Genomic DNA, 72,089 nt, shown 5'->3' with positions numbered 1-72,089 from the left:
AGATTTGTATTAATTCCACTAATAATTAATAATTATATAGGAATGACACTGGAGGCCAGCGCATGGCATCCCTTCCCATTCCCCACCCCATAGTCAAGAAGAGGGGATGAGAGATCCATCATATGGATAGCCGAACCCTACAGGTAGGTTGGGAGAAATTTCAAAAATTTCTCTTTCCCATGTAGGAATCACATTTCCTATTTTAGAAAACTGCATTTTCAATGATCAATCTTGAACCCTAAACCAGACCATATCTAAAACCAAAAAGTAGGAGAGGGATATACCTTATACAGAGTAGTAGTAACTCCCAATGAAGGTGTTCACGCCCAAGGAGATCACCAAAGACTACTCCCACTAAAGATGACACAGCGTAGGGTGGAGCAAAATCAGCAAGGTGGTTTTCAGCAAGAACCTGATTATTCACCAAGAATCTGATGGAGGGAGAGTGAGCACGACTTCAGATCAATTTTTCTCCAAAAACTAATATCAAGAAACTTTCTTGATCACTTCTACAGGTGGAGATCGAACTGACAATGGCAGCAGCAATAGGAGAAGGCAAGAGCAGAATATGGCATCATTCCAATTGTAGTTGTCCTCTCTCTAGTATCAGTAATCTGATTGGATGAATTGGGGTTTGCCCAACTCCTCTATTGAAGGGAAGAGAGATCCATCATATGGATGCCCGAATCTTGTGGAATAGAATGGGGGAATTTCAAAAATTTCTCTCCTACCTACTGGGAATCGTATTCCCTATTTTAGAAAAATCATATTTTTCAATGATCAATCTCGAACCAAGAACCAAACCAGATCTGAACAAAAGCAGTAGGAGAGGGATATACCTGATATGGAGAAATAGTATCTCCTAATGGAGGTGTTCACGCCCAAGGAAGAAACCAAAGACTGCTCCCACTGAATATGGTGCAGTGTAGGATGGAGCAGAATCAATAGCATTCTTCAAAAGAACCGGATCCTTCGCATGAATCAGCTGGATGGAACGTGAGCACTACTTCCAATTAGTCCTTTCACAAAGAACTGATATCAAGATCCAATCTTGATCACTCCTACTGAGAATAAGAAATCGAACTGGCAGATATGGCAGCAGTAGGAAGGAGGCGGCAAGAAATAATTTTTGCAAAGGTGCTGAATTCTTTCTTCTGTAACTTCAGCTCTGAAGAAAACATGAATATGAATCTCTAAAAGGCTGTCGCCCCCTCCTCCTTTTATAAGCTTAAAGGGATGAGCTCCTAATCCCATTAGGAGTTGCTGATCCAAATCATATTTGGATCAGAATTCCCTTTAAGTGATAAGGAAAAACCCTTATCTTATCTGCAGATTAGATCAGCCCTCACCTAATCCTATTAAGAGGTTTCCAAATCTGAATCTGTATTCCGATTTGGACTCTCTGAGTAGGATAGGGTATCCTATCTGCCAATCTAATCTCAGATTCACCCCTTCCTTAATTGATCAAATCAACCCAGTTCAAAATGGGCTTTAGGCCCATTAATAGTATGTGCTCACTTAGCCTTCAAACTGTTGCCCAGTTGGGCTTCCTTGTATGACATGGGACCCAAATATTGATCTACACATCAGCCACATGGGTTCAGTCCAGCCTTTGTTACAAGGCCTGGCCGAATACATTGTTATGGACAGTGCACCCCCTGAAACCCATCAAATGGGCTCTATGGGCCCAACACTTACCCTAAGTGGTCCCTAGGCCAAGCCACCTTGTAACACCCAGGGACTGTGGGGAGATGCAAGATTAGCCCATCAGGTATTAGCCTCAATGGTCTTACACTTAACCTCTTAGCCCATAATGATCAAATACTGCCCGACAAGAGAGGACCTCTCCCTCGGCTACAAGGAACAGTGTTGCACCCTCTATTCACATGGATCCTAGGAATTAAAACCTTTTGCAAACGTTTAGAAACTATAATATATATACTTTTATATTTCATATAAAATATATTTTGCAAAACAAATCTCAACGATTGAAATCGGTTGCCGGTAGTCTTGGTTTCCATCAAAGAGAGTGTATCCCCGATCATTACCTTTGTCCGACAAAGGGGCTGATCCTGTCACTATGATCACCCACTCAGATGAATTCTCGGACTGTCCCAACATACCCAGGTTTTGACCCCCGCTAAGGATCTCACTGATTGGCATATCAAAGACAGCCCAATCTGACACCTAGTGCAGTATCATAATCGAGTCTAGGGGTCAGGTGTAACTTTCCAGTATTGCCCATCAATCTCCAAGGTCCAGGGAAATACTAGAAATCTGGTTCGGTTCAAAGATTCAATTAATCCTACACTGCATGAGCCTTGGGTCTCACCTTGGTGGCTGAGACAGGCCACCCCAACATTTGGCAGCACACCAGTGACAGCCTTGGCAGGATAAATCTCCCCAGACTTATTCAATGGCTGTGAACATTCTAAACTAACACGAGTCTCATAAGTGTCTAGTTTAAGGGTATTACACAGAAACACACCTCAAGAACATGAATCAAATATGTACTTTATTCATTTACAATAAATTCATAATGTACATCATTCTGATTGGAGCTAAGGGCATACAACTGTCTAACAGCTCCCACTTGCACTTAGGCTCAATCTGGTATAAGCCGGAGTCCCATACTTACCACGTGTTTCTCAAACACTTTCTGTGTCAGTGGCTTAGTCAATGGGTCTGCTACCTTCTGAATCAGGACGTTCCCTCTACCCACAATCTCCCACAGTACATGGTACTTCCTCTCGATGTTCTTCGACTTCGAGTGGGCTCGTGGCTCCTTCGTCTGAGTAATCTCACCATTGTTGTCACACAACAACGGGATGGGTGATGTGTTGGATGGAACTACTCCCAATTCATAAATGAACTTCTTCATCCACACGATTTCTTTAGCAGCTTCACTTGCAGCAATGTATTCGACTTCGGTTGTGATGTCTGTCGTGGACCCTTGTTTGCTGCTTTTCCAGCAAACAGCGCACGATCCTACCGTGAAATATACCCAGATGTAAACTTTCTATCATCTGGATCCGACTGGAAATTGGCATCAGTATACCCCTGGATCTGTAGTAAGCTACCATTGAATCCCAAATAAAACTCTTTTGTCCTTTGAAGGTACTTAAGTATGCATTTCATAGCAGTCCAGTGCTCCTGCCTTGGGTTGGCCTGAAATCTACTTACCACACTCACTACCTGAGCAATGTCAGGATGAGTGCACAGCATGGCATACATGATGCTCCCTACGGCTGAGGCATAGGGAACGTCCTTCATGCCCACAATCTCCTCAAAGGTCTTAGGAGACATCTTCTTGAAGAGAGTGACTCTGTGCCTGAAAGGAACATTTCCCTTCTTGGAGTTCTCCATGCTGTATCTCTTGACAATTTTGTCAATGTAAGCAGATTGGGATAATCCTATTATCCGCTTCGATCTATCTCTATAGAGTCAAAGACCTAGTATATAGGAGGCTTCTTCAAGATCTCTCATGGAGAACTGCTGTGAAAGCCATACTTTCACCGTAGTCAACATTCTTACATCATTACCAATGAGTAGAATGTTGTCTATATACAGAACCAGAAACATAACCTTATCCCCACTAGACTTCCTGTAAACACAGGGCTCATCCGGGTTCTACTCAAAGTCAAACTTTTAATAGTAGAGTCAAATTGGATTTTCCAACTCCTAGAAACTTGCTTAAGTTCATATATGGATCTATTTAGTTTACATACCATGTGCTCCTGACCCGCAGCTATAAAACCTTGTGGTTGCTGCATGTAGATATCTTCAGTAAGATCTCCATTCAGGAACGCAGTTTTGACATCCATTTGCCAAATCTCATAGTCATGGTATGCTGCTACAACTAGCAGGATCCTAATGGATTTAATCATGGCCACAAGCGAAAAGGTTTTCTCATAATCGATGCCCTCTTTTTGAGTGTACCCTTTCGCCACCAGATGAGCTTTATAGGTCTCAACCCTACCATCGGGGCCCTTCTTCCTCTTATAGATCCATTTGCAACAAATTGCTTTTACCCCAGGGGGCGGATCTACTAGAGTCCAGACTCCATTGGTCTCCATTGAGTCCATCTCAGCTCTCATGGCATCTACCCACTTAAGGGAATCTATGTCCAACATAGCTTCTGCATAAGTCATGGGATCCTCCTCACTAGTCAAGGCTTCCACCAGGTAACTATCCTGGTCATAACCAAAACGGACTGGTGGCTTGGATACCCGGGTAGATCTTCTAGGTTGGTCACTACTTAGAACTTGTGGGACACTTCCCACTACATCCAAGCTCTCCTCATCAAGAACAATTTCCTGACAATGATTGTTTAGGATGTAATCATTTTCCAAAAATTGGGCATTTTGACTACAGAATGCCTTATGCTCACTTGGATCATAGAATAGGTAACCTACAGAGCCTTTTAGGTAGCCTACAAATAGGCAACGATTGGTCTTGGATTCCAACTTGTCTGGACTCGTTCTTTTAACAGGTGTCAGACAACCCCAAACCTTCAAGTGTCATACACTTGGTTTCTTTCCTGTCCAAAGCTAATAGGGAGTCTTCGGAACTGATTTGGTTGGAACCCGATTCAGCACGTATATCGCAGTCTCCAAAGCTAATAGACAGTTTTGTATGCCCTTAGCTTCAATCATTTTGATGTACTTTTGTTATTTAGTGGAAATAAATAAAGTTCATGTTTGATTCATGTTATTTGGTTTAATTCTGTGTAAAACCCTAAAACTGGACATTTGTAGAGACTCATGTTAGTTTTAAATGTTCACAGCCGTTGGATAAGTCTGGGGAGATTTATCCTGCCAAGGCTGATACTGGTGTGCCACCAAGTGTTGGGATGGCCTGTCTCAGCCATCAGGGTAAGACCCGAGGCACATACAGCATGGGATTACTTGAATCCTTGAACCGGACCAGATTTCCAGTCTTGCCTTGGACCTTGGAGATAGATGGGCAAAACTGGAAAGTTACACCTGACCCCTAGACTCGATTATGACACTTCACTAGGTGCTGGATCAGGCTGCCTTTGATATGCCAATCAGTGAGATCCTTAGTGGGGATCAAAACCTAGGTATGTTGGGGCAGTTTGAGAATTCATCTGAGTGGGTGGTCATAGTGACAGAATCAGCCACTTTGTCGGACAAAGGGTAATGATCGGGAATGCACTCTCTCTGATGGAAACCAAACTGCCGGCAGTTGATTTCAATCGTTGGAATTTTGTTTTTGCAAAATTAATATATTTACATATATATGTACGGTTTCAAAATGTTTGCAAATGGTTTTAATTCCCAGGATCCATGTGAGAGGAGAGTGCGGCACTGTTCCTTGCAGCCGAGGGAGAGGTCCTCTCTTGTCGGGCAGTGCTTGATCATTAAGGGCTGAGAGGTTAAGTGTAAGACCATTTAGGATAATACCTGATGGGCTAATCTTGCACCTGCCCACAGTCCCTGGGTTTTTATAAGATGGCTTGGCCCAGGGACCACTTAATGTAAGTGTTGGGCCCATAGGGTTCATACAATGGACTCAAGGGGTTCATTGAGATTTTCAGTGAATTCGGCTGGGCCTTGTATTAAAGGCTGGGCCGAACCCATGTGGCTGGTGTGTAGATCAATGCTTGGGTCCCACGCCATACAAAGAAGCCCAACTGGGCAGCAGATTGGAAACTAATTAAACACTGAATACTTAATGGGCCAAAAGCCCATTTCGAGGTGGGCTGGTATGATCACCCATCAATGGGGCGAATTTGAGATTGAAGTTAGCAAAAAGGATTGGGCTCTTAGCCTTATCCACTCTTGGAGACCAAATTCAAATCAGATTTGAATCTGGTAACCTCCTGATAAGATCAGGAGTAAGCTAACTCTATCTGGGAAAGGGATTAAGATTATCCCCTATCCAAATACTGATTTGGATTGGGATAACTCCTAATTAGGAGATTTCTTAATCAAGAAGAAAGGGAGGAGATTTTCGAATGAACCAAGAGAGAGAAATCAGATTTCGATCCAAGAGGTTTTGGTAAGCAAGAAGGGTTCCTGCGAATTGAGATTAGATCTCATTCTCTCCAAAAAAGAAAACAGTTCAGCCTTTTCGTTTCTGGAAGCCCAGAAGAAGACTGAACTGTTTTCTTTTCTGGAGAGAATGAGATCTAATCTCAATTCGCAGGAACCCTTCTTGCTTACCAAAACCTCTTGGATCGAAATCTGATTTCTCTCTCTTGGTTCATTCGAAAATCTCCTCCCTTTCTTCTTGATTAAGAAATCTCCTAATTAGGAGTTATCCCAATCCAAATCAGTATTTGGATAGGGGATAATCTTAATCCCTTTCCCAGATAGAGTTAGCTTACTCCTGATCTTATCAGGAGGTTACCAGATTCAAATCTGATTTGAATTTGGTCTCTAAGAGTGGATAAGGCTAAAAGCCCAATCCTTTTTGCTAACTTCAATCTCAAATTCGCCCCATTGATGGGTGATCATACCAGCCCACCTCGAAATGGGCTTTTGGCCCATTAAGTATTCAGTGTTTAATTAGTTTCCAATCTGCTGCCCAGTTGGGCTTCTTTGTATGGCATGGGACCCAAGCATTGATCTACACACCAGCCACATGGGTTCGGCCCAGCCTTTAATACAAGGCCCAGCCGAATTCACTGAAAATCTCAATGAACCCCTTGAGTCCATCGTATGAACCCTATGGGCCCAACACTTACATTAAGTGGTCCCTGGGCGAAGCCATCTTATAAAAACCCAGGGACTGTGGGCAGGTGCAAGATTAGCCCATCAGGTATTATCCTAAATGGTCTTACACTTAACCCCTCAGCCCTTAATGATCAAGCACTGCCCGACAAGAGAGGACCTCTCCCTCGGCTGCAAGGAACAGTGCCGCACTCTCCTCTCACATGGATCCCGGGAATTAAAACCATTTGCAAACATTTTGAAACCGTACATATATATGTAAATATATTAATTTTGCAAAAACAAAATTCCAACGATTGAAATCAACTGCCGGCAGTTTGGTTTCCATCAGAGAGAGTGCATTCCCGATCATTACCCTTTGTCCGACAAAGTGGCTGATTCTGTCACTATGACCACCCATCCAGATGAATTCTCAAACTGCCCCAACATACCCAGGTTTTGATCCCCACTAAGGATCTCACTGATTGGCATATCAAAGGCAGCCTGATCCAGCACCTAGTGAAGTGTCATAATCGAGTCTAGGGGTCAGGTGTAACTTTCCAGTTTTGCCCATCTATCTCCAAGGTCCAGGGCAAGACTGGAAATCTGGTCCGGTTCAAGGATTCAAGTAATCCCATGCTGTATGTGCCTCGGGTCTTACCCTGATGGCTGAGACAGGCCATCCCAACACTTGGTGGCACACCAGTATCAGCCTTGGCAGGATAAATCTCCCCAGACTTATCCAACGGCTGTGAACATTTAAAACTAACATGAGTCTCTACAAATGTCCAGTTTTAGGGTTTTACACAGAATTAAACCAAACAACACGAATCAAACATGCACTTTATTTATTTCCACTAAATAACAAAAGTACATCAAAATGATTGAAGCTAAGGGCATACAAAACTGTCTAACACGGTTCCTATTGTCGTAGCTGCAACACTTGCAGAAGTCCCCAAGTAGAGCGTCACTTCACATTCATTTAGCCTTTTGCTTACCTTGAACCCCTGCAATGAGTTACACACATGAGTTGAAGCCCCGGAGTCAATACACCAGGATGCAGAAGCCACCAATAAATTGGTTTCTATGACACAAGATTCAAAATTACCTTTCTTGGATTCTAGGTATTGAGGACGGTTCCTCTTCTAGTGCCTAGTCTGCTTACAGAAGGGACACGCATCCGATGCCCTATCTTTCTTTTGCTTCTTGGGTTTGGCAGCTTTCTTCTAGGGCTTCTTTGCCTTCCTCTTTTTCTTGCCCGATTTGCTAGCTTCAGCAAGCATAGCCACAGGCTCATCCTTTTTAATCAAATCCTCAGCCCTCTATAACATATTGCTGAGTTCCTGGGCACTGACATTCAGCTTGTTCATATTGTAGTTCATTATGAATGGATTAAAGGAAGGAGGCAAATAATTAAGGATGGCATCCACTTGCGTGCCAAGATCTAGCCCGGATCCAAGGGCTTCAAGCTCGTTGATATAGCCATCATCCGAAGACAATGGTCGTGAACCTGTTGCCCCTTGGACATCTGCGCGGTCATGAACTATTTCAAGACCTTCTGCCGAGTAGAATGATTCTGCTCTACGTACATCATCTTTAAACTATCCAATATGTCCTTGGCTAGTTCGATCTGACTGAACTGCCTCTGTATTGGATTGTCTAGGGAGGCAATGACATAGCAATGGGCTAGGGAGTTTTTATCCTCACAATCTTGGAATTCCATCCTTCTGACCTCAGAAGCCCTGTCAGCCGGACGCTTCGAGGCAGGACTTTTAACTACCTTGTCCAGTTTTTCAGAGGTTAAGACTAGCATGAGGTTACGGTACCAATCGGCATAGTTCGGGCTCTTAAGCTTGTTGTCGTCAAGAAGCTTTGCAAATTGTCCGTTTGCCATTTTTTTATTAAACAACAAACATTAGTCCACAACCTAATTTGATTCATATTCATTACATAGATATGGCTTTTAATCTATGTTCCATTCCCATTTGTTCATCTCTGAGATTTCCCTCCTATCTCAGTGACAGAGACAACGACTTGTCTCTGGAAATGTCGAAAACCACATAGGGTGCATGGAGCCGACTGTTTCAGCTGCAAAACCCCACCACCTGTCTGTGAATGATCATATCCACTCATCATATGAGCTTTCCCTTTGGCCTCTGTCAGACAAGGTTCATAGTCATTTTAGGGTAAACCTATCTGTCTAGTGAGTGCTTACCCATCATATTCGTGAACGCCAAGGTACCGTGAGAGAGTTCCCATTTTCTAGTGAAGCCCCTCCCTCATCGGTCTATGATGCCCCTATCATCTTATGAAACACTCAGACAGGCCCAACAGCAAATGGATAGCCCATTTTCTAGTGCATTTCCTCATTACTGAAGGACCCATCCTCATGCTAATGATGGAAGGCCTTTAGAGAGTTAATCACATGAATCTCCCTATCACATGAACTCATATTTACTAGAGGGAACGAAAAATTATGCCCTAGTTTATTTTAGGTCAAACCAAAGTGGCTCCCACTAACTTTCATAAAGCCAGATTTTGGTGGGCCCAAATCGGCTAGGGTTCTGCACGTTTCCTCTTCAGGAGGTGTGGCGCCCACCACTGAGGGAGGTCATCCAATGACCAGCAGGGACACCATGGCAATGATGTGCATTCAGCCATGGTGTGCACAAGAGCCACTATCGAATTAGCATGGGCCAAGCACTTATGGCCCATGAATGTAGCACGTCACACATTCATACATCACATGCAGAGAATAATTGATCCAATCAATTAATATTTGTAAAGCCCATTTTAAAGCCCATTTTAATCCATAATATTAACCATTAATATTATCTAGGTATATGGGCCGAATTAGGGTTGAACAGTTTGGCCCATACAGCTTTATTTGCGAAGTGGGCTTTAAGCAGTTTTAACACTTTAAAACTGGGCCTTTACAGGTTGGGCCGAATTAAACATTCAATTAATTATCAATCCTTAGGCCCATTAGTGGGAGAATAGGGTTGACATTCAGCCTTGGTCGAACCCTAGATTCAGTCCAACCAGTTTGGACCAATCTAGTTCGAATGGGTCTAGGGTTTAATCTTTAATTAAAGATTTAATCCAAGAAATTAATTTGAAATTAAATACTGATAAAAGAAAGACAAGAATCAGTCAGATAGGGTTGTTCGCACAATCCATCCTACAAAACAGAGGTTAGATCAGAGTTTGCAGTTTCATAAACTGCAAATCACAGATAGCGATTCTCCCATCTGCGAAATCTCCTTCCTTGCACCGCCATCTTCGATCCAAAATAAAATAAATAGAAAACCTAAGTTCTATTAATATTACATCAGATCAAATGCCTATACATTCAGTCTAAAAAATAAAAAAAAATATTTTATAGACCAAATGTAATAAAATAATCAAGAAACTGCAAAATTGCAGGTTCACTGCGCCAATCAAGATTTTGATCTCCATGTGTACGAACAGCCCATAAATCAAGAAAATTATAAAGAAAAATTCTAAATAATAATCAGATTTATAAAATTTAATTTCAGATCAATCACCCAATAACTGGAAACAAAATTTCCAGAAAAAACCCTATATCTGTGCAAATCGGGTAGAACGCCTTCTGCCCATTTGCACAGGTTCAGATTTGATCCAATTACTTGAACCTGGCTCTGATATCACTGAAGGGAAGAGAGATCCATCGTATGGATGCCCGAATCTTATAGAATAGAATGGGTGAATTTCAAAAAATTCTCTCCTACCTATTGGGAATCGTATTCCCAATTTTCGAAAAATCATATGAATTATTCAGTCGATTATGTGAATTCCTCTCTCGATTCATTCACATAACACAAATCAATTAAGAGGTGGCCAAGATCTTAATTGCATTAAGCACAATAATTCATAGACTATATGGAAATCACAATCTTGGATAAATCATAAAGAATAAAATATATTCATTAACATGGTTAGGCTTTCCACAGCCCTAGCAAGAAATAAATCAGTTCATGATAAGAGAATTAAAGGAAACAAAGGGAAAGAAAGAACTCCTTAATTCGCCCATGGTGCTGAGATCTCCTCTCTTTGCCGCCACCTTCTTCTTGAAGTTTCTTGAATTCTTGATCACCTTCCCTCTCTTTCTTAACTTCTTTTCTCTTCTCTTGACTGATTGCTCAATGCAATTCGTGATCCCCTCCAGAGATTGAGTGATCCCAAAGCTGGTCTGCCCTGTCCTTTATATAGCTTAAAGGGGAGGGAGTGGTCTCCTACTTCCTCTTGAAGTTGATTTTACAAAAATAGAAAGTCTTATCCTAATTCTACTCTTATCTCTTTATCTAATGAACTCAATCCCTTTATCTCTCTAAGATTACATCAAGAATTTAGATCTGGGAGGACTCTTCTCAGTTTCTTGTTCTTGGATTCGTATTAGACCTCTTCTGCGAATTGGGCTTCAGTCAGGCCTTTTTGCAAGTTGGGCTTCAGCTGCGGATTGGGCTTTCCTATGAATTTTCCCTGCATTCGGGTCCAGATTTGACCTAGATGCAGGCCGAATCTGCGAAAGCCCAAAACATGAAAGTTGTGGATATTTCTCTTATCTTTCCAGTGGGTCTTGAATCAGCCCAATCTGAGTTTGGATACGCGAGTTAGGCCCATATTACTGAATGATGTCGAAACTATGAAAAATCATCCGATTTGTCTTTCTTTGCTCCTGATGTCTTCTTTCATGCCCTAAACCGAAATACAAGAAATATGAGTCCAATTAAGTATAAAAGATAGAATAATTGGGGATAAAAATATGATAAATTCTACTCTCATCAAATCCCCCCACACTTAAACTTTGCCCCTCCTCGGGCAAGACAAAACTCAAAACAAAATTAAAACAAGAACAAGCTAACTAAAAGATTGTTTTGGATTTTTCTCAACAGGGTATTGGTTCTCCCGCATGCCTTGATCCAGTATTAATGGTCCTTCCCTTCGTCCACTTCCTTTTCCTCTTTAACTTGTCAAAGAATAATCTTAAATCACCAATCCTCATGTTCCCAAGTGAAATCGCCAATCAAGGGAACCAGGCATTTCTTCGTAGGAATAATTTAGGGCTAGAGTATGCCCTCTTTGTTTTAATAATCACATGCAACAAGATTCAAAATAAATACCCTCTCACGATTTTTTCAGAACAAAACAAGGAATGTTATTACATAAGCTTGCTCATGTATCACATCTCCACCACTTATCTTGAGTCCAATGCATCAAAAGGTGAATTAGGGTTTGGGATCTAGGGATGAGTGCATTTTATGCTCAATCTCACCCTTTCCTTATTCTTTTAGTGTGAGTGCATTTTATGCTCCATCTCGCACTAGTTCTTTTTTTCTCTCGGTGTGAGTGCATTTTATGCTCCATCTCACACGAGTATATATAAATTTCTTTTTTTGATAAATAACACGTTCCAATACATGAACTCATTATCGTGGTCTCAACATGCCTAACAAAACAAGTTCTAGAATAATCAAACCATGTTTGTCCGTTAAAAACCAAATGCTCACAAGGGTCAAATCTGTATTGCATCTTGCCTGTTGATCATTTAAACTACTGAGATACCTTCCATAGCCAAAAAATTTCAGCTAGATTTGCCTGCATCATTTCTTGTCTATCCTACCTAAGCACATGATTCATGACGATTTACAATTATTCAAAAACGAGTCTCTAAGGAGCAGAAATTTTGAAAAGAATGGTTAGAGAGGGGTAATCGAAGCATGCTAGAGTCCGAAACAAAAAATTTATCAGCCCCCTTAATCCTCCCCCACACTTAGGGATATACATTGTCCTCAATGTATAGAATATGCATAACAAGAACAAGGAGAGAAAAATTTAAGAGGACTTCCCCGAATGCCTCGTTGGATCCTGCAGATATGAGATATGAAAAAAAAAATACACTCATAAGAGAAAAAAAAACTGAACAAAACAAACAACTAAACTTAATGGGTTGCCTCCCACAAGCGCTCTTTTTAAGTTGTGAGCTTGACTTTCACCTTTCTTTCATGGTGGTTTCGAAGAGAGAATAGACTCATGATGGATGGGTTGCTCTCCTTCAATATAATGTTTCAACCGCTGTCCATTTACCTTGAATGTACTCCCATTATCATTATGTAGTTCAATTGCTCCATGAGGGAATACCTTAGCCACACTACAAAGGGCCCACTCCACCTGGTTTTCAATTTCCTAGGAAATAGCTTCAGGCGGGAATTAAAGAGCAACACCTTATCTCCTTCCTTGAACGCCTTCCCAGCAATTCGAGAATCATGCCAAGCCTTGGTTTTTTCTTTGTAAGTGCGGGCATTCTCATAAGCTTGATTCCTCCATTCACCTAACTTGTTGAGCTGAAGTTTCCTTGCATCACCTGCATTGCTTAATTCAAAATTCAAAAATTTGGTAGCCCAATAAGCTTTATGTTCCAACTCGATGGGTAGATGGCATGCTTTGCCGAAAACTAATTGGTAGGGAGACATACCGATTGGGGTTTTAAACGCAATACGGTAAGCCCAAAGTGCATCATCCAACTTCAAGGACCAATCTCTCCTGGATGTGGTGACCGTCTTTTCTAAAATCTGCTTTAGTTCCCTATTAGAGACTTCTACTTGGCCGCTGGTCTGAGGGTGGTAAGGGGTTGCAATTCGGTGTGTAACACCATATTTATTTAATAGTTGTTCAAATTGTCTATTGCAAAAGTGCTTTCCTCCATCACTTATGATGGCTCGAGGTGTTCCAAAATGAGTAAATATGAACATTTTCATAAATTTAATGACAACTCGAGCATCATTAGTAAGGTAGGCATAGGCTTCCACCCATTTGCTCACATAATCCATAGCCACAAGTATATAAGAATTATTAATAGATTTTGGAAAGGGTCCCATGAAATCGATGCCCCATACATCAAATATTTCGCAGACAAGAATGTTGCTTAAGGGCATCTCGTTTCTTCGGGAGATATTACCTGTCCTTTGGCAATGATCGCAAGCACTTACATATGCAAAGACATCCTTGAAGAGTGATGGCCAATACAAACCACTTTGGAGAATTTTTTAGGCGGTTCTTGATGCTCCATGGTGACCTCCTACTTCTTTGTCATGACAGAATTTTATAACACTTTGTACTTCCCCCTCAGGAATACATCTCCTTATCAAACTGTCCCTGCAGATTTTGTACAAGTAAGGTTCGTCCCATAAGTAATACTTCACATTAGAGAAAAATTTCTTTCTCTGCTGATATGTCAGGTGGAGAGGCATCACATTCCCTGCCAAGAAATTAGCTAAATTAGCAAACCACAGTTCATTATTAGCATTAATTGCATATAGTTTCTCATCTGGGAATTCATCATGTAAGGCTGAATTATCAATATTTTCAACATACTTTTCATCCAGCCTTGATAAATGGTCAGCTATTGTATTTTCACTACCTTTTTTGTCCTTAATTTCTAAATCAAATTCTTGCAACAACAAGATCCATCGTAGCAGCCTAGGTTTTGCATCGTTTTTAGCAAGCAGATATCTCAAGGCAGCATGATCAGTGAATATGATAACTTTAGATAAGAGCATATAGGATCTGAATTTTTCAATAGCAAATACTACTGCAAGTAGTTCCTTTTTGGTAGTGGAATAATTTTTTTGTGCTTCATTCATTGTCCTACTTGCATAGTAAATGGTATGAAATTTCTTATCTTTTCTTTGCCCTAACACTGCGCCCAACGTATCATTGCTTGCATCACACATTATTTCGAAGGGTAGTTTCCATTCAAAAGTTGATATAATCGGCACTTGAACCAATTTCTCTTTAAGGGTGTTGAATGCATGCAAACAATCATCATTGAAATCAAAAGACACGTCCTTAACTAGCAGATTTGTTAGGGGCCTGTCGATTTTAGAGAAGTCTCTGATGAATCACCTATAAAAACCGGCATGCCCGAGAAAATTCCTAACATCCTTCAATGACTGAGGTGGAGGTAGCTTTTCAATCAGTTCTATTTTAGCTTTATCAACTTCGATGCCCCGAGAGGACACCTTATGCCCTAGAACGATTCCTTCCCTAACCATGAAATGACATTTTTCCCAGTTCAAAACAAGGTTAGATTCCTCGCACCTTTGAAGTACCTTTTCCAAATTAAGCAAGTATTCATCGAATGATGATCCATAAATAGAGAAATTGTCCATGAATACTTCCATGAAGTCATCGATGAAGTCACCAAATAAGGACATCATACACCACTGAAAAGTGGCAGGTGCATTTTACAATCCAAATGGCATTCTCCTAAATGAAAAGGTTCCATATGGGCAAGTAAAAGTAGTTTTTTCCTGATCTACCAGTGCAATGGGTACTTGAAGGTACCCGGAGTAGTCATCTAGGAAGCAATAATACTCGTGCCCTGCAAGTCTCTCTATCATCTGGTCAATAAATGGCAAAGGGAAGTGATCTTTCCTAGTGGCATCATTTAGTTTTCGATAATCTATGCACACCCTCCAGCCAGTTATTGTTCTTGTGGGAGTTGATTCATTATTTTCATTTATAATTACAGTAATCCCACCTTTCTTTGGTACGACTTGAACGGGGCTTACCCATGATGAATCTGAAATTGGATATATAATACCTACTTCGAGCCATTTCAGAATTTCTGCCTTTACTGCCTGTTGTATTTTAGGATTCAGCCTCCTTTGCGGTTGTGCCTTGGGACTGCAGCCTTCCTCCATCAGAATTTTGTGTGTACATACCAACGGGCTGATCCCCTTTATGTCTGCGATGCTCCATCCTATGGCCGGTATGTGTTGCTTGAGCACCCTCACAAGCTTTTCCTCCTGGAGACCTGTCAATTTAGAAGAGATAATTACAGGTAAGGTGGAACTGTCTCCCAAAAACATATATTTTAAATGGAAAGGTAAGGGTTTAAGTTCCAAAGCTGGTGGTGCTTTGATGGAGGGTAATAATTGTTTAGAGGAAGTCGGCCCATCTAATGGTAGAAATTCCCCTTGTCTTGGCTTGCACATTTCTTGGCCAACCTCTAAATAATTCATTGTCTCCTCTACTTCATCCTCCATTACCTGCATGTTGTTACAAGGATTAATGAGACAGCTTGCAAGGGGTCATCTAACTTTGATTTATTAATTTCTGCTGCCACCACATCAATGGAGTTGATTACATATATTTCATGTTCTTTCGTGTTATGATACTTCAGGGTTTGGAAAACGTTAAATATCATTTCTTCTCCATTAATCCTAAGAGTAAGTTGACCCTTTTGTACATCAATTAAGGCATTACCAGTAGCAAGAAAGGGTCTCCCTAGAATTAATGGCATCGATCTGTCCTCCTCCATATCCAACACAATGAAATCAGCAGGGATGATGAAATTCCCTACTTTAACTAAGACATCTTCCACTATTCCCCTAAGGTATTTAATGCTCCGATCGGCCAGTTGTAGGGTAATGGTGGTAGATGTTAGTTCATGTAATCCAAGTCTCTTAAAAATAGAGTAGGGCAGTAAATTTATACTAGCACCAAGATCACATAAGGCTTTATCGAATTCAGCATTCCCTATGGTGCAAAGTATAGAGAAACTCCTTGGATCCTTCAGTTTTGGGGGTAGCTTATTTTGAAGAATGGCTGAACACTCTTCATTTAGCTTCACCATCTCGCAATCCTCCCATTTCCTTTTGTTGGACATCACTTCCTTCAGAAATTTGGCATACTTGGGCATCTATGATAATATATCAAGAAGATGAAGGTTAATATGAATCTTTTAAACACTTCAAAAAAATTTTCAAATTGCTTATCTAATTTAGCCTTCAAGACTCTTCTTGGGTAGGGAATAGGAAGTTTAATTTCATGTAAATTCAGTTTAGGGGTACTTCCCTCATTCTCCTTTTGCAGATTGGCCGATTCAGCTTCCTTGTCATCTTCTTGGGCTTCGCAGATTGTCTTCCCGCTCCTTAAGGCTATGGCGTTCACATGCTCTCTGGGGTTCTTTTCTGTATTGCTCAGTAGTCGTCCCTCTTTTCTTTCTGACAGCATGCTTACAATCTGCCCCACTTGAACTTCTAAGTTCTTAATCGATATTTCTTGACTTAAGAACCTCTTATCTTGTTCTTGAAATCTTGCTTCAGTAGCAGTAATGAACTTAGAGATCATATCTTCCAGATTACTCTTTTTTTCTTGTGGGGCCGGCTGTGGTTGGAAACCCATGGGTGCCTTTTGCTGATTATTACTCCATGAGAATTTTGGATGACTCCTCCACCCTGGGTTGTATGTATTTGAGTATGGGTTAAAGTTTGACCTGCCAACATGAGAGATAAAATTAGCATTCTCATGGGAAATAAAAGGACTATTTAATTGACAATTAGAATTAGTATGTCCCATTTCACCACATAAATCGCATGAGATGCTAGATGGTGTACTCTCCTCTGATTAGTTCGGTCATTGCTCCACTGGTAGCTGTTTGGTACCATCTCCTCCACTAGGTCATATGCTTCCTCTGGAGTTTTCCTTATGATCGTACCACCTGCAGCTGCATCAATAATGGATTGGTTAGAGGGGGTAATACCATTATAAAAGGTCTGAATTTGATGCCAAGTTGATATCCCATGGTGAGGACACTTCCTAAGCATCTCCTTAAATCGTTTCCATGCTTCATACAATGATTCCCTCTCAAATTGAGCAAAAGTAGTAATATCATTAATTAGCTTTGCTATTTTGGAGGGTGGGAAATATTTAGCCAAAAATTTGTGGGTTAGATCATTCCAAGTGGTGATACTTCCTGCAGGGAGTGAGTTAAGCCAATCTTTAGCTCTATTACGCAATGAAAAAGGAAATAATCTAAGCCTAATTGTATCATCACTAACTCCATTATGTTTAAAAGTATCACATATTTCAAAGAAGTTAACAATGTGTGCATTAGGGTCATCACTTGGTAACCCACTAAACTGAATGCTTGTTTGGATCATTTGAATTATTGCAGGCTTGATTTCAAAGTTGTTGGCATGAATGGTGGGCTTGCAAATGCTAGATGTCGCCCCATCAATGTTTGGACAAGCATAGTCCAATAGGGTGCGATTTCCTTCTGCCATCTCTCCTTCAAATTCTATTGTTGGTTCGCCAATAACAACCTCCTCTCTTGCTTTACCTTTGTTGGCCATTTGCAACAAGCAAAGGGTCCTCTCAATTTCAGGATCGAATTCAACTAGTCCTTCCTTTCTAGTGCGTGTCATGCACTAGTAAATCTGAACCAGCAAGAAATCAAACAAATAGAAAAATAAAAATAAAAATAAAATAATAACAAAATAAAAAAGCAACAAAAAAATCCAAATTAATCAAGGTTAACAAGTTCTAATATTATTTTAGGATTAAATCCCCGGCAACAGCGCCAAAAACTTGATAGCTATAAATATATAACCCTATCAAGTGCACTAGTTATCAAGTAGTATAATAATATCGATCCCACAGGGATTTAACAAAACAAGTATTAGAACCACCGTCTTTCCTAATTATCTGGACAATCAAAATTCAGATTTGAGCAAGAACTACTAGAAAGAGTAAATAGAAACAAAGGTTATCACTAACCGAATGTGCAATGGATGAAACCGTTAGGACTTTTGGTCCACCTAACCAATGTAATGAATATTGATGGGTTCGATTAACCAAGATTATTTGTCATTCCCATAAGCTGAGGTCTTCCCAAATTTATTTAATATTCTCTCTCGAGATATACTAAACCTACACCCATCAGGTAACCCTTCGATCTCTCGAGTAGAGCTCTCAAGATGGAAATGCATTAAGTCCAAGAAAAACCATTAAATTCAGATGAATCATGTATATATATCTATATATACCATTCAATTCACTCTATGAATTATTCAGTCGATAATGTGAATACCTCTCTCGATTCATTCACATAACACAAATCAATTAAGAGGTGGCCATGCTTTTAATTGCATTAAGCACAATAATTCATAGACTATTTGGAAATCACAATCTTGGATAAATCATAAAGAAAAATATATTCATTAACGTGGTTAGGCTTTCCACAGCCCTAGCAAGAAATAAATCAGTTCATTATAAGAGAATTAAAGCAAACAAAGGGAAAGAAAGAACTCTTGAATTTGCCCATGGTGCTGAGATCTCCTCTCTTTGTCGCCACCTTCTTGAAGTTTCTTGAATACTTGATCACCTTCCCTCTGTTTCTTGACTTCTTTTCTCCTCTCTTGACTGATTGCTCAATGCAATTCATGATCCCCTCCAGAGATTGAGTGATCCCAAAGCTGGTCCGCCCCCTCCTTTATATAGGTTAAAGGGGAGGGGGCGGTCTCTTACTTCCTCTTGAAGTTGATCTTACAAAAATAGAAAGTCCTATCCTAATTCTACTCTTATCTCTTTATCTAATGAACTCAATCCCTTTATCTCTCTAAGATTACATCAAGAATTTAGATCTAGGAGGACTCTTCTCAGTTTCTTGTTCTTGGATTCGTATTAGACCTCCTCTGCGAATTGGGCTTCAGCTAGGCCTTTCTGCAAGTTGGGCTTCAGCTACGGATTGGGGTTTCCTATGAATTTTCCCCAACTTCGGGCCCAGATTTAACCTCGATGCAGGCCGATCTGATAAATCCCAAAACATGAACATTGTGGAGTTTTCTCTTATCTTTCCAGTGGGTCTTGAATCAGCCCAATCTGAGTTCGGATACGCGAGTTAGGCCCAGATTACTGAATGATGTCGAAACTGTAAAAAATCATCCGATTTGTCTTTCTTTGCTCCTAATGCCTTCTTTCATGCCCTGAACCGAAATACAAGAAATATGATTCCAATTAAGTACTAATTTAGTATAAAAGATAGAATAATTGGGGATAAAAATATGATAAATTCTACTCTCATCATTGGGCTTTAGGCCCATTAAGTCCATGTGTTCACTTATCCTCCAAACTGCTGCTCAGTTGGGTATCCTTGTATGTCGTGGGACCCAAACATTGATCTACACATCAGCCACATGGGTTCAGCCCAGCCTCTGTTACAAGTCCTGGCCGAATTCACTATAGGTGATAGTAAACCCCTGAGCCCATCACCATGGGCTCTTAATGGGCCCAACATTTACACTAAATGGTCCTTGGGTCAAGCACCTTATAAAAACCTAAGGACTATGGGCAGATGCAAGATTAGCCCACCAGGTATTACCCTCAATGGTCTTACACTTAACTTCTCAGCCCATAATGATCAAACACTGCTCGACAAGAGAGGACCTCTCCCTCAGTTGCAAGGAAGTATGCTGCACTCTCTACTCACATGGATCCAAGGAATTAAAACCTTTTGCAAACATTTTGAAACCATAATATATAAGTATATCTCTATATAAATATATTTTGCAAAACAAATTTCAACAGTTGAAATCGGTTGCCGGCAGCTTTGGTTTCCATCAGAGAGAGTGCATCCCTGATCATTCACTTTGTCCAATAAAGGAGCTGATCCTGTCACTATGATCACCCACTCAGATGAATTCTCGGACTGTCCCAACATACCCAGGTTTTGACCCCCTCTTCGGATCTCAACGATTGGCATATCAAAGACAACCCAATTCGACACCTAGTGCAGTATCATAATCGAGTCTAAGGGTCAGGTGTAACATTCCAGTTTTGCCCATCTATCTCCAAGGTCCAGAGCAATACTGGAATTCTAATCCGGTTCAGGGTTTCAAGAAAGCCCGCACTGCATGTACCTCAGGTCTCACCCTGGCAGCTAAGACAAGCCACCCCAACCAACTTGGCAGCACATCAGTGTCAGCCTTGGCAGGATAAATCTCCCCAGATCTATCCAATGGCTGTGAAGATTCTAAACTAACACAAGTCTCATATGTGTACAGTCTAAGGGTATTACACAGAAACACACCATAATAACACGAATCAAATATGTATTTTATTCATTTACATTAAATGTCATAAAGTACACCATTCTGATTGGAGCTAAGGGCATACACCATCTAACAGCTCCCATTTGCACTTAGGTCCAATCTGGTATAAGCCGGAGTCCCATGCTTTCCATGTGTTTCTCAAACACTTTCTGTGTCAGTGGCTTAGTCAATGGGTCTGCTACATTCTCCACTGATGCTACCTTCTGAATTAAGACGTCCCCTCTTCCAACTATCTCCCATAGTACATGGTACTTCCTCTCGATGTGCTTCGACTTTGAGTGGGCTCGTGGCTCCTTAGCCGGAGCGATAGCTCCAATGTTGTCACACAACAGTAGAATGGGTGATGTGCTGGATGGAACTAATCCCAATTCATGAATGAACTTTTTCATCCATACGGCTTCTTTGGCAGCTTCACTTGCGGCAATGTATTCGGCTTCGGTTGTGGAATCCGTCGTGGACCCCTGTTTGCTGCCTTTCCAGCAAACAGCATACGATCCTATCGTGAAAACATACCCAGATGTAGACTTTCTATCATCTGGATCTAATTGGAAGTTGGTATCAGAATACCCTTGGATCTGTAATGAACTACCATCGAATACTAGACAAAACTCTTTTGTCCTTCGAAGGTACTTAAGTATGTTTTTCACAACAGTCCAATGCTCCTACCCTAGGTTGGCTTGGAATCTGCTTACCACACTCACTGCTTGAGTGATGTCAGGACGAGTGCACAGCATGGCATACATGATGCTCCCTACTACTGAGGCATAGGGAACATCCTACATGCCCTCAGTCTCCTCGGGAGTCTTAGGAGACATGCCCTTGGACAGAGTGACTCCATGCCTGAAAGGAACATTTCCTTTCTTGGAGTTCTCCATGCTATATCTTTTGACTATCTTGTTAATATAAGCAGATTGGGATAATCCTATTATCCTCTTCGATCTATCTCTATAGAGTCAAAGACTCAGTATTAAGGAGGCTTCTCTAAGATCTTTCATGGAGAATTGCTGTAAAAGCCATACTTTCATCATAGTCAACATTCCTACATCATTCCCAATGAGTAGAATGTCATCTAGATATAGAACCAAGAACGTAACCTTATCCTCACTAGGTTTCCTGTAAACATAGGGTTCATCCGGGTTTTCCTCAAAGTCAAACCTTTTGACGGTAGAGTCAAACCGGATGTTCCAATTCGTAGAAGCTTGCTTAAGTCCATATATGGATCTATTTAATTTACATACCATGTGTTCCTGACCTGCAGCTATGAAACCTTGCGGTTGCTGCATGTAGATATCTTCACTAAGATCTCCATTCAGGAATGCAATTTTGACATTCATTTGCCAAATCTCATAATCATGGTATGCTGCTACAGCTAGCAAGATCCTAATGGATTTAAGCATGGCCACCAGCGAAAAGGTTTCCTCATAATCGATTCCCTCTTTCTGAGTGTACTCTTTCGCCTTACAATCGGGGCCCTTCTTTCTCTTATAGATCCATTTGCAACCAATTTATTTTACCCCAGGGGGCGGATCTACTAGAGTCCAGACTCCATTGGTCTCCATTGAGCCTATCTCAGCTCTCATAGCATCTACCCACTTCAAGGAATCTATGTCCAACATAGCTTCCGTATAAGTCACGGGATCCTCCTCACGGGTTGTGGCTTCCACCAGGTAACTATTCTGGTCATAGCCGAAACGAACTGGAGGCCTGGAAACCCAGGTAGATCTTCTAGGTTGGTCATTACCTGGATCTTGTGGGACACCTCCCACTACCCCTGAGCTCTCTTCATTAAGAACAACTTCCTAATGATGATTGTTCAGGATGTAATCATCTTCCAAGAAATGGGCATTTTGACTACAGAACATCTATTCTCTTGGGTCATAGAATAGGTAACCCATAGAGCCTTTGGGGTAGCCTACGAATAGGCAACAACTGGTCTTAGATTCCAATTTGTCTACACTCATTCTTTTAACATGTGTCGGACAACCCCAAATCTTCAAGTGTCTTACACTTGGCTTCTTTCCGGTCCAAAGCTCATAGGAAGTCTTCGAAACTGATTTGGTTGGAACCCAGTTCAGCACGTATATCACATTCTCTAATGCGTAACCCCAAAAGGATGTGGACAACTCTGAGTGCACGAGAAGTGATCGGACCATATCTAATAAAGTCTTGTTCCTCTTCCCTAACACACCGTTTAGTTATGGTGAAGCAAGAGGAGTTAGCTATGATATTATCCCGTTGACCTTTAAGTAGTCCCTGAATTCATTAGAGAGATACTCGCCACCTCGATCCTATCGAAGGGTCTTAATTTCTCTCCCTAACTACTTCTCGACCTCTTGTTTGAACTCTTTAAACTTTTCAAATGATTCAGACTTGTGTCTCATTAGGTACACGTAACCATACCGAGAGTAATCATCGGTGAATGTTATAAAATAAATGTGCTGGTTACATGTCCTAACACTGATGGGACCACATACATCAGTATGTATAAGGTCAAGCGTGCCTATTCATCTTTCAGGCTTACTGTTAAATGGTTGTTTCATTATCTTACCCTGAAAGCAAGGTTCACAGGTTGGAAGATCTTCTACAGTTAGAAAATCCAAAGGACCATCCTTTACCAACCTTGTGATACAATCTATCTTGATATGGCCAAGTCGGTAATGCCACAGGCACATTGGATTAATTGTATCATGAGTTCTTTTCTTGGGGATGTCATCCGATGTAGTTTCGGCTATGTTAGTTTCTAGAGAAGAATGGAGAACAAAGAGACCATTCTCAAGTTCTCTGTATGCGAGGAATTTGTTATTTCTTTTGATAGTAACCGTATTACTAAAGAAAACAAAATATCCATCCGCACACAGTTTTGAAACAAAAATCAAATTTCTTCTCAAAACTGTGATTTACACGCAACACTTGCATAAATTAACTCTACAATTCCTATAGTTGTAGCTGCAACACTTGCAAAAGTCCCCAAGTAAAGAGTTACTTCTCTATCACTCAGTCTTCTACTTATCCTGAACCCCTACAGTGATTTACACACATGAGTTAAAGCCCCAAAGTCAATACACCAGGAAGCAGAAGTTACCAACAAATTGGTTTCTATGACACATGATTCAAAATTACCTTGTCTCTTCGATTCCAGGTACTAAGGACAGTTCCTCTTCTAGTGGTCGGCCTGCTTGCAGAAGTGACAAGCATCTGATGCTTTGTCTTTCTTCTACTTCTTAAACTTAGTAGTTTTTTTCTGAGGCTTTCTCTTTGCCTTCCTCTTCTTCTTGCCTGACTTGTCAGTTTCAACAAGCATGGCAATGGGTTCATCCTTCTTAATCAGTTCCTCGGCCCTCTGCAACATTCACCTTCGTGACATGGTCAAGCCTAGATCCAAGAGCCTCAAGTTCGTTAATATAACTCATCATCTATTAACAATGGTCATGAACCTATTGGTTCTTGGACATTTGTGTGGTCATGAACTACTTCAAAACCTTCTCTCGAGTAGAACGATTATGCTCTTCATACATCATCCTCAGACTATCCAAGATATCCTTGGACAATTCGATCTGATCAAAATGTGTTGTATCGGATTATCCAAGGACGCAATGATGTAGCAGCGGGCTAGGGAATTTTTCTCTTCCCATTCCTAGTAGTCCCTCCTGCGGGCCTCAGAAGCCCTATCACCCAGACGCTCCGGGGCAGGTTAGCTACTTTGTCCATTTTTTCTGATGTTAGGACCAGCATAAGGTTATGGTACCAATCAACATAGTTTGGGCCCTTAAGTTTGTTGTCATCCTACAGTTTAGCGAATTGTCCGTTTGCCATTTCTGATAAAAAGCAAACATTAGTCCACAACCTAATTTGATTCATGTTATCTACATATATATGGCTTTTAATCTATGTTCCATTCCCATTTATTCATCTCTGAGATTTCCCTCCTATCTCAGTGACGGAGACTGTGAATTATGTCTCTGGAAATGTGGGGAATCACATAGGGTGCATGGAGCCAACAGTTTCAGCTGCATAACCCCACCACCTTTCTGTGAAGGATCATATCCACTCATCTTATGAGCTTTCCCTTTGGCCTTTATCAGACAAGGTTCATTGCCATTTTAGGTTAAACATTTTTGTCTAGTGAGTGCTTACCCATCATATTCGTGAACGCCAAAGTACCATGAGAGAGTCTTCCATTTTAGTATAGGCCCCTCCCACATCGCTCTATGATGCCCCTATCATCTTATTAAACATTCCAACATATCCAGTAGAAAATGGATAGCCCAATTTTATGATGCGTTTCCTCATTACTGAAGGACCCATCTTCATGCTAATGATGGAAGGCCTTTAGAGAGTTCATCACATGAATCTCCCTATTACTTGCACCCATATTTCAGGAGGGAACAAAATTATTACGCCCTAGTTTAATTTAGGTCAAACCAAAGTGGCTCCCACTGATTTTCATAAAGCCAGATTTCGATGGGTCCTAAATGGCTAGGGTTCCGAACGATTCCTCTTGAGGAGGTGTGGGGCCCACCATGAAAGGAGATCATCCAATGATCTTAAGGATACCATGGCAATGATGTGCAATCAGCCATGGTGTGTGCAAGAGCCACTATCGTATCAGCATGGGCCAAGTACTTATGGCCCATGAATGTTGCACATCACACATCCATACATCACATGTAGGAACAAAATTGATCCAATCAATTAATATCTGTAAAACCCATTATTAAGCCCATAATAATCTATAATATTACTGATTAATATTATCTAGGTATATGGGTTGAATTGCAAAGAGCAGTTTGGCCCATATAGCTTTTATGCAGTTAATGGGCTAAAGCAGTTTTAACACATTAAAATTGGGTTTTACAGGTGTGGGCCGAATTACATCTTGTAATTAACCATCAACCCTTGGACCCAAGAATGAAAAATTAGGGCTGAGAACAGCCCCATCGAACCACAGATTTGGTCCAACCAGTTTGGTCCAATCTGGTTCGAATGGGTCTAGGGTTTGATTTTTAATTCAAGATTTTGATCTGAAATTAAATTACTGATAATAGAAATTCAAGAATCAGTAGAAGGGTTGTTCATAGATCTACTACCCTGCAAAACAGAGGTTAGTTCACAGCTTACAGTTTCTCAAACTGCAAATCACAGATAGCCAAACCCTAATCTGTGAAAATCCTTCCTTCTGCGCAATCTGCTTCGATCTTGGTTGAAATAAAATAGAAAAACCCTACTTTTCTATTAATATTACATCAAATCAAATTCCTATACATTCAGTCTAAAAATTAAAAAAAAATAATTACAGACAAGAATGTGAAAGAACTGCAAAGCATAGATTTCTTGTGCCAATCAAGATTATGATCTTCACCGTACGAACAACCCATAAATCAAGAAAAATATAAAGAACCATTCTAAATATAATTCAGATTTATAAAATTTAATTTCAGATCAATAGCCTTTAATCTGGGAACCGATTTCATAGAAAATCATTAATCTACGCAAATCGGGTAGAACGCCTTCTGCCCATTTGCGCAATTTCAGATCTGGCCAATTTTGGTTCAAGATTTGAACCTGACTCTGATACCACTGAAGGGATGAGAGATCCATCATATGGATAGCCAAACCCTACAGGTAGGTTGGGCGAAATTTCAAAAATTTCTCTCTCTCCCATGTGAGAATCACATTCCCTATTTTAGAAAACTACATTTTTAATGATCAATCTTGAACCCTAAACCACACCAGATCTGAAACCAAAAGGTAGGAGAGGGATATGCCTGATACAGAGTAGTAGTAACTCCCAATGAAGGTGTTCACGCCCAAGGAGATCACAAAAGACTACTCCCACTGAAGATGACACAGCATAGGGTGGAGCAGAATCAGCAGGGTGGTTCTTCAGCAAGAACCTGATGCTTCACCAAGAATCTGATGGAGGGTGAGTAAGCATGACTTCAGATTAGTTTTTCTCCAAAAACTGATATCAAGAACCTTTCTTGATCATTCCTACAGGTGGAGATCGAACTGGCAATGGCGGCAGCAATAGGAGAAGGCAAGAGCAGAAGATGGCGTCAGTCCAATTGTAGTTGTCTTATCTCTTGTATCAGTAATATGATTGGGTGAATTGGGGTTCACCCTCCTCCTCTATTTATAGTCTTAAAGAGAGGTTCTTCTAATCTCATTAGGAGTTTCCTAATCCAAATCATGTATTTGGATCTAGACTCTCTTTAAGAGATAAGGATAATCCCTTTATCTTATCTAAGGACTCATAATCTAATTAAGAGTTTCCCAATCCAAATCTTTATTTGGATTTGGACTCTCTGAGTGGATAGGGACAACCCCTTATCCTATATGCTGATCCAAATCCCAGAACCGCTACTCTTTAATTAATCTAATTAAACCAGTTCAAATTGGGCTTTAGGCCCATTAAGTCCATGTGCTCACTTATCCTCTAAACCGTTGCCCAGTTGTGTATCCTTGTAAGGTGTAGGACCCAAACATTGATCTACACATCAGCCACATGGGTCTAGCCCAGCCTCTGTTACAAGGCCTGGCCGAATTCACTATAGGTGATAGTAAACCCCTGAGCCCATCACCATGGGCTCTTAATGGGCCCAACATTTACACTGAATGGTCCTTGGGTCAAGCCACCTTATAAAAACCTAAGGACTGTGGGCAGATGCAAGATTAGTCCTTCAGGTATTACCATCAATGGTCTTACACTTAACCTCTCAACACATAATGATCAAACACTGCCCGACAAGAGAGGACTTCTCCCTCGGCTGCAAGGAAGACTGTTGCACTCTCTACTCACATGGATCCCGGGAATTTAAACCTTTTGCAAACATTTTGAAACCATAATATATATAAATATATATATATATATATATGTATATCTTTATATAAATATATTTCGCAAAACAAATTTCAACGGTTGAAATCGGCTGCCGGCAGCTTTGGTTTCCATCTGAGAGAGTGCATCCCTAATCATTCACTTTGTCCAACAAAGGAGCTGATCCTGTCACTATGATCACCTACTCAGATGAATTCTCGGACTGTCCCAACATACCCAGGTTTTGATTCCCTCTAAGGATCTCACTGATTGGCATATCGAATACAGGCCAATCCGACACCTAGTGTAGTATCATAATCGAGTCTAGGGGTCAAGTGTAACATTCCAGTTTTGCCCATCTATCTCCAAGGTCCAAGGCAATACTGGAATTCTGGTCCTATTTAGGGTTTCAAGAAAACCCACACTACATGTACCTCAGGTCTCACCCTGGCAGCTGAGACAAGCCACCCCAACCAACTTGGCGGCACATCAATGTCAACCTTAGCAGGATAAATCTCCCCAGATCTATCCAATGGCTGTGAAGATTCTAAACTAACACAAGTCTCATGTGTCCAGTTTAAGGGAATTACACAAAAACACACCATAATAACATGAATCAAATATGTACTTTATTCATTTACATTAAATGTCATAAAGTACATCATTCTGATTGGAGCTAAGGGCATACACTGTCTAACACAAGACACTCAACCCCATCCCCGCCCCATCCCTAGTGTCACGTGCGTTCAAGGCAAGGTAACCACTCCTCAATGTCGGGCAAGTTCAGGGGCAAGACACCCCACTTCTCATTAAGGGTGGAGAATCCTCAAAATTCCCTACCTCGTCTCCAGTATTGGACGGGTTCAAGTAGAGGTGTAAATTGGGTTGTGCTGGGTTGGCACGACATGACCCATATGTGGCCCACACAAAGTGCGAGTCGTGTCGTGCTGACGCACAAGACATCCCGAGTCGTGCCTCCCTCCCCTATGATAATTTAGGGGGTTGGTTCGGCACGGCCCATGGCCCAAGCCCGTACAGGCTTGTGTCGTGCTGTGGGTCAGGCTGATCCATGGGCCGGACCTTGGGCCAGGCCATGCCACACACCAAGCTAAGCTCAAGGCAAGGCACCCACTCTCCATCCAAGGTTTTAAAATTGGACCGGATAAGGAACAGTTATGGGGTCGAACGGTCCAACCGTTCGGTCCGAACAGATGACCCACTCTGACAAAAAAATAAAAAATTAGAAAAACAAAAAAATGCCCAAAACTGTTGTTTGGGTTGACGGGTCAACTGCCTAGGTCAACGGTTCGCTAACCAAATAAACGGTTTTTGGAAAAAAAAAGTGGTTTTGAGGTGAAATGGTGTCTGATTCCCAATTTTTCTAGTCTAAGCATCTTGTTTGATCCAGCTTTGAAAACATTGTCCCATAGTCATTTATCTTTAATAATTTTTAATACTTTGGAATGAAAATTACATAATTTTTCAATGGTTTTCCAAAATCTATCAAATATAATAAATTTTCCTGAAATTTCCAAAATATTCTAATAATTTTCAATAATTATTTAATGCATTTTAAATAAACTTTCAAATACTTTATATCTTATAATTTCAAAAATGTTATTTTACGATATGTAGTTTTATGAAAATTTTTGAAAACTTTATTACATTTGTGTAACTATGGAGATTTATTGAAAATTTTTAAATTGTTATTAAATATATATTTTTATTTGGTAGTTTACTAACAAAATTACACTAATTTATCATTTATTTTTCAATATAATTTAATTAATATTTTTATTTTCAAACATTATAATCCCCCATTTTTATTTGGTTATTAATTATAATAATAACAATAACTAAAATTCTATACCTTTTGATAATTGTTAAATATAACTCTCAATTTTATTGAAATTAGTTAAAGAGTTTTCAATTTCTATAAAATGATGTTAATGAGTTAATTAATAACAACATTTATTAAATTTTTGTAATTTACTAACCGTATTTATTTACTTTTGGTAATAACACTATTTAATACTCGTTGAATATGGGTGGGATTAAATACATACTATATTTAACTATTTATTAATTAATATGAATATTTTAAATGAGGGAGAGTGGATATAGATTGGAGGGGATGCATTTTAGGAATTGATTATGGAGTGGGGCATGGATTAATGCGAGTGGTGACATGGCTTAATGGGAGTGGTGGGAAGGGGAGAGGATAGAAAGTCAAAGAGAATGCAGGGTGGGGATAATGGAGCAAGGAGAGGTATGGTGATAGGGACCCGTGTGATGCACGCACTTTGTTAAGCGAAAGTTAAACAATAGAAATACATAAGAGTATATAATTATTTTATATTTTAACTTTTTAATAAACAATCCGATCAAACTCAACTCGAGTTGGTCAATTTTCTAGTATTTCAGATTGGCTTTGGTTTGATAAATATATATTAATATTTTATATTTTAAATTTAATTTTTGTAATTTATTTTTTAATAATATCATTGTAATTTATGAGATTTAAAGTTAATTTTTAAGTTTAAATCTTTTGAACAAACAAACTAAACCAAAAATAACCCAAATCGATACAACCCAAGTTGGTGGGTTTTCACTAATGGTCAATCGGTTGAGTGACAAACTGTAGACTTAACCAGATCGACTTGGTTGGAGAAACAGCTTGCAACTTAACTGAACCAATCATGGAACACTCCTAATTTCAACTAAATTAATACTATAATCTCTAATAAATAACAATAGTTTAATTTTCAATAATTATTGAAAATTTAAAACAAACACACAAAATCATTCAAAATAAGTTTATAATGAAAATATAATAGATATATAATAAAAATACAATAATTACAAGAATATAATAAATTCTTAAAATATACTAAATTAGTCAATAAATAGTGTAATCTCAAATATTAATTTAATCCTCTAATAAGTATTAATCTATAAATTATAAAAAATATATAATTACTAAAAATAAATGTATAACAAAAATATGATAAATACGATAAATTAAATTTCAAAAGTTAAATAATAGTTGTTTAATCTCCAATAATTATTGATAATTTTATATTAAATAACAAAATAAGAAATAGATTTATGAATAATTATTGAAAGCATATTTCTAAAAAAACAATAACTAATTACTGAAAATAAAATAAATATTAATTATAGTATATATAAATTATTACTAATAAATATAATTTTGTTGATAATTCTCTATAATTATTAATTGATATAAGTGAAATTAGTTATTTACAATATTATTTATTTATTGAAATAATATTGTTATTTGAATTCTAAAAATATTAATTATTTATTGAATTTAATAATCCATAAAATTATAATTGTACTATTATTACATATTTCGTTATTAATTTTGTAAAATATTAAATTATTATTAATATGAATATTATGAATTCTATTATAATTATTTTTCTACTTTTAAGAATTTAATTTTAAATTTATTACATGATTTCTTTATTTTAACTATTTAAATTTTTGCGTGTTAAATATCTTGTTATTTAAATATTTAAAAAATATATAATATATTTAAAAATTTTCATTATTTGAATTTTATTTATTTTAATGTTATTACATAATATTAAATATTTTCTATATTATTTGGCTATTTTTAATGTTTTTTATTTATGATTTTTAGTAATTGAAATATTTGAATAATGTTTTATCTTTTAATGTTCAATTTTTATTATTTGAATAACATTTAAATTGAATAATTCATAAAATTATAATTTATATTGTTACTACATCATTTCATGATGAATTTTGTAAGAATATTGAATTATTAATAGTATGAATAGTATTAAATGTATTATTTTTTGTGTTTTGAATAAATATTTTAAATTGATTAAATAATTTCGTTATAACATTTAAATAGTTCTTAATTTTTTTAATTGAAACTTTCTTTAGATAGATATAGATAAAAAGTGGGGTAGAGGATAAATAGGAATTAGAGATAGTTTAGGAGAGAATCTCTCTACTGATTTAGAGAAAATTTAAGAGATAAATAGGAGTTAGAGATATTTTAGGAGATAAATAGGAATTAGTGACAATTTAGGAGGAAGTGGGGGAAAATGGTGCCACTTGCCTAAACATTAGAAAAGCAAATGCCTCTTTCTTTAAGGTTGTTAGAAATAGTTAAGTATATGTGATTTCCTTATTGGTTTAATGGGTAATTATGTAGAACTAAAAAGATAAGTAAAAAAAAAAAAAACAGAAAATTAGAATGGGGGGTTTCCTACAAGGAGAGCTATGCTGACATAGCAGGACCAGCTTAGGGTAATTGTCTAAAACTCACCATGAGTTTTCAACATTTATTTTAAACTCACCACAACTTTTCAAAATGTCTAAAACTCACCATGTCAGTAAGTTTTTATTTTCCAAAACTCACCTTCTGTTAATGCACCGTTAATGCTTCTTAACAAAGGTGTCCATGTCGGCATAAATAATAATTTTCATGACCAAATTACCCTTGAATGGTGAGTTTTCCTGTACTTTTGTTATTTATTTACAATTTCTATGTTTTTTCTATAATTTTTGGTGTTTTCTCTACAATTTTTATTTTCTCATTTTGTTTTTCAATTTCTATAGTTTCTATAATTTGAAAATAATTTTTAATTTTGTTTGCAATTTCTATATTTTTTTATATTTTTTGTAATTTCTATATTTTTATGTATTTTATATTTGCAAATATTTTTTTGAACTTTTCCTTTTTTTCATGCTTAAATATTAAAATGGTAATATATTAACACATGTTATATATTTTATATTTTTCTATGAAGGTTAAAATGGTAATATATTAATGCCCGCTAGTCTGTTAAACGTCAAGTTAGTGACATGATGAGTTTTAGACATTTTGAAAAGTTGTGGCGAATTTAAGAGAAATGCTGAAAACTCATGGTGAGTTTTAGACAATTTCCCTAAAGATTATTATTATTATTATTATTATTATTATTATTATTATTATTATTATTATTATTTTCTGAATAATACATGGCTTGGGCTTGAGGCCTCGTTTGGTTTGCAAGAATTTGGAATCGGAGTCGGAATGGGCTATTTTGATTCCAGTTGTTTGGTTGGGGATGAGAGTAGAATTTATCACATTTTTATCCCCAAATATTCTCTCTTGCATACTTAAATAGTACTTAATTAGACTCATATTTCTTGTATTTCGGTTCAGGGCATGAAAGAAGGCATCAGGAGCAAAGAAAGGCAAATCGGATGATTTTTCACAATTTCGACACCATTCAGTAATCTGGACCTAACTTGCGTATCCGAACTCCGATTGGGCTGATTCAAAACCCACTGGAGAGATAAGAGAAAAATCCACTACTTTCATGTTTTGGGCCTTCGCATATTCGGCCTGCATCGAAGTCAAATCTGGGCCCGAAGTCGGGGAAAATTCGTAGGAAGGCCCAATCCACAGCTTAAGCCCAACTTGCAGAAAAGCCTGGCAGCAGCCCAATTCGCAGAGGAGGTCTAATACGAATCCAAGAACAAGAAACTGAGAAGAGTCTTATCAGATCTAAATTTATGATGTAATCCCATAAAGATAAAGAGATTGAGTTCATTAGAGAAAGAGATAATAGTAGGATTAGACTAGGACTTTCTATTTTTGGGAGATTAACTTCAAGAAAGAGTAGGAGACCACCCCCTCCCCTTAAGCTATATAAAGGGGTAGGGGGGCGGACTAGAGAGGCATTAAGAAGCAAAGGAGCAATCAGTCAAGAAAGCAAGAAGACTGCAAGAAGAAGGTGGCGGCAAGGAGAAGAGGAGATCTCAACTCCAAGAGCGAAACCATGAGTTCTTTCTTTCCTCTTGTTTATTTTATTTCTGCTAGTATGAACTAATTTATTTGTAGTTAGAGTTGTGGAAAGCCTAATCATATCAATAAATATATTTTTATTCTGATTTATTCAAGATCGTGATTTCTATATAGTCTATGAATTATCTTGCTTAATGCTATTAGGAGTGGCCATCTCTTAATTGATCAGGCATATGTGAATGAATCGAGAGAGGAATTCACATAGCTGACCACATAATTCATTGTGTGAATTGAATGGTATATAGGGGTATATACACATGATTCATCTAAATGTAATAGTTTTTCCTTGGACTTAATGCACTTCTATCTTGAGAACTCTAGTCGAGGGATCGAGGGGTTACCTGATAGAAGTAGTTTTAGTATATCTCGAGAGAGAATATTAAATAAAATTGGAAAGATTTCAGCTTATGGGAATGACAAATTATCTTGGATAATCTCATCCATTAATATTCATTGGAATGGTTAGGTGGACCGAAAGCCCTAGCGAATTCAACCAATCGTTACATACTTCAGCATTGTTACTTCTGCTCTTGTTTTCCTGTTTCTGTTTTTTTTCATTAGTTCTTATTCTCAAATCTGAAATTCGATTGTCCAAATAATTAGGGAAGGCTGTAGTTCTAATACTTATATTGTTAAATCCCCATGGGAACGATATTTTTATACTACTTGATAACTAGTGCACTTGTTAGGGTTATATTTATAGCTATCAGTTGGGCAGAATTAGAATCCCATTTCCATTCCTACTGAAATGGCATTCCCCCATTTGAGGGAAGGGCCATTCTTTGCACTTCTCTTGGGAATGAAATCTCATTTCTGCTATTCTAGTTCTTATTCCCATTCCTGGTTGAACCAAACAGATTATGGGAATAGGCTATTCGATCTGATTCCGATTCTGAAGGATTTTGATTCTAATTCCAATTTCGATTCTAGCTATGACCCAAAACGACGCTGAATTATTTTTTACTTTTCAACTTTGTTTCTTGTCGCACCTTATTCAATTAGGGGGCGTTATACAAGGTCAATGTTTTCATTTACATTTATTTTTGGAATTGTCAAATCAGCAAGAAAATAAAAAAAAAAATGTTATTAAACTTTGTTTTTGTTTTCAAAAGTAGAAACAAGTTGGTTTTGTTTAAAAAAACAAATACATATTTTTGAAATTGACCCATGCTAGCTTTCTATGTAACACATCCTTAGACTTCCGAATTCAATGCAAACAAATAGGCCCTGAGTCATGGGTGAAAAGTATTATTATTATTATTATTATTATTATTATTATTATTATTATTATTATTATAAAAGTCACTCACCCGAAAATGGGTATCCTTATGATTCATGTGGAAAATGAATGTGTTGCAGAAAATAAAATACAAATGTAAAGAGAGGGGTAAGACTGGTTTGTCTAGCTAGGTTATTTATTAATTTATATGGTATGTCTTTGGAAACGTGGACATTTATTTACTAAATGTTTGTACTTGATTTTGTTTGCAAAATTGAGAAAAGCAATAATGAATCCGTTTATTGACACTTAGGCGCCACTAGGCACCATTAGGCACCACATCAATAAAATAGTGAATAAACGCCTACCCGTTGAGGGAAGCACTAAGATGAAGCTTCCCTAACTGTTAGCAAACACATAAATCAAGCCCTGCCTATGTGACTGCGTTTATTCAATAAACGCCCATGGTTCCAAACACATGCATGATTGTTCCCAACAAGGTCTCTTTCTCTTTCTTTGATTACCTTTTAATTCATGGTAAATCAATACCTTGATCAATTATTAATGTATTTTTGGATAAGCTTATGCATTTTGAGATTTGGGTTGTGATAGATAAAAAGTGTTTTTAAACATTTTTAATAAGTGTTTCTTTTGAAAATATTATTTAAATTTAAAATACTTTTAAGCCCCAAAAGCACAAATCCTAAACTTAGAACATTGTGCTCTGTAGCTTTAAAAGCATAAATCCTCATCCCTTTTATTGAACAAATCTCTCAAGTGAAATTTATGAATAACAGTAGCCGGCCAAGTAGTTACTTTGCTGCTAATCAAGTTTTTATTTTGAAGCCATAGGGCAAGAGCTTTATTTAACTTTCAACTTGGAAGTTACATCTCATCCAAAATAATAGATTGGATACAATCTAAAATAGAGGACCAAGTAAACGATCCATTTTGTCTTAGAGCAAATTGGGCAAGCCCATGGGCTACTCTATTACAAGACCGAGGGGTGTGATACAAGCATAGGATGAGAAGGATTTTGAGATGGTTTTACAATCCAAGGCAACTAACAGCGAACTCTGAGGGGGTTCCAGATCCGAAGAGAGAAATTGAATAGCAACTTTCACATCACTTTCTATGTAAGATTTTGCTAGTCGAAGACCCTTTAGAATTGCTTTGAATTCAAATTCAATGGGAGAAGAACTCTTCACCAACAAGGCTCCGGTAACCAGGAGAGAAATTCATCTCGAGCAATGACACCGACTACAACTTTTGTTGGAGACCATGCTCCATTAGTATTGATTTTAATGTGCAGATGTGAAGGTTTGATCCAAACTGATGAGGTTCTTTGAAGAGAAGGAGGAGCAAATCCCAAGTTTTCTAGCTGGGTCAACAAAGGTCTTTCACACATTTTCACCAAGTCTCCATGGTGGGCATTATAGGGAACGAGAACAGCTGAATGAGTAAATGGCTTCCCATTAAAATAGGTTTGACATCTAACCTTCCAAATATACCACATAAGAATAGTGCCTCTAGTAAATAGGGAGAGGTCGGACTCCTCTTCAATAATGTTATCCATTTTCCTCCATTCCTCTAACTAGAAAAAAATACCTTGATCATTGCAAATGTTGACTCACAAACCCATGGACAAGGCAAACCAAATTGGTTGAATTGCTAGGCAGTAGAAAAATAAGTGGTCCAAAGTTTCAGGGTCTTCATGGCAAAGTCTGCAAGTGGGATCAATGTGATTCGATTTCTTGGCAAGGTTAGCAGATACAGGAAGGGCTCCTTTGCAACAATGCCAAACAAAGGTTTTTATTCTAGGTAGGATGAATTTTATCTTCCAAAAAGATTTCCAGCTCAGTCCTGGACAAACCCACATAGAGTGTGAAGATTCTGGAGAATTGGAAATAAGTTTGTATCCCGAATTACAGGTGTAGTTACCATGGGGAGTTAAAGTTCAAACCAGGGTATCCCCATGGGAATGAGAAGTAGAAGGCATACTAGTTCTCAAAATTAATAGTCTCCTCATTGAAACCCTGTGTATGCACATCATTACTCCAATTATGAGAGTTCTGATCTATAAGAGTAGCCACCATGTTTATGGGCTGGTTTCAAGTTGCAGGTTTGTCAATAAGACCATTTGGCAGCCAAGGATCAGAAAAAATGTTAACATTCCACCTGCTACAGATAATTCACTTACACCATTTAATTAAGTCATTTCTGCAATCAAGAATAGCAGTCCAAAGAGGTGAATCACTATATTTTTTCTTCTGACGCTAGAAAGAACCATTTAGAAGATATTGTGCATGGAGAACCTGGGCCCACAAAGAATTATTTTCCTTTAAGAAACGCCAAGCAATCTTCATTTTGAGTGCTTTGTTGACCAAGCCAAAATGTTTGAAGCCTAGACCACCTTTCTCACTGAGAAGTAAAAAAAGAACTCCAAGCCTTGAGGTAAAGAGGTTTTTTCCCATGAGACAACCCCACCAGAAGTCTCTGCAGATGCTAGTTAAATCCTTACAAATGGTTGAGGGAAGAGAGTAAGATAGCATGTGGTAAATAGGCATTGAGGTAAGGGTAGATTTAATGAGAGTAGATCTTCCTTTATGAGAGAGAACCCCCATCTTCCAGCCTTTGAATTTAGCTTTAACTTTGTCCAACAAAAACTGCCAAGAAGAGAATTTTCTACTAACTCCGATGAGTGGACCACCAAGGTAGGTATCTTCCTTTTTCATATCAGCAACACCAACAAATTCTTAATTGAGTTTTGTATAAATAAAGGTGTATTTTTGCTGAAAAAAATAGATGATTTCTCAAGGTTAATCACTTGACCTGTCCAATCACAGAATTTTTTTTAAAATGGCATTCAAGTGCTGGACTTCTTCAATTTCAGCTCTTCCCACTAATAATAAATCATCAGTGAACATCAAGTGGTTGATTTTCACATTTGACCAGACGAATCTGAAGCCTTTTAACGTGCCAGTCTCCAAGGCATTAGATACCATTCGAGAAAGAACTTCCAAATATATGATGAAAAGATAGGGTGAAAGTGGACAGCCCTGTCTTAAGCCCCTTTCAGGAGGGAAACCATAGCTTGGCTTTCCATTAATCAAGATGTTCATAGAGCTAGAGGCAATGCAAGCCTTAATTAATTTGCAAACAAATTCAGAAAAACCCAATAGATTCAAACACTGAATGAGGAACGGCCACTCCACCCGATTGTAGGCCTTTGACAGATCCACCTTCAATAGAAAGAAACCTTCTCAGCAATTGCTTCTATTCATGGAATGAATAAGTTCACGAGCTACCACAACAGTATCAATTATCTGTCTCCCAGGTAAGAAAGCATTTTGAAGTGGAGAGATAATTTTCTGCAGAAGAGGCTTAAGGCGGTTTGCAATCAATTTTGCCATAACTTTGTATGTTATATTTGAAAGTCCAGTTGGATGGAAATCACTTGTAGTTTCCACCTTTCCTTTCTTTAGAATAAGAGCAATCCAAGTATCACTAATGGATGCAATGCGAGAAGGTTCAACAAATAAAGTGCGAATGAAATGACAAAAGTCCACCCCCACAACATTCCAACCATTCTGAAAGAAAAGAGCATGTAGGCCATCGGGGCCAATAGCCTTTAGTGGGTTCATACTGAAAAGGGTTTGTTGGATTTCCAGGTTAAGAGGTGGAGTGCACAACATCGAGTTCTCATGATCAGTGATGCAAGGCATTATCAAATGTTCGTTCAGATCATCAAAAGCCGGATTAACAGAAGTAAAGATGAATTTAAAATAATTAATTAATGAGGCCTCAATTACCTCTGGGTCAGAGCACCACTAACCATGAGAGTCCTTGAGCCAATATATACCACTCTTGCGCTTCCGATTTGTAGCTGAAATATGGAAGTAACGGGTGTTGCGATCTCCATAATTTAACCAGTTGCATTTTGCTCTTTGCTTCCAATAGAGTTCCTCCCTGTTATACCATTCTTCGAGCTCTTTTCTTAGCTTAGTTTCTTTAGCAATAGTCCATGGAGAAGAAGGGCTGCATTGTAAATCTTCAATTTGGTGAGTTAAATCCTTGATCTTAGCTTTAAAATTCAGTTTAGACGAATACCAAAGCCATAGCTTGCTTTTACTTTGACTGCGCTTGGTAATGAAAGAACCATCACTAGAATTCCAAGCTTGAACAAGATTCTCAGAATAATTTGAAACGTCTTGTGGGTTTAAACTTCTTGTGGAAACCCACCAAACTAGAGATAATAGGGATGTGGTCACTACCAACAGCAAGGAGATGCTTGACCATTGTTTTCGGATATAGTTCTAGCCAAAGAGGTTGCACTAATATCCTATCCAACCTTTCTCTAACGAGTAGATGGGCAGATCTTCTATTCGTCCAAGTGTAGGCTGGACCATGAAAGCCAAGATCTAGTAAACCATAGTTCTGAGTGAGAGAGTTAAATTCTCTTGTATTTCTGATAGAAATTTGGTGACCATCCTTTTTTTCTTTGTCATTCATAATGGCATTCAGGTCTCCAATTAAAGCCCAGGGAATTGTTGAAGAAGCATGGTAAGAACTGATAAAATCCCAGAGCTTAGATCTATCTTCTCTGTTGGGGAAACCATAGGCACATAGAAGATCCCACTACCCTCTTCCAATGGGATCATCGATCCTTGCAATGATGAGATTGCGGCTAGAGCTCAAAATTTGAAGATTAATATTGCTGCACCAAGAATAGACATTAAGTTCCTTGTTTTTTGTTCACTAGCCTTTGTTTCATATAAGAAAATAATATCAGGCTTAGTGCTGGCGAGGAGATTTCAAATGTGGCAAACTGCACAGGGGCTTCCCATCCCCTGGAAGTTCCAAGAGTGCAGCTTCATGGGGAGGTGGGGGAATGATTTGGGTGCACCTCCTCCACCCTTGTAGTCAAGAAAGAAGATATGTCATTTTCAGTGCCAGAGGAACGAGCCAAGATTTTCACCTTGTGACGAGCGGTACATATATTGCTACTGCACTGAGTTCGTTGTATTTTTGAAACCGGTTGTTCTTCTACAGGTTCCAAAGCTCTTCTTTTTGTGCAAGAAGTAGGACTCTTTCTTGTGTGGACTGAAGAATACTCATATTGCATCATAGTTCTATCCGATTGATTGGGTGCATTCAAAGAAGAAGATGAATAGTGGGGCCTGCCTTCCTTATGAGAACCACTAGGATCCGGATCAATAGGCCTTGACTTCTCGGAATTTTTTGGCACATTTGACTTAAAGGAGACTTGAGCTGGATGGTCCAAAAGTAATTGCTCCTTCATAATTTGATCCATGCACGTGGAATTAACCCCCGTAACAGTAGGATTAGAAGTTGAAGGGGAAAGATTGGAATAACTTAAATTGATTAAATGAGACGAGCCTGAATTTGTGGAGTCATCTCTGAAAGGATTGGGGTGGGACCCACCATGTTTTCCTGACAGGGAAGGCGGCACTGAAGATGCGTTGCCAACATTGGCAAGATTGCCTCCGATTTCATCGGCAGAAATTCCGCCATCCAAGGGGAGTGCTCGAGCTTCAGTGGTTAATTCCAAATCGTTCGGATTCAATGTCCCTTCCGGTAAGATGCTGCTCGGATTCCGGTGAGAATCCGATGTAGGGGGGCCTGATGAAAGGTCTTGTCTCTTTTGGCCAGCTGCAGGGTGGGGCTGATTCTGAGCTCGTAAGTCCTTGGATATTTTATCCACCAAAATCGCTTCAAATTTAGCTTTTATTTCTTGGTTAGAACAATCTTCAATTGCAACCTGCAACCTGCAACCTATGTTTTATTTTACAACCCACTGCTTCATGTCCAATTCTAGCACAAAAAACACAGAATCTAGGGAGACGTTTGTATTGAACGCCAATAGAAATTGTTTCACCATTTAACAGACTAAAAGGAACTTCTTGCACTAGCTAATCAAAATTATTGATTGAAACTTTAACTCTAGCAAATTGACTCCACTTCAGGATATCCTTCGGATCGGGTTCATAAGGTTTACCTATCTCCGATGCAACCTTTTTTACTGCATTTGCTGAGAGGTACTCAACAGGGAAGCCATATAGATGCACCCAGAAATCTGCACGATCTAGAACGTAATCTGTAGGGCTCTTGTTGGTTCACCTTTTTGCATAATGATGAGATCATTTTCGAAAAGCCACGGGCCTCGATCCACTATTTGATCACGTTTACAACCATTAGCTATTTCAGAGTTTACATCAAATACTTTAAGAGTGAATTTTCCAAGCTGCTAATCAAGTTGAAATACAAGTTTCAAATTTAATTATATGAAGCAATGTATATAACTATGTCAATGATTTCTTTCAAATAGGAATTAATTAGAAACAAGTGTGCTTATTGTCCTATCTATTGGATATAAGAATTCATGTCTCCACATCCTTCTTAATTAGATAACTCTCGTCATTGAGAAAGTGAATGGGTGGAGGTATTAAGATGTCATATATAAGCCCTCGCCTTCGGAAAAACTTTGGCTGTTTGAAAGCTTTCTGCACAACACGTTATCATGCATGGGTTTTGTGAGTTCAAAGAATATTTGTAGTCAATATTCTTTTTGACTGAGTGGGAGCTTTCATTTAAAATCATGGCCACCTACCTTTTTAATTTTCCTTTGGGATACCATAATTTTAATTCTTCACAAACCTTTTCAAGCAAAATACTTTGCTCTCTCCTCCTTATTGTCACCGGGTTAGATTTGGCAACAGAGGCGTCTAGTACATGTGTGGTTAGGATTAGGCTTGTTCATGGGCCGGGTAGCCCGACAGGTTGGCCTAGCCTGGACCGTTATTAAGTTGGGCTTGGTCATAATTTTAGGCCTGTGGGATTGGACTCGGGCCTAAAGCATCGGGCTCGATTTTTTTTTTGGACCAGCCAAGTTCAAGCCCGACTTGATACTATATATTAAATAATAAAAATATATTTTATTTAATATATTATAATATTTTTTCTTTGTTTTTCTTCTCTTTTTTTTCCAAGTAATAGTGAGATATTTATTATTTTTGAGTTTTAAAGGTTTTTAATATAAATAAAACACTTTTTATTGAATAAAAAAAGAAAAAAAATTCTATTTTCAAATTTTCGATCAGGCTCGGGCTTGGGTCCGGGCTTCGGGCTTTATATGAGGGTTGGACTCGGGCTCAAGACTCAGGCCCGATGGTTGGGCCGCTCTCAGGCTCAAGCCTAAGTGTATTCTATTAATACATATACAAAGCCAGCCCAAACTCGGCTTGGCCCGGCCCATGAACAGTTCTAGTTAGGATAAGCCTTTTGTGTATAAGGGTCATGTGTCAGCTTGTTGAATTTCTCCACCAAGGTCAGTGGCACTAGATTATGACTTCACGGCGCATGGCCAGGGCTCTATCTTGGTTCTTGCCAATCCATGGGAGGCGCCTCTTATGTGTCAAAGGAGGAATATGCCTATAATGCATGTAGGCAACCACTAAGCCATGAACACATTTGTGCGATGTGAACAACGAGATAGCTCGGTTAGTTTAGACACAAGGTTGGCAAGGTGTATGAACATGTTTAGGCTACGCCCACGTGTAAAGCCTCCCCTTCATGTGAATTGAGCAATGACAATCAATGCATTATCCCCATGAGCATATGTGTGCCCATGAGGAACCATGCTGGCTATTAACCAGGGCCACCCTGCAAGGAATGTTGGTCTATGGGGTGTCAAAGTAGGCACTCAAGGAAGTCGACTACCCCTCCTGAAAGAATATGTTAAACTTTTGGAGGTCTACCAGAAGGATATATCACTTTTCCGAAAAATCATACTAGCAATATTTATGATAATACCACTCAGTGTAAGCCCACTCAATATGTGGATGATGTGATTGCAATGAAATTTACTATGAGAATTACAAATTGGTTCAAATTAATGATGTTTTGGATTTATTTTCATGGCTGATTAGTCTGTGTTTCATAGGTGTTGGAGTCAGTTGTACTCTTCTTTGCCCAACACTAGCTAGGTAATCATCATTTTTCTTTAGCTCCACTATTTTCTTTCTGATCTCTTTGATCAAATATTGGAATAAACTTTAGAATATATTCTGCCTTTCCAACCACACAAGCTTGACCCTGATAGAATGTAATTAAATAGATAGTATAATCAGCTGGCTGATAATATAAGTCTTTGCTTTTTTGTCAAAGAAAAAAATTCATTTCTATTTTTTCATATCTGAAAACCAATTATTTTTTCTGATTAACTTTCCTTTATTGAGCTTCTTTGATTGTCAGATATTTCTATCCACCAAACCCCCAAGTTTTTGCTACAATAAGAGAAAGAAACCACATCTACAAGGCCTAATTTATTAATTCCTAAAACTTAATATAAAGCTAGCACTACGTAATGCAATTCTTCCGTTTTCTTTCCATATTAAGATAATTGGCTAATTGTTGGGATGATTCCAAATCTCTTGCCCACAAGAACTCTGCCACGCATGCTTTCAAAATCGGAACAGACTGGACGGTTAGACTGGAAAAACCGGGAACTTGTCAGGTGATCGGTTCTATTTTCCTTAAAATTGGATTTTCTCAAAAAACCGTTGATTTTGGTCAGCAAACCGTTGACTCGGGCAGTTAACTGTTTGAAACATTTAAATGGTTTTGACTGTTTTTTATTTTTTAAATTTTTTTATTTTTTTGTCAGAATGGGCCGATCATTCGGTTCGAACGGTTGAACCATTCAATCCGATAACTGAACCCCTGACTGGTTCAGTCTCCAGGTCGGTTTTAAAAACCATGCTGCCATGTTTACACACAACACATTACCTTAAAACATCTCTCCATGCATAATACTATGTAGGAGGAAGAGATGTTTCCTATGTATGTATAGATGTGATATTATACGGGTAAACGTGGTAGAGTTCTTGTGGGTAGGAGATCCGGACTCAGTTGGAAATAGTTTACAGACTGTGGATATTATTTTAATAACAAGGGACCAAATTTAATAGAGCGTGGCTTACATCAATCTCACAACACATTACATCTATTTATTCGGAACATCTTGTCATGAATGATAAAATCAAGTACATGAGATGTTAATTAGGGTTGTTAACGGGTCGGGTTGGGTCGGTTTACTGCAATTTTTCCAATCAACCCGACCTGGTCGGGTTACCTGACATAGAAACCAAAACCGACCCAGTGTTAAGCAAAACCGACCTGGTTGGTTTGAGTCGGGTTGGGTCGGTTTCGGTCGGTTTCGGTTCTAAGTTCATCCCTGTGATAAAATCTTGCTAATTTTAAAAATAGTCATAAATTGAACATCATTTCAGCCATCTCCTATGATAAAATTTAAATGAAAATTTAATTACAAAAGTTGTTCATTAATCACTATTCACTAATCCAAAGTTTCTTGCAACCATTCAAAAACTAGGTGGACTAATGGGCTTTGGAACTTCATATTTGAGCTAAATCGGTTTGGTTTGGGTCGGTTTCGATTTTCTTGTGTGAAAACCAAAACCGGCCCGAATCATCGGTTTAGGAATTTGCACAACTCGAAATCGACCCGTGCTGATGAAAACCCGACCGACTCAAGTTGGATCAGTCCGGGTTGGTCGGTTTGGTCGGGTTGGGCCTTCTTATGAACAACCCTAATGTTAATGAACACCGAAAGGGCTGTGAGGTGCAGTATGTGAGGAGTAAATCCGGATAATGGATTTAGGGAACGGGCTATACTAGTTTTGGATATTTCCATCGGTGCTTTTATTTCCTTTTCAATATTTTTGTAGGTTGGCAAATTGGTGAACAATTGGCTACTTTTATTAGGGCTGCAAATGGATCGGGTGATCCGATTTTATTTGGTTAAATTTGGATCACCCCCTATTTGATTCGAGAATATTCGATTCAATATATGTTATTTATTTATAAATATATTATTTATATTATATTTTTATAAATATGTTATATTATTTATTTTTTATAAAAATATGTATTTATATGATGAAAATAATTAAAAAGTATTTAAGTTTTTTATTATTTTTTTATTTAAATTGGTATATTTTATTTTTATTTTAATAATTTATTAATTTTTAAAGAAAACAAATCAGATTGGATCAGATGCGAAGATCAAACTTACCAATAGGATTTGAATTCAAATCGGGGCCTATCAGGTCCGACATGAACAATATCGGATTGTATTCAAATATACCCTAATTCAAATCCGTCCAATCCATTTGCATCCCTAACTTTTATAACCCCACAATTATGTTTCCACACATGCTAAATTTTGGAAATTTATATAGGTTTTTTAACAAAAAGAATGCATGGTATTACATGGATATATCATTATTTATTAATTTCCTAATTTTGGCAAAAGATTAAACTAGGCCTTGGGTTGTGTGATCTTCTAAGATACTATGGGCTGATCTTTCATTTGGCCAATGCTATTCTATCTATGGGTTTTTGAAACTAATTTATTATTTGAGATCCAAAACAACAATAGAAGGAAATCGTTGGATAAAGAAATAAAAAAAATACAAAAAACAAAGTAAATATAAATAATTAACAGGAGAATGACCGACCAGCCCTAGACTCAAAATACTGTTGAGGTAAGTATCAAATCAGAATTAATGCCAATTGACAGGCGGACATTAATGCATAGAATATAAATTATTGACTTATAACTCAAATTTTCATCGGACAAATTCGTACTTCTCCATTATTAACATTTAATAACAAGGGTCACACATACACATACGAAGACCATACTTGATGGCGATCATTGATGTACAGCAAAGTCATTAACTGTATGTGTAGAGCAGATCCGGCTTATACAAGTACATGTAGTCAGTGATGGGGCCCGATGGCACAATAAAGTTGCGGTCCATGATGGACCACTTTTTGATGTCCTAACCATTTGCAATTTTGCGCTTGTAAATCGACGTTTCAAATTGCAACTTGCACCTGACAAATTATAAGACACAGACGATAACGAATTGATCGACACCTGCAAACCCAATTGGTTGGTGTCATGACCTAGTTAGGCTTACGCTCAAATGTATAACGGGATTAAGGGTGGTAATGAATCAAGCTTTTTATGAGTTGTTTGAGTTCGGCTCGTGAAAAGTTTGGCTCGGCTTGGTTTCAGCTCAGTTCGAGCCTACTAGAGGCTTGTGAGTCGGTTCGAAAATATATATAAATATTATAATTCTTAATTTTTTAAATATAAAATAAAAAAATTATATTTAATTTTTATTTTTATAAAATATTTTTTTTAAATATTTTTATAAAATATAAAACGAGCTGAACTCAAGTTTTCGAGATTGTGCAATCTTTTGGATTTGACAATCTCGAAAAATTGAAAATCGTTCTTTTTTTTTTCTTTTATTTGGTAATCAGAAGCTGGAAAGATAAAAGGGTTTCTAACACAGCAACTTTTTGTCCTGAATATCAATAAAAAGTAATATTTTTATAAAATAATTAAAATAAGTAACTTTTTTAGAAAAATATAAAAAAATAGGAATTTATACAAGGGACATTAATGCATAGAATATAAATTTTTAATAGAGATCAGAAATTTTCATCGGACAAATTCGTACTTCTCCATTATTAACATTTAATAACAAGGGTCACACGTACACATACGAAAACCATACTTGATGGCGATCATTGATGTACAGCAAAGTCATTAGCTGTATGTGTAGAGCAGATCCGGCTTATACAAGTACATGTAGTCAGTGATGGGGCCCGATGGCACAATAAAGTTGCGGTCCATGATGGACCACTTTTTGATGTGCTAACCATCTGCAATTTTGCGCTTGTAAATCGACGTTTCAAATTGCAACCTGCACCTGACAAATTATAAGACACAGACGATAACGAATTGATCGACACCTCCAAACCCAATTGGTTGGTGTCATGACCTAGTTAGGCTTACGCTCAAATGTATAACGGGATTAGGGGTGGTAATGAATCGAGCTTTTCATGAGTTGCTTGAGTTCGGCTCGTGAAAAGTTCGGCTTAGCTTAGTTTCAGCTGAGTTCGAGCCTATTAGAGGCTTGTGAGTCGGCTCGAAAATATATATAAATATTATAATTATTAATTATTATAATTCTTAAATTTTTAAATATAAAATAAAAAAATTATATTTAATTTTTATTTTTATAAAATATTTTTTTTAAATATTTTTATAAAATATAAAACGAGCTGAACTCGAGCTTTCGAGATTGTGCGATATTTTGGATTTGACAATCTCGAAAAATTGAAAATCGTTCTTTTTTTTTTCTTTTATTTGGTAATTAGAAGCTGGAAAGATAAAAGGGTTTCTAGCACATAAAGGCAACTTTTTGTCCTGAATATCAATAAAAAGTAATATTTTTATAAAAATTAAAATAAGTAACTTTTTTAGAAAAATATCAAAAAAGGGAATTTATACTGTTCATTGTCTTCCTTTGCTGCTCTGTCAAGAGGAAGACAATAGAATGATATTTTTGCCCTGAATAAGGGCAGTGACTTTGTGTTCATTGTCTTCCTTTTCTTTTGTCACCCAAGAAAATATTTTACAGCAATCCCAATTCGTTTGAGAGCAGTGGGCCATTGATCTTGTATTCGTTTGAGGGTTCTATAATAATATTGAAACGCTGCAATTTTTCCTGTACTTTCATTGCGATCTTTAGTTTATGCAAACATATATGCCGAGATTTCGAGACAAGTGTAGTCTATGAAGAGTAGTGTAGAAAGAGATACGTCAGATCAGAATTAAAGTATTAAACATGGAGTCTTCTGTAGATTGTCGTGATGACTCAAATCCCATGGCTAACTCTTTTGCTAAGGATAATGAGTCTTGTGCTCTCTGTCCAAACACAAATAATACAACCCAAAACTCTACAAAGGCCTCTACCATTACTTAGCTGCTCGCTTCGGCTAGTCACACTAGCGGTAGATGAAAATCATGAGGCGGCCGACAATGAAGATGGGAATGGCATCACCGTAGCGTTACACTTATACATTGGGCTACCTAATAGTTCAAGTTGCTCCACGTACACAAAACCAAACGATATGGTGGGAGACAAAAATATTGTTGTAGGTGTGGATACCCAGTATTGGATACCAACTCCCGCACAGATACTCATCGACTACACCTATTTTTCATGTCACCTTAGCAAGAAAACCTTCAACCGCTACAACAACCTTCAACCACTGCCCTTATTCATGGCAAAAATATCATTCCATCGTCTTCCTCTTGAGAGAGCAGCAAAGGAAGACAATGAACAGTATTAATGCCTTTTTTGATATTTTTCTAAAAAAATTACCCTATTTTAATTATTTTATAAAAATATAACTTTGTATTGATATTCAGGGCAAAAAGTTGCCCTTATCTCCTAGAAGCCCTAGATAAAAAGATACACATACAGAAAGACCCAAAATGATAAAAACTAAATTTCGATAAAATTTAAATGAAGATTTCTGGTTTTTCCACATTATAGATGGTTTCTACTTTCTAAACATATTTTTAAAAGCTCAATAGACTGTACCAGTTACCAAACAGTCCCCAAAAGTTCAATATGTCTTTTAGTCATTTAAACTGCCAAAAAATATTTCTAAAAAAACTTGCAAATAGTATCATTATTTTTTTTGATAAACAAATCTGACCTAGATTCGTTCTTACTTTAATTAGTGTGAGAGAAGATTGAAGAGGCAGCATCAACCGTTGTGGGAATGGATGTGGATGGCAGAAGATATAAACTAATGGGCCACCCTGATCGAGCAAATTGTAAGGCTTAGTTTTGAAGGAGTATAAATGCAAATATGTAGAGTGTAAAAGTTTATATTTTATATTATTCATTTATTTTGTATGAATTTGTACTGTGCACATTTATATTTGTATTCGTTCCAAACTGAGCCTAAAGTACAGAGCTAAGTTATACGGCAGTAATGAAATGGATACACCTCTGGTACATATATCAGCTTAATTTATAGGTGCATATAATAAATAATGTATATAATTAAATGCATGATATTAATCTTCTAAAAACCAAACCATCATCTTTGTGTCTGTCATATCTCTTATCTTCTTTGTCCCTTTCTCTCTTTGGAAGCAAGTACCTACTTCAATTTTTTTGTGGACTAAATCTGGTTTTGTTTTCCGCACACTGATTTCCAACGTACGTTCACCAATCCACCCACTCCCATCTCAATCTATCTTCTTTCTCCAACAACATTACATTAAATTATTAAAAAAATAAGGAAAATATTTTGAATTGGGATACTTCTACATGGATTAAGAACTTTTCTGGAATGGTTTTATTTCCCTTTTAATAATAATAAAAATAATAATAATAATAATAATAATAATAATAATAATAATAATAATAATAATAATGGAATACAGAAAAGATATGGTATAAAAATAATTTTGACCAATTAAAGCCTAATTATAAATTTTGATACCATATTTATGATTACAGTTGATTGGTCAAATGTATTTTTGGATATTAAGTCTTTTTGATATCATAGTCGAACTCAATAATAATAATAGTCTGGTTGATTACAATTAATTCATCGATGACAACATTTTTGTATGCACCCAGTGGCAAATGTACTATGTTCAAATTAATTGTTGAACCCACTAGCTGTTTAGACATCAGGACATACAGATCACTTTCAAAGTGGAAAAACTAGAAACCTCAAGATAGAAATGAAGTCATTTAGAGGAACATATATAGAAATAGTTTCAATAAATGAGAAAATGAAGTGTTGGACTATAATGTCAGAAATGCATGGTATTAGAAAAACTTGCAACCAACAACCGGCATCCTAAAAGTAATAATGAGTCAGGTGGGTTTTGAATTTTTGACCAATCACAACCCCCTGTAAATTCTAATGAAAATACGATTTTCCGTCAAATCAAATATAGCCTAAAAGAAATGAAAGTAGATTAAGATGATTTAGTCACATATATAGAAGACTATTAATAGTTATAACAAGTTGAAAGGGTTAAAAGGATTATGAAAAAACCAAAAAACGCATGGTTTAAAAGACAAAATAAGTTTTATGTAGCCGATGCTATATGATTGGAATAAGATTTAGATGATGATGAAATATTTTACTTGTTGAATTATTAAGAGTACATCATATCATAATTAATCCTTTGGGATAGCAAGGCTCACCTCTCCACCAGAAAATATTAAAATATAGTTTTAGGAAGGCAACTTGGATTCATGATTTGGACTAACTAGTTGAGGCTGCATTTGGCATCCCTTATTTTATGGATTTGTCTTTGAAAATTCATTGTTTACAAGGGTATTTTAACTGCAAAAAAGAAGATAAATCCTTAAAACAAAAAAATGCCCAGCTTATAAAACAGTTTCCATACATCCAGACTCCTTACCAGTCAGTCATCAATACCCTAAATTAATGATCCTTTTGTCCCTTATGCCTTTTTCGTGGTATGAAATAATGATATTTTTGTCTTCTTATTATAAAGATATTAACCATGTTTTAATTAATCTTTATTTTATAAGTAGATATTTTAATTGGACTAGAGGTTTGATTGTAATAATCAGTTTTTCTTTTTTTCTTACTGTATTTACATTAAATTCTATCAGTGAATATTGGGGGCTTTTATTTATTTTTATAATATATACAGATAAAAGACTCAAAATCTGATTTGACGAATCTGATTATATAATGTGAATTTACATTTTATTTTTGTCTTTTCTTCAATCATTTGAAGAATGTTTCTTCTTGAATCACCTTGACAATCTTGAATCACAAAAGTAAGTTTTATGTGTTATCAAGAAACATTGTTGTCATAACCAAAATATTATAAAAATAAAACCAAAACACTTTAAACACCCAATCAAAATACATCTCTCTACAAAATAGATTCTGTATGTGTTATCAAGAAATAAAAAGCAGGGGTTAACCGTTTACATTCCTGATTCTTGATGAAACAGAACCCTCATAAAAAATTAAGAAGGCATCAGTGCCAAACACCCCGTAAGTTTGTTGTACAAAAAGGCTCATTTGCTTGGATAATCTGTGAGAGCCAATCATAATTGAAACCGACAATATGTAGCTTTTCTATTTACTGTTTTTACGAAGTAGTTTTTCTATTTTCTTGCAACAAATTCAAGAGATTGAGAAGAAAAAATAAAGAGTAATAATAGAAGAGTACGTACGTAAATGCATGAACTGATCACATAAAGACGATATAGAACGAGTGGCAATTCGCTATAAGGTCCTCGTGTTATTTTATATGGCTAGAAATGGATGGCCTGAGATTCCCTGATCAGTCTTGCCAGCTAGTTATATCTAATTGTAGAAATTCTCCACGTCGTCTGCAAAACGTGTGGTGCAACTGCAACGTCCAAATAATAAAGGCTTTGGTATGGCTTTCGTACACATTCACAAATTCTCCACTTGATCTGGGTAAATTTGGATTCTAGTTTACTTTTCTCTGTGTTTCGCAATATTATTTTGGGGTGGATTCGAGCCGAGCCGAATGGTACTAAGTTAAAGCTCGATTCGAGAATGTTCTATAAAGTTCAAGTTTGAGCTTGAACTCGGTTCGGGTTAGAACCTTGAGTTTGAGCTCAGCTCAAATGAAAAATTCATAATTCATAAGTTCAAGTTTAACTTGGCTCAAGCTCGATTTTGAGAAAAAATATTTTATAAAAATAAAAAATTATATATAAAAAATACTTCTAATTTGATATTTAAAAAATTAAGAATTATAATAATTAATAACTATAATATTTTTATTATATATACATATATATATATATATTTGAGCCGGTTCACGAGCCGATATGAACTCGAGTAGCTCGTGAAAAGCTTGGCTCATTGCCACCCCTACACTTATGCATCGACAAATCACATACCAATGCATATTTACAGACAATAAGATGTAAAAGTACATTAATAAAAAATAAGTAAATTTGCATTCAAATGAGCTTTTGATTAAAAAAAAACATATGTTTTATTGAAATCCATGTTTGCATCTGATGTGGGGTGACCCAACTCAGCCCATTTGAGGTTGGGAGGCCCAGCCCACAAGTGCCAGTACGGAGCCAATCGCGGGGCGCCCATGCGTCCTCGCAGAGCTCTCTGACTGCCCTCATACAATACCCATCTCAGGCGTTCATCTCCACCTACCTCCAGGCAATTCAAATATAAATAGGGGTGCCCCCCTCCAGGTAAGGGAGTGAATACAATCTCCAGTCTAAATTTGGAACTGGGCTCACAAACTATATCCTATTTCCCCTCTTCGTACCCCGTACTAACTTGACCGTCAGAGACTCTGCCTCGGGTTCTCACCCGGGGCCTCTGACGTATTCTGCCTTGCAAAACCTCAGCCACCTACCTTCAGTTTCTATAGTACTTGGAGCCCTCTCTGCCTTGACCTACACACCTTGGCCTCAGCTGCAAGCTCTTCGAGCCCTCAAAGCCTTCGGCCAGCCTTTGGAGTCTAGGGGCGAAATTACTTTGTTGTCCTCAGCCAATCTGAGCACCAACAATTGGCGTCATTTGTGGGAACCATTGCTAAGACATTCCCTAACAAGAACTTCGACAAGCTATCAGGTCCCTGAGCTCCAACCAACCAACATGGTACGAAGAACAAGAAATACAGAAAATTTTGTCACCATGAACAGTTCTTGGCCGTGCTCAACCACCTACAGTACTTGACATAGCGAGTCGAGCAGAACTTCAAGGGAACCACTTGGTGTGCTCAATCGGTCCCCAACCTCGGTTGCGCGTAGTGGACCGACGCCTTGACGTGCCGGACTTTCCAGGCGACCTTCAAGGGAACCGCTTGGCGGTGGTCTTCCAGCCTCCCACCTCGATCCATCACCTCATGGGAGCAGTTTTCCAGCATGTTCCTCACCCGTTTCATCAGCAGCTAGCGCCCCTAGAAAAGCGTTGTCTCGCTGATGACTGTCAAGCAGAAGTGAGGAGAGAGTTTGCGGTCATACATCAACCGCTTCAAAAAAGAAGAACTCAAGGTCTATGACCTCGACCCCCTGGTCTCTATGCATGCCGCTAGCAGCAGGCTTCTCCCTGGCTCAGCTCTCAACTGCTCCGTTGCCAAAAGCCAACCAAAGACGAAGCTGGAGTTCCTAGAAAGGGCCTAGAAATACATTGCTGTTGAAGAGGCTTCGGCTATGGGTGCCCATGAGAGAGGCACAGAGCACCGAGATAGACACCCCAAGAAGAAGAGGAAGAACGAAGACTAGGGCCGCAGCAACAACCACCACAACAGGAAGTCACCGGCCTTGGCCTTGGCTTACAATTAATACATGCCACTTAACTCCACCCGCACACAAATTCTGATGCAGATCGGGCAAGAGAAATTTATGAAGTGGTCTGAAAAGTTGAAGAAGAACCCCCATCGGGGGAACCCAAAAAAATACTACAAGTTCCACCGAGCTACCAGCCACGACATCGAGGACTGTTATGATCTCAAAAATGAGAAAAAGTCCCTCATTCGTCGGGGCCACCTCAAGTAGTACATCGGAGGCGAGGCCAGCACCTCGTCCTCCCAACAGCAGCAGCACCACCACCACCAACAAGCAACTGGCGTCATCGATGCCGTAGAGGGGGGCACGGCCTCGGCTGGAGCCTCAGTCTCGACTCGCAAAGCCTACGCCAGGCAGATGAACATCCAGGGGCCTTCCCCCAAGAAGTAGAAGCAGGAATCCCTCTCTTTCACGGACGAGGACCTGAAGGGGGTAGTAGTCCCCCATGACGACGCATTGGTGGTCTCAGCTGTCATTGCAAATTTCATGGTCAAAAGGATCCTTGTTGACAGTGGTTCCCCAGCCAAGATCCTTTTCTACAAAGCTTTTGAGAAAATGAAGATAGCTCCGAAGCGCCTCCAACCAGTAAATGCCCCACTAGTTGGCTTATTCGACAACATCGTCAAACCAGATGGTAAGATCTCCCTACCAGTCATGGTAGGGATGGAGCCCTAGTAGGAGACAAGCATGACAAAGTTCTTGGTCGTGATGTTCATCTCACCCTACAATGCCATCACAGGGAGACCAACTCTTCACGCACTCTGGGCAGCCATCTCCTCCTACCACCTCGCCTTGAGGTTCCCCACCGAGCACGACATTAGAGTTGTTCATGGGGACCAGCATGCCGCCCGTCAGCGCTATGTGGCAGCACTGAAGGGCAAGAATAAAGAAGCTTTGCCACTAGAGGGGCTCGACCTTAGGGAGGAGCCAGCGAGCCAAGGCCAGCCAGCAGAGGACCTCGTCTCGGTCTCCCTAGACGAGGATGAGCCCAACAAGACAGTCCGCATTGGTTCCAACCTTCCCCCCGAAAGCCTATCCGAGCTGGTAAGTTTCCTCAGACTCAATGCCAACGTCTTTGCTTGGTCCGCTGCTGACATGCTCGGAATTGACCCCTTGGTCATTACACACAATCTGAGCGTGGACCCGAGCTCTAGGTCAGTTCGGCAGAAGAAGAGGAACTTTGCACTAGATCGTTGGAAGGCCATAGAAGAGGAAGTTGAAAAGTTACTCAACATCGGCTTCATCCGAGAGGTACACTACCCTAACTAGTTGTAAATGTGGTTATGGTAAAGAAAGCTAATGAGAAATGGTGGATCTATATTGATTTCATAGACCATAACCGAGCCTGCCCCAAGGACAGTTTTCCTTTTTCGAGGATAGACCACCTCGTTGACGCCACTACAGGTTACGAGCTACTTAGCTTCATGGGTGCCTTCTCCGGATACAATCAGATAAAGATGCACCCATATGATGAAGAGAAGACTCCGTTCATCACTGAACATGGCACATACTGCTACCGTGTGATGTCCTTTGGCTTCAAGAATGCTAGGGCCACCTACCAGCATCTTGTCAACAAAGTGTTCAAAGAATATGTGGACGACATGGTAATGAAGAGCCTGAAGGCCGAGACCCATGTCTTGGACCTAGATGAGACCTTCGACACCTTGCGAAAGTACAACATGAAGCTCAACCCCAACAAGTGTGCCTTCGGCGTTACATCAGGCAAATTCCTAGGTTTTGTCGTCACTTAGAGAGGCATTGAGGCTAATCTTGAGAAGATATAGGCCATACTAGACATGGAACCTCCGCGGATGGTGAAGGAGACCCAAAAACTCACCGGCCGAATAACAGCCCTCAATTGCTTTATGGTCAAAGTCAGCCGATCGCTGCCCCCCCTTCTTCCGTGCCATCAAGAAGCTAAAAGAGTTTCAATGGATAGAGGAGTGCTAGCGTGCCTTTGACGAGCTCAAGGGATACTTTACTTCAGCTTCCCTCCTCATCCAGCCGGCTGAAGGGGAAACCCTGTACTTGTACCTCTCGGCCAAAGATAAGGCTATCAGTTCAGTCCTTATCAAGGATGATGGCATGCAAAAGTTAGTTTACTATGCCAGCAAGGTCCTCTACGACACCAAAACTAGGTACCCCGAGGTAGAGAAGTTGGCTTTCGCCCTCGTAGTTTCAGCAAGGAAACTTCGATTGTACTTTTAGGCCCACACTATAGTGGTCCTAACGAACCAGCCCCTCAAAACTATCCTCGTCAAACCCGAGGTCTCAAGATGCCTGACGAAGTGGGCCATCGAGTTTTATGAGTTCAACATCTAGTACCGGCCGAGGCCCGCGATCAAGGCACAAGCCTTGGCAGATTTCGTAGTAGAATGCACCTTTAGCCGAGCCCTTTGCCAGCCCCCAAAAAATCTTGAGGGGGATCATGTGGACGACGAGGCTCAACCCCGATGGAAGCTTTTTGTTGACAGCTCCTCCAATGCCAAAGGAAGCGGAGCGGGCCTCATCCTCCTCACCCTAGATGATGTTGTCCTGGAGTATGTGCTAAGGTTCGACTTTCCAGCATCGAACAATGAAGCCGAGTACAAGGCCTTCCTCGCTGGTCTCTGGCTTGCTAGGGACCTTGGCTCCTCACACATCGAATCCTTCAGTGACTCTCAGCTGATGGTGAATCAGGTGAATGGCAAGTATAAGGCCAGAGAACAAAGCATGTCCAAGTACCTCACCAAAGTCCAAGATTTAGCTCGCTACTTCCAATGCTTCTCCTTGCAATGGGTCCCACGAGCCGAGAATGCACGAGCCGAGACCCCCTCCAAGTTGGCAAGCACCTCGAGCGGAACCCCTGACCGGGCCATACACGTCGAGAAGCTACTTCGACCTTCCATTAAAGAAGTCCAAGTACTCCCCATAGAGGTTGAACCATCATGGATGGATCCCATCGTCAACTTCCTATCAACTGGACGGTTTCCCAAAGACAGAAATGAGGCAAAACGACTCAGACGACAGACAACCACCTATACCCTGCTAGAAGGGAAGCTGTACCGGAGATCCTTCACCTTGCCTTACCTCCGATGCCTTCGTTTGAAGGAGGATAACTATGTGCTAGAAGAAATTCATGAAGGCATCTGCGATAACCATCTCGGCGGGAGAGCCCTAGCCCAAAAAGCCCTAAGGCAGGGCTACTTTTGTCCTACCCTCCACAAGGATGCAGCTAGATTAGTGCAAAAGTGTGTTCCATGTTAGAGGCATGCCAACTTATGCCACCGACTGGCTACCACTCTCTTAGCTCTTACTAGCCCATGGCCCTTTGCCAAATGGGGCATGCACCTCCTTGGCCCCTTTCCTTCGGCCATGGGGGGCAGAAAGTACCTCATTGTTGCAGTAGACTACTTTACCAAGTAAGTAGAAGTCGAGCCTTTTGTCGCCATCACGATGTGTGCCATCCAAAATTTCTTTGAAAAACATCATCTGCCACTTCACCCTACCCTACATGCTGGTCACCGACAATGGGAAGCAATTTGATGACATCAAGTTTCGGGAGTGGTGCACCTCCTTCGGTATCAGGCAACAATACACCGCGATAGGCTATCCTCAAACCAATGGCCTAGCCGAGGTCACCAACAAGACAATACTGGATTGGTTGAAGACCAGATTGGACCGAGCTAAAGGCCTAAGGGCTGAAGAACTGAACAATGTACTCTGGGCTTACCGAAGTACACCTCGGACAACCACGGGAGAAACTCCCTTTAGCTTAACCTACGGCATAGAAGTAGTAACCCCAACAAAGATCGGCCAGCCTACACTCCAAATTGAGACGTACAATAAAGCCGGAAACGATGAAGCCCTCAGAGCAAACTTAGACCTGTTGGAAGAAGCCTGAAAGCAAGCACAGATAAGGGTAGCCGCTTACCAACAGCGAGTGACCCGCTACTACAACTCTAGGGTAAAAGAAAGACATTATCAAGAAGGAGACCTTGTCCTCAGAAAAGTCATTGTCCCTGAACCCGGAGTAGGGAAGCTGGGCCCTAACTAGGAAGGCCCCTATAGAATCAAGCGAGTTGTCGGCCCCAACACTTTTCACCTGGAACGCCTAGATGGAAGACATGTACCTCATACATGGAACTCGGAGAATTACTGAATGTACTACAAATGATTGTAATATCTTTTTGAAACTATTGATGAATGAAGCAAAGTTCCTCTTCGGCTCAATGCTCAGTGCGTGTACTTACTAAGTTCCTCCTCGGCCTTGCGACTAGCAGGGGCGCACAGCCTCCTCTAAAGATTGTACCTCCTCGCTGGACCGATGCCAAGACTTAGTGAATAAGTAGCAAACACCCTACCTATGACTTAATGCGTCAGAATACACCAGGACGACCGAGGGCCTCATGTGCCTCAGCACTCCACCTTGGCAGCAGCAAGCCTCCTAAACTTTCACACTTAGTGCTACCAGTAAAGGAAGCTAGCCTCCTCAGAACGTTGTGCTCAACCTCGTCGAAACAAGTATGCGGGGATATGGGAGCCAAGCGAGTCTTGGCTCTGCCTAGGCCCACAGATCTAGACGAGCCTCAGCTCTATCTCGGCCACCCCCCAATAGGGCAGGCCACCTCGGCCTCACCGAAGCTAATGTGCAGGGATACGGAAGCCAGGCGAGCCTCGGCTCTACTTAGGCCCCATGGAGCCAGATGAGCCTCAGTTCTGTCTCGGCCTCCCCTCAATATGACAGGCCACTTCGGCCTCACCGAAACCAATACTTAGAAGTGGGAGACAGATGTGCCTCAGCTCAGCATTGGCTCCACTCTCATGTCAACAAGTCATCTTGTTATTTACTCACAGAGAGGGGAGCCAAGCGAGCCTCATGTTCCGCTTCAACCTCCCCCCATCACAGGCCTCTTCGGCCTTGCCTAAGTGAATGCTTAAGAAGGGTGGTTGGCTAGGAAAGCCCCGGCCCAGCCAAAGAGGCTTTGCCTCGGCCACCCCTCCTCCAAGCTCCTGACGCGCAAAGTAAAGTAAACTGAAGAGAACTATATTTGTCTCACGTTGTGATTTTTCTCTTGGAGCGGCAAGGACCCTTCAGCAACAAAAGCATAAGTGCAAAAAGTATAAGGAAAAACAACACAACAAAGCACAAGTACAACATTTAAGGCAAAGATAAAAAATGACACCGATTTTCATTATGTACAAAATGTTTGGATTTACAAAATTGTCTCATGACCCCTTGGGCTGAACATATGTACAATGTCAAAAAAAAGAGAGAGTGAAAGAAAAAAGAGAAAGCCTTGCCTAAGCCTCGCCACCAGCCGGAGGAGGAAGTGCAAAATCAACAACTTCTTTGGGAGAGTCAGGGATCACCTTTAAAGATTCGGCATCAAAATCTGGAAGCACCGCCGCAAGTGCCTTCTCGGTATCCTCGATCCCATCCAAGTAAGCCCCAGAAGCGAGATCGGCCAACTCATCGGCCCATTTCCCTGCCTCCTAGGCCCTCTTAGCCTCGGCTGCCTTCTGTTCAGCGTCTGCAACTCTCTTAGTTGCCTCTTCAGCCCTCTTTCCTACCTCGGCCACCCACTTGTTTGCCTTGGCGATGTCTACCTCGGCCTGCTGGAGACGCCGTTCGGCCTCAGAAATGAGGTTCTTTGCATGAGCCCTCTCCATCTACTCTTGGGAGAGCAGATCCTACATCTTCTTCAACTTTTCTTTGGCCTCCATGCGAAGGTTTTGCTCGTCACTGAAGTATTGCTGGAACTTGCGACGCTTCTCCACAGCAGTGGTAAGAACATGCTGAAGCTTGTTTTTCTCAGCCTTCAGCTTGTCCATGTTGGCTAGGGTCAATTGCAGCCAATCTCCTAGCCCAAAAAAGTGAAGACAAACCTACAATGACAAAACAGTTAGCACCCAACAGATAAATGAAGAAAAGAAGGAAAGGAAAGGGGAGCAAACTATTACCTCGGCCAGGCTTTGTAGCCCTTGCTCGTACAACCTATTCGGGGCCATCCCCAGCATCTGGAAGCGGTTCCATGCCAGGAGATCCCCACTCACCAATGTTGGGCCAACTCCCGCGTTGTGGATGGAGTCCCCCTCGCAGATCTCCCACATAGGATGGAAGATTTGGTCAAATCGTTGGGCGAGCTCCTCCAATGGCGTGGGAGTAGAAAATGACCCCATTCACTACTTGTGGGGCCTCCTCAAGGCATCATCGGTAGAACTCCCGGTGCGGGCCACCTTCTGTTGCGGCTGACCCCCTACGGCCTCCTTGGCCGACCTCTTCCTCCCTACCTTGACCCCATCGGTAGGTCCCCTCGGCACCTCGGCTGGCTGCTGTGGCACTTGCTCCTCACGCCCTGACTGGCCCTCCTCGATGGGCCTCTTCCCCTTCGCCAGGATCTATGGAGTGGCTTCCTTTGGGGGAGCTATTGAAGAAGTCCCTTTGGCAGGGACATGTGCTGTCGTCCCCTTGGTAAGGACCTGGCAAGAAGACCCCCCCTTCACAGGGGCCGATGCCTTCTCTTTCTGGGTTGGTGAGGCCCTAGTGGGCCTCTAAGGCATCTGTCCACCAGTCTTCACCCGCTCCTTCTATATCACGTGGGCACGGTTGAGTTTGGCCTTTTGAGCATCCATCGGTACCTCTGCAAGCAAAACAATAGTTAGTACCATTACACAAAGACGAAGACAACAAAAACGTGGAAAGGAGTTGCATGACCTATCCTACCGAGGGGGGCTGGGCTAAGCCCTGCGAAAACCAATGGGATCTCCTCCTCCACCAAGAGCTGGGCTCGGACTCTCCCTAGGTTAAACAGCTGCGCAAGATCATCACTTTCCTCACTTGTAAGCAAGGGAACACTTTTCTCCGCTAACAAGTTGGCCTCTCTTCACCCCGAATTGAAGGACCAGCCATCGGGACAAGACAAAAAAGAAATATTTATTCTTCCAATTTTGCACAGAAGAGGGGTTATCTATGGGCTTGGACTTGCGGGATTGGAAGTAGAAGACACCATCTTTGGAAGAGTGCTCCCTCAGCATGAAGACCGCTCGGAAGAGCTTCGACGTCAGCTCTACCCCCTGAAGCCAAGCCACCACCAGCATTGCCACAATGGTTCCTATCGCATTGGGCGCCAGTTGGCTAAGGGTAATCCCGTAGACCCTTAGCAGGTCAGAGATCAACAAATGAATGGGGAACAGAAGACTGAATTGGAGGAAGTGTTGATAAATGCAGATCTCCCCCTCCTTGGGAGTCCACGGCTGATCACCCGCCTCGGGCGCCCTCATCCCATAGGACGAAGGGATGAAGTATTGCTTCGTCAGGGTTTTGCACTGATCCCACTCTAGAGAACCTTCGAACTCTAGGCGAGGTAGATCAGCCTTGGCCACTACCCCGGTAACACTCTCAACCCTCGTCCCAGGGATGAGGTCCGAGTCCTGCTCCCCTTCGGCCTAGGGGAACTCCTCGGCCTCCCTTGGCATCACATATGTAGCGCTCTCACAAGGAGGGTCATTGCCTCGGTGGATGCCTTCGGCTCCCCTAGAGGTTACCCTCTCTCGGAGCACCTCCACCTCGCACCGAAGGGGAACAGAAACAAAAGGGCTTAAAGGGGAAAGGGGAGAAGAGGTTCGAATGAAGCTCCCCTCTGATACATTTGGAAGTTCATAGCACTCGGGTCCAGAATCTGAGAAAGACATCATTGGAAATAACCTAAAAAGGGGAGTGGAAGGAAAAGAAGTGAAGGTAGAGTGTTGAAGGTTGGAGAATCTAGGAGCTGAGTTCACTCAAAAGCGAAAGCACTTGGAGGAAAAATGACAAGAATTCTGATTTCGAAGCCCCTATTTAAAGAAGAATGAATGGCCTAGATTTCTTGAGATCCAACGGCTAAGAAGCCATTGCCTCCACAACCCAATCATGGCGTGTTGCATGACACTCAGCCTCGAAAGGTGAAGAGATGCACTAATAATGGCTCGGATCATCTCGAATCTAACGGATGAGAAGACCTCCGCACCTAAGATCCAGCTGCACCGCATTCCTGAGTGCTCACCCTCAGAAGATGAAACGATGCTCAAGATAGACCAGCGCGTCCACCCACATCGACCCGCCGATCCACGAGCATGCACACTGATTCAACGGAAAAGCCGTCCCATGCACGGAACCTCGGCTTCATAGTCCCTTGGCCAAAACAGCCTTCAATTTCACAGTCCCCCGGCCTCAACAGCCTTTAGCTTCACAAGCCCTCGGCCTAAATAGCCTTCGACTTCATAAGCCCTCGACCCAAACAGCCTTCGGCTTCATAGGTCCTCAGCCCAAATAACGGCACCAGAGCATCTGCACTAAGTGCGCCTCCCGGGTCACTCATCCGAAGCAGCAGTGCCATAGGCCACTCGCAGCCTCAACCCAACTTATAAAGACAAACTAGGCAGAAACGCGAAAGAGGATGCCACTACAGGGTACACCTCGGCTATTGGGCCCACTGGCGCTCACCATTACTAATCCCATCAGCCAAAGCCGATTTTTTCTCTTGACTTCGGGTGTGGGGGGCAAGTGATATGGGGTGACCCAACACAGCCCATTTGAGGCTGGGAGGCCCAGCCCACGAGCGCCAGATTCAAGAACAAGATCCACTACATCAAGGGTTACCCTGCTCCCCTCGTAAGGAGCCAATCATGGGGCGCCCATGCGACCCTGTAGAGCTCTCTGACTGCCCTCATATGAAACCCATCTCATGCGTTCATCTCCACCTACCCCAGGCAGTTCAAGTATAAATAGGGGAGGCCCCCTCTAGGTAAGGGAGCAAATACAATCTCTAGTCTAAATTTGGAACTAGGCTCACAAACTATATCCTAGTTCCCCTCTTCGTACCATATACTAACTTGACTGTCAGAGACTCTGCCTTGGGTTCTCACCTGGGGCATCTGATGTATTCTACCTTGTAGCACCTCGGCCACCTACCTTCAGCTTTTACAATACTTAGAGCCCTCTCTGCCCCGACCTACACACTTGGGCCTCAGTTGCAAGCTCTCCGATCCCTCGAAGCCTTTGGCCAACCTTTGGAGTCTAGGGGAGAAATTACTTTGTTGTCCTTTGCCAATCCAAGCACCAACAACATCCATTTCAACTAAAAGTTCATTTTGTAAGAAGGTAAACTTGCCAAAGCAAAACTAACCCAATTTTATATTTTATATGAACCGTTTTATACTCTATGTATTTGCATTCACACTTATTTGCAATGTTTCCAAACACAGCCTAAATGAATGGCCCAATTAATATTTGTATTTATTCACCTTAGTTTCATCCATCCAATTATACAGCCTTTGTATCCGAATTCAATTCCAAATCCAATATGTTGGACTTGAATCAAATTTGTGTTTAATCTACATCAAATTAACAAAAAAAATTAATAACCATTAAATTTTATATAATTATATATACAAAATAATATTTTTTTATCGAACTCAAATTTTATTTCAAATCAGATAAAATTAAATTTGCATCCAATCACAAATAGGCTTGCAACATTTATTTGTGGGCTTTGATGCAGGTCTAGGTGCATCCCGACTTGGATTGGAATCTGATGGTGCACGATCTAGTTGCTCCTAGCTGGAGGACAGCTCGGATGTTAGTCTACTTAGTTGGTCGGTCGAACTACAAGAAAAGAACGCTCAGAAGACCTAGGGTGGCTTACCCAGTATGGGTGCTCCGATGGTTAAGTTAGTACTGTATGCAAGCTAAGGACTTGTAAGCTAGAAGGCTAGTGAGCAAATAATCACGCGTACCTTATAACATTGGGGTTGAATGCCTTATATAAGTGAGCAGCCATAGGTCTTACGTAACACCTCTAAGATCCTCGGCCCACACTGCTAGGAGTCCATTCCGCACTCGGAGGTGGACTTCATGTGAATTGATGAGGCTTATCGGGTCCATCCGACCTAGGTAGGATATGGATAAGGCTTGCAGACATGCGGTGTGATCCCTTTGAAGTCATAGATAGCTGGCTAGCTTCTAGGAGTTGGCTACGTGTCACCTTGGCAGGTTGGGACATCACGAGCTGCTCGGACCTCGGTCTTGGCCAAGGTGTCCAAGGTACCCGAGTTAACCCGGCATGGCAGGGAACGTCAAGTCATCGTCTAGTCAGTGGATTGCCTCCATCTGTCTGCATGCTAGCAGGTCGGACCAAAGCACCTCTCATCAATTACCCCCCACTCCCATGCCAGGGATACTTGGCCCAGTGGGTGCGGGAGTTCATGACAAGCTTGGGTGGATTTGGCCCGGTCTTTGGTTTGGCCAAGGTCTGGTCTATGGGTCAGACCTAACTGACCCAACTGGCTAAACCTTAGGGCTAGATCACGTCTCGGGAACATGGGGATGCCACTTGGATTATAAATTCCGTGGATGTCAAACATGTGCACAACCAATTTCGATCTCAAAAGTCGAGTGACTGCCCTCATGGGAATCGTCGGATTTGGTTGATCTGAGTCGTCCATGGTTGGCTATGCTGGTTATAAATAGGGGCCTTGGGGTCCCATTTCCTATGTCTTATTTTGGCTATATTGGCTAACTTCGGTGTCTCCAGGTCGACCATCCTTCTTTGAGGTCGATCTCCTTCCTTTTAGGTAAGTTGTCTTCCCTTGCTTCAGTTTTTACTTTGTCTTTATTCCCGTCATGCCTAGTAGTAGTAGCTTCTTTGGCAAAGAGAGTGTGGGGTCTAATCGAGTCGAGGAGGGCAACTTGGCTCAAGACCTAGAGTCTGGTCCGGCCGAGGTGGGCACCTCGGTTCAGGACCAAAAAGCCTCTCATAAGAAGACTTCATCTTCAAGCTACATACATCATCCTAGAGAACCAAACTACTTCAGTCCTTCCACGATGTCCGTCGAGCAAATTTGTTTTCTAGCTACTCGATACAAATTCTCTTACCGTCTTCGCGAGGAACACGAGCACGAGGAGATAACCATCTTCGCAGAGCACCTGATTTTCAGGCTTCGCTTTCCACTTCATCCCTTTATCATTGATGTTTTAAAAATTTTTTGACTTCACCATCGATCAACTCCACCCGAACCCAGTTTGTGCCCTGGTCGGTACCATCTCTCTCTTTCATGACTTTGACCTTCCCTTAGACTTAGATACCTTCAGCTCGCTGTGCTCCATAAAATAGAACCCTGCTAGTCTTAAGGCTGAGAACAAATTTAGTTATTATATATCTTACCGGCCTGGATATAAACTCCTTCACAAGTATCCCTTGAAGGTCTTGGCCTGGAAGAGGAGATACTTCACTATTACTGTTGATGGGGGCTGACCTTTCCCAACACACTGGAGGAAAGGCATCAAGGACCCCGGGGATCGGATAGATAGGAAGATGAAAAAAAAGATGCATTCCCCGGCGAAGTTCAACTTGAAGTTAGAGGACTATTTGGCCGAGGGAAAGCTCATTAAGACTGGGTTGAGTTCCCTGGGTAGGTTGTCACTTCGGGAGCAGGTACTTCATCTTTTCATGCCAATTTCTTTTATATTGCTTTTATTGATCTTCTACTCATCTTCCGTAGGTATTATGGCTGATCTTTCAATGACTCAACACTTCTCCGGCATGAAGAAGAGAAAGAGGAAGACATACAGCTAGTCGAAGCCAAGGCGAGAAGAGGAGTAGGGCAACTCTCGAGTCAACCGGTTGCGAACCCTAGAAATCAGCCACCAGGTTTTCCTCCACAGCAGATTCAACCACCCCTTAAGAACCTCCAGTTTGAAAATAATAAGGCTATTATAACCTTAAGGAGTGGGTGGATTTTAGAGGACCCAGGAGTTAGTGAAGAAGAAAAGGAGTAGGAAGACCCTAAGTTGGGGGGAGAAGAAGAAGGGAAGGAAACTTTAGAGGGAGAGCCTATAGTAAACCAACCCATAGTTCCCTTTCCAACTGCACTCATAGTCGGGCCAGTGCTAAAGAACAAAGAAAGTCACAACGAGGAGAGCCGGGAAGTCCATATTAACATCCCTCTCCTCGATGTGATCCAACATGTCCCAACCTATGTCAAGTTTTTGAAAGAGTTGTGTACTCAAATGATGGAGCCACAATCGGCCCCACAAAAAATGATGCTCTCAGTAGATGTTAGTGCAGCTCTCCTAAATCAACTCCCCCATAATGTGAAAGACCTTAGTGCTCCTCTCATAAGTTGTGGCATTGTGGATCGGTAGATGTTAGTGCACCTTTGACTGAGCACCAGTGGATCTTAGGGCCAGTATAACTCCGATTCCATCAATTTATGATAGGTTCAGGATCAGCGAGTTAAAATCAACCCCGATAATTCTACAGCTCGCTGATTGGTTAGTCAACACTCCTCAAAATGTTATTAAGGTTAGGGTAGAGGGTTGTCACTTCCCATTGGATTTTATCCTAGACATAACCCCAATCGAGGAGCTGAACCATATCCCGATAATCTTAAGATGTCCGTTCCTAGCAATGACCACCAACTATAAATCAGGAGAAATGAACACTTCATTAGGGGAGCAGAAAGTCTGGTTAAACGTTTGTAGTGCCTCTAAGTATCCAAACCTAGGGGAAGATGAGTTCAAGGTAGATATAATGGATAACTTTTTTAATGACTTATTTACCCCTTGGTTAGCCCAGTTTGAGCCTTGTCTGTCGGAAGAAGAAAGTGAGTCAGAGAGTGTAGATGGACAAAGTGCTTGAATGTGTCCAGCTAAAGACGTTAAACTTAGCGCTGGTTGGGAGGCAACCGATGTCATTTTTAGTTACTTTTAGGATTAGTATTTGATTATGCCTGAAGGTGGATGATATAAAGTGAGAAATTTCGGTGATATTTGATGGGTATTCGATTATGACCGAAGGTGGAATCCACAAAGCAGAAAATTTCGATGATATTTGGTGGGTATTTGGTTATGCCCGAAGACGGATTGCACAAAGCGAGAAATTTCGATGATATTTAATGGTATTTGATTATGCTCGAAAGTGGATCGCTCAAAACAAGAAATGTTGATGATATTTGATGGTATTCAATTATATGCCCGAAGGCGGATCACATAAAGCGAAAGATTTCGATAATATTTGATGGGTATTCGACTATGCCCGAAGGCAGATCACACAAAGTGAAAGATTTCGATGATATTCGATGGGTATTCGATTATGCTCAAAGGCGAATCACACAAAGTGAGAGATTTAGATGATATTTGATGGGTATTTGATTATGCCTGAAGGCAGATCACAAAAAGTGAGAGATTTTGATGGTTTTTTATGGGTATTCGATTATGCCTAAAGGCGGATCACACAAAGCGAGAGAATTTGATGATATTTTATGGGTATTCGGTTATGACTGAAGGCAAATTGCACAAAGCACGAGATTTTGATGATTTTTTATGGGTATTCAATTATGCCCAAAGGCAGAAGGATTTGGATGATTTAAATGAGAGAAAGTTGGATGATTAATGACTTTTGGATTTAGATGAAAGCAACTTGCATAGAAGGATTATGAAGATGATGAAAGATTTTTGGATAATGGAGGAGATTTATACGAAAATTTTTGGATGGTTGGGATGAAAGATTCTTGAATTTTCTGGAAAACATTTGGATGATTTGAAAACAAATTTTTGGATGGTTTTAGATGTAAGAAAAAGGATGCTATTGAGCTTTTCACTATGTGATGATGCAAGATTTTTTTTTTTGCACAAGGGACTTTGATGTCACAAGAGACTTTAGTGCCATGAGTAGACCTGTTCATGGGCCAGGCTGGGTCAGGCTCAGGCCAGGCTTTTACTCATCATTAATGGAAATACGCATGGCCCGAGCCCGAGCCTGGCCCGACCAACGGGCCGATAACTTGGGCCCGTGCCCAGCCCTGATAAAAAGCCCGAAGCCCGACATAATAAAAAAAAATTACAATTTTCCCTATTCAAATTAGAATTAAAAATTCATATGGTTTTTTTTTTCCTATTTAAATGAACAATGGGCCTACAAGATGGTTTTTTTCCCTTTCTTTTACGTTTTAAAACACAGTTTTACATTCTTAAATCAAAAAATTTATTCAAAAGGACATAATCACATAACCCTTTTTTAAGTCTAATTTTAGGTTAGGTCGAGCCGGGCTCGAGTCGGGTTATTTTGACAAATCCCGATCCCGGATCGAATTTATTGTGGGTCGGGCTTTTTAGTCTGAGTTTAAGCCCGCAGGCCTATAAACATGTTCAAGCCCGTCCGAGGGCCGGGTGGCACGAGGGACTTTGTTTCCACGAGGGACTTTAATGCCATGAGCGACTTTGATGCCACAAGGGACTTTGGTACCACGAGAGACTTTAAAACAGATTCGATGATCAAACAATGATTTTTATGCCATAATGTAGGAAATGATATGCCCATCTGGAAGCTTGATGATTTTAAAAAGCAAGGTAAACGGGTGAGGACCCTTTTCTTCTTTTCCTGTGATGATTGGCCATTTTGAAACATTTGGGCTAGAGAAAAGTATAACGGGTATGATGCCGGCTGGGAAGATGATGACAAGAGGTTGAAAACGGTTAGGTGAAAGGTGATAGCTTACTTCTAGCAAAACAATAACACTCAAAAGATCCTACTTACCCTTAATATAGTGTGAGATTTGATGATAACAATGCTATCGGTTTCAGAAATATGTGTCTTAGAAATGTTAGATGCCAATTGGAAATTCACTTCGGGAAAATGTTTGAGCAAGAGATAGTTTCCCCTTCACACAGAGATTGAATCTTCACAACTTTGTTGAATCAAACTTTTTATGCTTTGATATGCTTGCCCTGAGTTTCGAATGTATCTTTTTTTGTTCTGCCCTTTTTTCCCTAGGTTTAGTGTTTCCTGGTCTGACTTATTTCTTCTTCTTCTTCTTCTTCTACTTCTGCTTTTTTTTTTACTTGGGGGGCTTACACTTGATCCTGTCATTGTTTGCAAAAAACGGTGTGCCCGAGGTCAGTTTGCTAATCTCTCAAAGATCAAGGAAGTTTTATTAGATGGGACAAAACGTTGCTTAGGACATGGTTCAGAATCGAAAGATAGGAGGCTCAAATATTCTTTTGACATAGGTTTCAGATGCTTGAGTTAACAAATGGGGCCTTTAGCACTTTCTTTTTTGGTTCTTCTTCTTTTCCTTTTCTTTCTCTCTTTTTTTATTCCCTTTGGATGAGAAATGTTTTTCATGTATTTTGATGCCATGAGTCATACATCTTTCTTGATCTAGGAAGACCTTTTGTTGGTGAAGAATGAAGTGGGATTAGGATGAAATTCACAATAGATGTTTAGCTTAGCTGCCCTAGTTTTTTTCTTTCTTTCTTTCCTTTTTTCCTTCAAAATTTCACTTTGCTAATTTTTGACTTTATTCTCTTTTTGACTTATTGTAAGGGCATTCGAACATTTGACTTCTGTCTCTTGAAATATGGAGTTTAGTAAAAAAAGTGGTTCAGAGGATTGGTTAGTGGAGCAAAGACAAAGTGAAATGATTGATAGATGGCCTCCCTTCTTCTCTTAATTGTATATATGACTTATTAAATGAAATACAGGTTAAGCTTGTCCCCAATTGATCCTTCAAGGGAGAAGCATTACTCTTTGACAAAGTTAGGGTCCTTTAGTGAACTTGCCCCTAGTTCTTTTGCCCATATTTTCTTATGTTCTTTTCATGATTTTTCTTTTATTTTCATTTTCCATTTTTTTTATTTTCCCTTTTGATTCAAGAATCTTTGGAAACTTGTGGGTTTTTGTCAAATAAGGGTTTAGATGGAAGGCTCAAGTGGAAGGCTCAAATGTGTTGACTATCGTCTGAATGAATGATAAGGGACTGAGGGAAATGGTCAACTGAAAATGCCCTCCAGTCCTTTTTTTGATCGATGATATTGGGTGTGATGCCTTTATGCTGACTTAGGAGTGGTAGTTGTAAGTTGACTCTATTGCCCTTATGCCTTCAATGCTTGTGCTACCCAAGGTTGTCCCCTTCGCCAAACATTTCCTTTTTTGAATTTTCACTTAGTGACTAACTTTTCTCATCAATGAGACTTGTTATGAGTTTTTTATCATCAAACCTAGATGTAGTGGAAGGGTAAATGGGCCCAGTTGAATTCGTTGCTTTGTTGGGAGTAAGTAATGGGACACAAACATAGATTGATAAATGGTACAAAACAAAATTTCATTAAATAAAAACTGAGTACACTAAGCCTTTAGGGCACAAAGAAAAACAAAGTTCAATGAGAATGCTCTTTAGGTGGTGGTATGTCCATAAGCTTGAGCCCCAAGGTTGTATTGGCCATCATCAATGAGGCATTAGATAACATACTTCAATTGCTAGCATTCATTGGTCTCATGTCCTAGTCCTTGATGGTAGGCACAGTAGGCCTTCTGGTTGAAATTCTTTAGATCCGCATGTAGCTTCTAAGGCAATAAATGAACATATACATTCTTGACCAAGATGGGCAAAAGTTGGGAAGGTTGGCAAGCTAATAGACTGAACTTCTTCACTTCTTTCTTGGATGGTTGAGGCGGTGGTGTGGGATTTGAAACAAAAACTGGTGTGTTGCTCCTGTGCTGGAGATTAGCCAATCAACTTTAAAGGTTAACAAGTTCACTGCTTTTCGATGTTCTTTGATCTCTTGTTGGATTTTGGATCGATCTCTAGTAGGTGGAGTCATCTTTCCTGTTGTGAGCATTAGACTTTAGATGGAATGCATATGCTTGGAATGAATATGTAATACAAAGATGATGTAAGAAATGCCTAAACTATTTGATTTAGTACCTAGAGGGTGTCTGAGTGGATGACCTAGGGTTTTAGGTGTATTTGAGAGTCCTAAGGTTTTATTATTTTTATTTGGTTGTCCAAGTCGCACCCAAGCGCCAATGCCCAGGCTACCTACATACCCTTTGTGAGGGATCAAACCAATCATAGTTCTTGAAATGGTTAAAATTTGATTACACATTTTAGTTAGGTTTCAAGGGATACTGTTCTTGGATGTTGACGTTGAAAAAGGTTCAATTGTTCATTGAGTGCCCCAGTCCTTGAAGCTCTTTGGTAGGGGATTGGGAAATTGGTTTTGGTGACAAAGGTGTTAGATAACTGCTCTTGATCAACTAAGAAAACAATTGAGATTGCGGAGGGAGGGAAGTGAATGATCTCTTTATAGTTAAAGTTTGATGTTTTTGTGTTGAATAGGAATGTTGATGTATGGTGGCAACTACATTAAATTTTTTTATCTCAACTAGTGGATTTGTGGATGCTAGGTGGATTTTCTTATGCTTAACTCCCCATTCGATTTGTGTACTAGCAATATGAAAGTGATGAAAGTCTTAGAAAGCTTGTCCTATGTCTTCCTAAAGTGTTCTAGATTAACAAATCTCTTGATAAATTGTTCTGCCAATTTTTCCCATGTCCTCTGAGTGTTTAGGTTGAGCTGAGTATGCCAATCCAAAGCGGCTCCTTTTAGGCTCTTAGATCTAAACTATAACATGTTTGTACAATAAAAAGTGATGTGAGTTTGGGGACAACTAGATCCTATGTACTTGTGGAATTTTGGGATTTTAACATTTTTAGGCATATCAAGGTTGGGGTGAGAAGATAAAGCATTGAACTCAATTATTTTCTTTTGGTGTTCATATGTCCTTTAAGTCTTGTGGCCAATTCTTCTTGGTAGAGCACAATTGACAAATCTTGCCTGGTGGGAGGTTGATGAGAGGCTTGCTTCATGAAAATCCTAAAAGGGTTCTTTTTAGTTTGAGAGGGATTTGGACTTTTGTTTGATTTGTGTTGATGTTTAAAGTTGGTTGTATAAAAGGGCCTTTGTTGTTGGTTCTATAAGGGTACCAATCTAGGTTGTAGGCATTTAACGGGTGGGAATAAATTGGTGTGGGCTAAGGACTAGTTCTAGGGGTGAAGCATGCAATGACATGCGGTATGCTCATACAAATGATGAAGTGCAGGCAAAAACAACGTAAAACCACGACCAAACCATCCTGCCCCTAGTATGCACCTAGAGCTATTGAGGCTGCTATAACTTGGCTGACCAGATATTGGATCCTAAGCAAGAATAGGTCGAGGTTAGACCTAACTTGTGAGGGTATAAGGTGTTAAGGGTGAGGTTGAGGTAATAGACTTGGTGTGAAGTGCTAAGGTTGTCAATTCTACAGTGGCTACTGATTGAAGGAGTCCTAAGAAGGCCAGATGTCTAGGTGATTAGATAGGATGACTTCCTTGGAGGAGGTCAAGGAAAGAAAGAATCTATGGTCAACTAGAATAGGTAATGCAAGGGGAATGTCTTAAATTAGTGGACCTCTGTCAAAAACTAAAAAGCATTTAGAAAGTAAAAAAACTAAGATTGAGCTTGAAGTTAGAAAACAAATACAATGTTTAAAGAAACTTTGAAAATTCTATTGGTGTTTGAGGAATTCGATTAAGATTTAAAAGATCATTCATGAAATTTGTTCAAGTTTGTGGAATGTTGATTTTTGCAATTGACTTGAAATTATGTGAGTTAGGATTTGATAAAGAGACTTTATTTGATAATCCTTACAATAGAATCTCATGTTTTGATAATGGGCCTTTTCCCTTATTGTGTCTTTGTTGACTTGATAGTTAGATATTGGGATTTGATGCTATCTAGTACATTAGTTCTTTTCTCTCATTTTATTATTATTATTTTTGGGACCTAAGCAGTTAGAGGTGTAATTAAAAATACTCTTGGGTTTTAGATAAGGTTAGGACTTGAAGGAAATGCTAAGAGTATTTAATTCATATACCATGTTTGTAAATAGCAAGCATTTTGATGTTGTTCCCTAATAGCAAACTCATTGGGTCAAAAATTTATTTGGTTTGGAGAAGAGCAAGAAAGATATTTGAAGGATCATGAGAATGTCTTTTCAATACTGGCTAAGGGAATATCCATCCCTACACCATATGTGTACCTACTTGACATCTTGGAGTTTTGAAGGAATGAAGGTCGAAGTGGCCTTTTGATGTTATTTCTCAAGAGCTACTCATAGGGCCAAACATCTACTTAGCCTAATGTTCAGTTGAGGGAATGGAGCATCCTTTGATACTGGTCAAGGGAGGGTTAGACCATTTCCATATATATTTACTTGAAACTCTTGGAGTGGGTGAAGGTGGTGTTTTGATGTACTTCCCAAGAATTGAATTCAATGCATCTTACTCAGCTAAGGGGTGGACAGTGGAAAAACGATGAAAGAAGTCAAAAATGGCCTTTTGATGCTACTTCTTAAGAGCTGAGCTCATGGAGTCATGCATCTACTTAGCCAAGAGATGGGCATGGGACAAATAATGAAAGGGGTTAAAAATGGTCTTTTGATCCTACTTCTAAAAAGCTGAGCTTATGGAGTCATACATCT

The 72,089-nt window shown here is 39.9% G+C and overlaps 1 protein-coding gene, 1 non-coding gene and 1 pseudogene across 2 annotated transcripts; 2 read left to right on the top strand and 1 right to left on the bottom strand.

The window, feature by feature from the left end:
• Nucleotides 1–12,781: 12,781 nt before the first annotated feature.
• Nucleotides 12,782–16,889, bottom strand: LOC104602445 (uncharacterized; annotated as a pseudogene).
• A 393-nt stretch (nucleotides 16,890–17,282) lies between these two features.
• Nucleotides 17,283–17,389, top strand: LOC148804343 (small nucleolar RNA R71). The gene has a single exon (XR_016081610.1). It is a non-coding gene; the product is annotated as a small nucleolar RNA R71 (small nucleolar RNA).
• A 36,658-nt stretch (nucleotides 17,390–54,047) lies between these two features.
• Nucleotides 54,048–56,010, top strand: LOC148804342 (uncharacterized). The gene is made up of 2 exons (XM_088900860.1): nucleotides 54,048–54,486; nucleotides 55,331–56,010. The coding sequence occupies exons 1-2, from the start codon at nucleotides 54,048–54,050 to the stop codon at nucleotides 56,008–56,010; spliced, it is 1,119 nt and encodes a 372-aa protein (XP_088756986.1).
• The last annotated feature ends 16,079 nt before the right edge of the window (nucleotides 56,011–72,089 follow it).

This window comes from Nelumbo nucifera, chromosome 1 (genome assembly GCF_055504915.1).
Source record: "Nelumbo nucifera cultivar China Antique chromosome 1, China Antique-T2T, whole genome shotgun sequence".
NCBI classification, from domain to species: domain Eukaryota; kingdom Viridiplantae; phylum Streptophyta; class Magnoliopsida; order Proteales; family Nelumbonaceae; genus Nelumbo; species Nelumbo nucifera.
Note: the sequence above shows the minus strand (reverse complement) of the source record. Positions and strands in the feature narration are given on the sequence as shown.

Coding starts and splice junctions, on each gene's coding strand:
- LOC148804342 (XM_088900860.1), top strand. CDS start 54,048: ATGGTAAAGAAAGCTAATGAGAAATGGTGGATCTATATTGATTTCATA. Junction 54,487..55,330: donor TGCCTTCGGCGTTACATCAG/GCAAATTCCTAG, acceptor TCGACTTTCCAG/CATCGAACAATGAAGCCGAG.